Source organism: Vigna angularis, chromosome 11, assembly GCF_016808095.1.
Source record: "Vigna angularis cultivar LongXiaoDou No.4 chromosome 11, ASM1680809v1, whole genome shotgun sequence".
Classification (NCBI taxonomy): domain Eukaryota; kingdom Viridiplantae; phylum Streptophyta; class Magnoliopsida; order Fabales; family Fabaceae; genus Vigna; species Vigna angularis.
Window position 1 is genome coordinate 26,182,386 of NC_068980.1, and position 71,434 is coordinate 26,253,819.

Here is a 71,434-nt window from a genome sequence, read left to right on the forward strand (position 1 = left end):
CTTGGAGGAGGTAATCCTGGCACTTCTTTAGGAAAAACATCTAGGAACTCCGCTATAACCGAACGGTTTTCACTCTTCACCTCTTGTACCGAACGGTTTAAACTTTGCTCTCCTTCAATCATTGACAAATGAAATAATATTAGGAAACAACTGACGTCTTCCATGATATCTTCCCTTAGTTGATCGATCGTTACAGAAAACTCTTCCTCTTTATCAAGAAATACTAACTTCTTTTCTCCGCAATCAATAAGAATGTGATTGACAGCCAATCAATCCATTCCTAGAATTACCTCTAAGCCTTGTAGAGGTAAACATATAAGGTTCACCTTAAATCTACGCCCCTCAACTTCAATTGGACATCTAATACATATAGTAGATGTCCTAATCTCTCTAGCTGTTGGGGTTGACACCACCAGATCCAACTGCATCTCACTCTCAGTCAATCCCAATTTCTCAACGCATGCCTTCGAGATGAAGGAATGTGTTGCCCCCGAATCATACAACACACAATAGGAAACACCATACAGCAATCAAGTACTGATAATGAGGTTACCCGAACTTGCTGCTTCAACACCAGTTATGGCATAAACCTGACCGACCGCTTGCGCTCGGCCACCACCTCTCGATTGAATTCTTCCAGCATTTGGTGGCCTCATCACCGTCCTCCTTCCCATATTACACTCATTCTTCAAATGACCATTCCTCCTACACCGAATGCAAAATTTCCCTCCTACCAACTGAGGACATGACGACTTGTAGTGAGGCCCTCCACAATTAAAATAGGCCACTGCTCCTTGCTGTCCAGACTGACCGACAGCGCCCGAGGACTAAGAAAGAGACCCACTAGAGCTAGTGGGTAGTGCAGGCCGAGTATAAGGGGTTCTCCTCAGACCCGAATTGTTCTTGGAAGAAATCGGTCCTCTGGCAGTTTGTTGATGCTGCTTCTTCTGTTGTTCCACCTCCAAAATGTTCTTCTCCATTACCTTGGCTCTCTCCACCATGGCAGGAAAAGACTTGATACACAAACTTGAAATTAACAGTTTAAGGTCACTCCTCAATCCATTCTCAAACTTCCGACACTGTCACTCTTCACTTGTAGCCATAGTATTAAACCGAACCAAATGTTTGAACTTGTTGGTATATTCTGATACTGACATACCTCCTTGCGTCAGCTGAAGAAATTCAACCTCTTTAGCGAATCGAATGCTATCAGGGAAGTAATCCTCATAAAACTTACTTCTGAAAATTTCCCAAGAGATGGGAGTTTGACTATCTGCTAATATCATCTTCATGCTAGTCCACCAATGACTAGCCTCCCTAGACAACAGATACTCGGTAAAACCTATTGTCATCCGGACACCTCTTGGCATTGTAGATCCTTTCCATATCTTTCCACCACTGGTCGGCCTCATCAGGAAGGCACTTCCCATTAAAATTTGCAGGGTGATGTTGGAGAAAACTCTCCAAACTCCAATCATTATGATGAGTAGCTGTGGAAGTAGACGGTCTAGCTGCATTTCTAGTGGTTGATATTATCTCCATTAGTTGCCTCTGGGTTGCTTCTGAGTTTGCTCTAACAGCTTCCAAACTTTGTAACGCCGCCGTATTCTGTTGAACTAAGGCAGAGTTCTGTTGTTGTAGAGCCTCTATCACGGATTCTAACAACCTGGTGTTATCATATGGATTACGCTCGGCAAAAACAGGAGGAGGAGGTCTAGGAGCCATCTTCTCTGATAATCATAGAAAAAGAACCAACAGTTTAATTCAAAGAGTCAGAAATACTAACTAACCGAACACTGAGTACACAGCAAAAACATAGCATACTCATAACCTATAATATTCCTTAAGGAACAAAACTGCTCTGATACTATTAAATGCAACCATTTAAAACAAGAATCTTAATCAAATTATATAAGATTATCTTACCTCTAATGTAGCCGAACGCTCACAGATGCAAAATAGGGTTCACCTCTACTAAAGACCTTAGCGTTCTATAGTCACGCTTTAAGAAACTAAACCAAACAGAAGACCAGAAATACTCAGAATAAGAGGATCCACTCATGCAACCAGAAATCTGGGTTTGCATGTGAAAGGAAACGAACGTTCTAAGGAGAAAGTAACTCACCGGCTTGAAACCACAACTGGATCGGTTTAAACGAAAGCCCTTGACGCCGGGAGAGTTCAAACGGTGCCTGAGTGGTGATCGGAAGAAGAAAAGGATGAGAATCCTTAGAGAGAAGGTGGAGATGGTAGAGAGAAGGAGGAGATTCATAAGGTTGAAGATGAAGGGTGCATGCAGAAAAATGGCACGAAATTTGAAAGCTTAAGTTTGACTGCTACCGTCAAAACCGATCGTCCAATCTGCATCACACACCTGTCTTCCACTTTCTGAATTTCAAACAACCTTTCGCTTACACATGTACTCCACTAAGTTGGGGTTTTTATGGGTCTGACATTATTAAATCCTCTCAAATCCATTCAATTACTCTCTCTCAAATCCATTCGAGTGAACAAAGTCTCCATCCATTTGAATCAGAACACCAAGCTGCCCCATAGCTCCTCACGCTACCACAACTTCGTCACCAGAATCGGGGATCTAGAGGCAAAGTCGGCACTCCATCTTCGTCGCATCACGCAATTGTTGCCAATAGTGTCGTCGACGCCATCATTGCACGGGATTTTCCTTCTTCTTTCTCTCCAAATCGGGATCTTCTTTCATGCGCGAGTTCTTCTTCTTCCCTCACCACTCTGATCTTCTCTTCCTCTCTTCCTTAATTAAATTTCTCTTTATTTTATTAGTTTTTTAATAATATAGAATTACTTAATAAAACATTAAAAATTTGATAATATTTAAGAAAAATATATAATATTAACCTAGTTATTCGTCTTAATAAGTATAAAAATATATATAATATTTGTACACACCAAATGTAAGAACCTAGAAAATAGAGTATTAGAGTAGATAGGTGTATTAAAATAATGAGACGAGCAAGTTACTTTAAAATAATCTTATAATATAAATAAAACTTTCTAAAGCTCGGTTCATTATCTAAACCACTTCTATCTCTCTAGAACCTTATTCACCTAGAGTTCTCTGCCTTCTCTCTAGATTTTCTCTCATTTGGAGTGTCTGTTCGATGATCAGGAAGTGTCTAGGTGATCTTGGCGTTGAGGGCTACCAATCTGACCGATCAATTGGTTGAATCGAGTGGGTAAGTGGTAAACCCCTTTCTTTGGTGTTTAGGGTTCTTGATCCTGCGGAGGAATTCTGTTTGCATGGATCAAGAGTCTCTCTTCTTCAATCTTAACTCAATTTAGGTTCTAATATTTCTCTCCAATCATCAATCGGTGAGTTATAGGTTTTTATAGATTTTCCTTGCGGTGCAAGCATCGGTCGGGGTTCTCTAGAGCAGTGATGCGTTTCTCTAAGGTAAGGGGAGCTAGATTCTGTTCTTAAATTATTTGTATAACATGTGTATATGTTGAATTATATGTTATTCTGTTGTTTGAAGAATAATTTGGGTTTTTAGAGTGGATTGAATTGTATGTATTAAAATGTCTAACTGTGAAACTATGAATTTGTGAATTTGCCCAATTGCCCAACTCTTCAACTCAATCATCAAACCACACAATCTAATTCAAGCATAAACACGTATTGAATTCAATCAACATACAAAAAACATCAGATTATCGAACTCACACACATTAAAACAACTAATTTCCTTACTTGAAAGTCAAAAACAAATAGCTCGATGATCCTTACAACACCCTCGTATGCACAAGAAGCTTAATTTGTTTCATTGAACAACACAAACACAATGATGATACTTCATTAGGACCATTGATCAATAATGACTAGCAAAAAAACACAAATACTACATGCGAGCCAAAAAAAAGCCACATGGAGAGGAAGAAGAAACAAACCAAGGGATAAGAAACAAACTGATTGATCTTAATGAATTAATCGTAAAGAGAAATTTCATCATCTCCAATATTCAGAAAGATAAATAGATCATAAGACATCTTAAAGAAAAAAAAACTTTAAAGAAAGAATATATGTTTTTAAATAATAAAACTTATTTATAGAAAATCTATTTATATTTTAAATTTCTATTAATGAAATAATTGATGTCACTCTTTTAAATATATTATCAATTATAAAACAGGGTTACATGCTCTTACAATATATAAGAAGTTTTAACAAAGTACTTATAAAATAAAATTAATAAATCATGATCTGAAAAAATGGTTTCAAAATAAATGACAAACTTAATCAATTAAATTAATTTTAAAAATTATATTAAAAAAATATCATTAAAATATAATAAAAAAAATGACAATAAAATTTCCAATTAAAGTCGTCATTCTTTTAATGATTTTACTTTTAAAAAAAAGTTGTCACTCCTATAACGATTTTAGTAAAAAAAAAAAAGATTTTACATGAAGAAACTATAAAAAGAACGGAAGTTGTATTTCTCCATTACACTTCAAAGCTTTAATTTCGTATTGAACCCATTAGATAAATTAACTTAATTTTGTGTGTATAAAAATACCTTCGAGCATAAAGGGGGAAAAGTGGGGGCACAGCATATGAAGTTTCGGATTTTCAATACTTTCGGAGAATATAGACTAATTTGTCTCCGAATTCTGCGACCTGTAGCTTCCACCACTTTTCGTCCTTATTCTACAGGTTATAAACCCTTATGTGCTTCCCTTAAAACCTTCCTATTTCACATTCTTTTGGTCCGAAAGCTCTTTCGCTTGTACAGAATTGTTTGTTCCGATAATTTTATTTTTAATTATATTTTATAGTAGAAATTTTGTTCTGTTCCATGATTTAAAAAAAACAAAGTTTTTTGACCGAAGTTTTTATTGTTGTGGGTGATAGTATCATTGAGTAAAAACTACCATTTTTATTTTTTCGATGTAAGTTGTAATATTTAGTCACATAAGTTCTAATATCATTGTGGGGGGTAAATCATAGAGGAATTTGTGCTGATTCGAGTTGTTTTCTGCATTTTCTGAAGGGAAGAATCACTTAGAACAGCTGTGATGGTTGCAAATGACTATTTTCCTCCTTTGTTCAGGTGTGTAGCTGTGTATCTCTGTTTTCTGCATATGCCCTAGTGATATTTCATCAATCTGATTTATTGTTCGCTTGGATTTTCAGTGTGGCCCCAATGATGGACTGGACAGATCATCACTATAGGACTCTTGCACGTCTCTTGTCAAAGCACACTTGGCTCTACACGGAGATGCTTGCTGCTGAAACAATTGTTTATCAAAAGGGAAATCTGGTAAGCTTGTAAACATATTTCTTCTTGTTGAAAGAAAAGGGTCAAAATAACTTGGGAGGAATGGCTATGAATAACAATTTCATTGTTGCAATTTGTCAAGGACCGGTTCTGCTAAAACCTTAAGCTTCTAGGTAGAGTGTTATTTATTGTTAGTATGCTCACAGCTCATACTACAGTAACTAAATTGTATGGAGGGAGTGAAGAAGGTTTTACTTTTTGTGTATTCTATATACCTACTATTGTATTGATGATGTCAGTCACGAACATCAGTGATTATGCACAGTATTATGTGGATATATTCTGGTTCAGTTGTAGTTTATCTCACCTATTTATGTCATCAGAGATCTAGCACACTTTTCATGGAAGAATCCTTTTGGCTTGAAGTTTGGATTATGCATAGTCTAGTCATATCACATGCTGGAGCCTCCTAAAAGTTTAAACTTATAAGTAGAGACTATAGCTTTATATTTCTAACACAACTGCTATTGTGTTCATAGATATCTGTGGTGAAATGCTTCTCAGCTAGTCACTGCTGAGGTTTTTTTATTTTTATTTTGAAGTTTGTTAGATCTATAGGGATGTTTCCGTTAGTCTTATTGGATGTACGTGCTGTTGTTTCATATTATTTGAAAGGTTGAGAGAAACAATCTCTCTCAATAAAATTCAAAGTGCAGTTTTTGAATGAGTAACAGGTTGTTCTTCAACTTTGGGTTCATATATTTTTGTTAATTATCTCATTGCAGTAGGTATATCTGTGTGTGTGCAAAAAAGCACAAATTTGTGGGTGGGGCCATTTCTGGATAATTTTTCTCTGAAAAACTATTGATTCTTCTTGTCAATTTTGCTCAGGACAGATTCTTGGCATATTCTCCAGATCAACATCCTATTGTGCTTCAAATTGGTGGAAGTAATTTAGATAATTTGGCAAAAGCAACTGAACTGGCAAATGCGTATTGCTATGATGAGATCAACTTCAAGTTTGTTTATTTTCTTATCAGCTTAATTCATAATGTTTCATTTTTATATTACTATCTGGTAGATCTGATTTTTATTTTTGACTTATGCCAGCTGTGGATGCCCAAGTCCTAGAGTAGCTGGACGTGGATGCTTTGGTGCACGTCTTATGCTTGATCCAAAGGTTAGGACATCATCCATACTTAATGTGAAAGCATATTGAATATGTAGACTTTCTTAATATATACGCACTGATGTGGAACTCTAATGTTTACAAGGAAAGTTTGTTGCAGAGGCTATTTCATTGATTTTTGCCAATACAAATGTACCTGTTACTGTTAAATGTCGAATTGGTGTGGATGATCATGATTCCTACAATGAATTGTGTAAGGTCCTTTTTCATCAACATTCTTTGTCTATTCACAATTAAAAGATGAAAAATTCTTTAGTATTGTGTTCATACCCGTAGAGGAAGCTTGCAGGATTTAAAGATCACGGCACACCACACGCCTTGGCCATAGGGCTTGTAGTGGTATTTTCAAATGACCCACCACTACCATTAGTAATCACTGACAGGAATCCTAGTGAAATTTAGTAAAATTCTCCTTCTTCCATGATCTTGTAGTTGCCCAGCATCTTCTTTGCTTGTTTATGCATAAGTGATCTGGATTCTATTTCTCATTATACCTTAAGATGGTCTTTGATTTTCTCCTATAATTCTGCACAAGAAAGGATTTTGGTCACCCTTCTTTGGTTCTAAGAATGACATTGAGCTAGTCCTTTTCATCAATCTGCCTTCCATTGGTTGGTTAGTCTGCACAGGTAGGCTACACCCATCTCCATATAGAAATGTTTAGGAAGATGGATGGATAGCTCCTTTATGTTACCCCACCATTACTTTTCTTAGCAATACCCTCTTTTGTTTAATGCTGGAGGATTCTTATTGATTTGGTTAGTGAGCACAATCCACTCTTTTGGAGGATTCTTATTGATTCTATAGGGGTACAACTTGTCAACTTCAGTTTGGTCTGGACTACTTCCCATGGAAGAAAATATCCAAGGTACTTTGGTTCTGTGTTTGGTAAAAAAATTGTTTGGTTATCAAATTGCCTGCAGTAGTTCTTGACTACGTCTACTCATTCTTGATGTACATATCTGAGAGTTGGAATCTCCATATGCCAACCTTTTGAAATTCTGTCCAGTTCCCACCATTGGAAACAAAAATGCTTGACCATTCATTTCTATCATCGCCACCGGTAATCTTTCCCCATCAAACTTCCCCTTGAGCTCGAAATAACACTCCACATTTTGGACCCACCCCAAGTGTCCTCCAAAAATAGGGAATGTTGAGCTTTCTCCAAAAGTCTTTTCTCGCACCTATCCTTGGATCCAATTTCACACATCTCCTAATATTGTTCCTCATCCATTCCCTCCATTAAGCCCTCTTGCCACTTTGCATCTGCCAAATGTTAGTAGTTTCCTTGTCATGTTTGTTATATGCATCTATCAAGATGACAAACATGACTCCAGCTTAGGTGTTTTACTTCCAAATCTATTTATCAGAGAGAAGTAAGATTTTGTCATTGTCGAAGAATTCACGTCGATTAGAGATAAGACTAAATTATAATATATAAATAGACGCAAACCTTTCTTTACAAGTTAATCCTGTGAGGTTGAGTTAGGCTTAAATTCAATTTTCTTAAGATGGTATCAAACCTAGCAATGTGTTAGGCCTCATTTCACCTGCTATTGAGGGTTCCCTCTTAGTCTCAAGTTTGAGATGTCCTGTTCTTAGTGTGAAGGGGTGTGTTGAAGAGCCCACATCAATTAGAGATTAAGCCCAAATTATAGAATATAAGTGGGTGCAAATCTCACCTTACAAATTGGTTTTATAAGATTGAGTTGTACTTAAAATTCACTTTCTTAAGAGTCATACTACTTTATGATTTTACTATTTTTATAACAAGGAAGCCCCTATTAGAATCTCAAGGTTGAATGGTTGTTATACCTTTTTTATTGTGTTTTGAGTTTGATTGCTAGTCAGTAAGATGGTCACATTTTATGAAACAATTGTCCTCAAAGCAAATTGCTATGAATGTAATTTAGAAGCAATACTTTTATGTTAGGTCATGATATCTTTAAAATAATTGTGCAGTTGTTGTTGCGGTTACGTATTAACCTTTATACCATCACTTTTGTTGTCTTTCAGGTGATTTCATTTACAAGGTTTCTTCTCTATCACCTGCCAAGCATTTCATAATTCACTCAAGGAAGGCATTGCTTAAGGGCCTTAGCCCAGCTGAAAATCGGAGTATTCCTCCACTGAAGTATGTGCCAGAGTATTGAGAGTTGATTTTTGTAGTCATTTAATATAGGATTGGAGATGATACACACTTTTTAATGCAGATATGAATACTTTTATGGCCTCTTACGAGACTTCCCTGACTTAACATTTACAATCAATGGGGGTATTACTAGTATTGATGAGGTGAGTTTTATCTAATTGTTCATTCTATTTCAATGGGTGCTGGTATTCATTATAGAGAAATTTTCTGCGATATATTATCATTCAAAATGCATCACTGTATTTAGAGTTCACATTTTTATGATGCATGGGCACTGACATTGTGCACAAATTTCTCAAAATTAAAGGACATGGCACCTGCACACACATATTGTTGGGCATGTGTTTGATATGAAAAATCATTAATTGACTTCTAAAAGTCAAGATAAGACTCCAAGGTAGAAGACCATTCTCCCAAGTGTATCAAACTGACAACTTTCATTTATGATTCAAAAGTTATTTACAAAGAGAGGGAGTGGCTATATATAGCCACTTAAGATAAGCTTGACCGAAAATTATAAAGAGAAATGAGAGGGAGATTTCAACAATCAAGGGTCAAGATCATCTCCATGCTTGTGTCTCATTCTCCACACTTGTATCACTTTCCCTGTTTGAATCTCATTGACCTTACCATGTCTAGTCTTTGGCCAAACTTCACATGGGCCTATGATGGGCTTGAGTGGTTTCCACATGCTTGTTGCTTCCTTGCGTTCCTTTGGCTGCATCCGGTAGCTCCTTTTGAGCTTGATATGACCTAATAAAAGCTAAGTTAAAATTTCTATTTGCATCTATTTTTTGAAAGAAAAACAAAGAATAAATTGTACAATTAGAGTCTAAGAAACTCCCAAAATAAAGAAACTACAACATTATTTGTGTGAGCAATAGTGTCTTTTCTTGTCATGCTTATAATTATCCTTTTTAGAATGATGCGTTTTTGCTCTTTTTCTTTATCCCCCATTCATGCACTCATCACAATTATGTACTTAGAGTGCAATAAACTAGACTTATTATAGTGTTTTAAATTATTACCTTATTTTCCCATTGTGTTGCTTGTTTATAAAAATTGAGAAAACTCTGGATCATTTTTATATTTTATATAAATGAATCTATCACTCTACTATGATAGTACACTAGAGCAAATTAATTTATGTTGGAGATCCAATATTGACTAGAAATATAACAAAATTATAATATATAAGTGGGTGCAAACTTTACTTTGTAACTTGATTTTGTGAGGTTTAGTTAACTCTAAAAGCCTACACTTTCTAAGGTGGTATCCGTTTGTTGGGTTTATTGTATCAGTTATTAGACCATCGATGAATCTGTGTTGTAGGAGTCGACCATAGTCAATATAGAATTCCATGTACAAAAGTCAATATTATATTGATCAAGCTATCATTTGGGTTCTTATGAGTTTGGTCTGCTTTTTTTGTGCTAACATTCTTGTAACTGGAATTTATAGTTTTGATATGTATGATGTTTAAGCTACCAAATAATTCTTTTCCTCCTTCCCAGTTTTTAAGATGCGTAAGTGTAGACATGAATGTAATGAATCATTAGGCATTTTGTAGCTTTGAAATTGGTGTTCTAATTATAAGGTGCTTATTATTCTCATGCTTCTGTTTGTGAAATTCAACTCTAGGCCAATGGAGCTCTAAAGGCCGGGGCCCATGGTGTTATGGTTGGACGTGCTGCATACCATAAGTAAGTGTCAAATACAAATTATTCATGTATTGCCCCTTTTGCATCTGTGAAATCTCAAAGCGTGGTGGGCCCATAACCCACATGTCCTAGGATTGGAACCTGACTCTAATATCATGTTAAATATAGTGAAAAACTATATATGAGATTAATCTTCATTGGGTTGAATATATACATAGGGTCCTCTATTTATAATAAAAAAAATATGGGTTAAGCACAAGATACAAATAAAAAGTAATAACAAACTAACTAAAGATAAAAGATAAATATAAAATAAAGATAATATATCTAACACTTTTAAACATTGGTAGTCTTTTATTTTAGTCTGCCTAGAAGTTTTATTCCCCGACGAAGGAAGGCACCTGACTGTCTGTTTTACAAATTTGCATTGAAGTTAATGCAATTGTTATCAGTGGAGATCTAATTCTAATGAAGTATGAGGAGTGACAGGAATATCTTTTGAGGAGTTGTGCAGTTCAGTTATCATGTAAAGAACCACTTATCCTAATTTCTAGATAGGTAGACATGTAGAAATGATTATTTCCAACAATGTTTTTTTCTGTTGCTTGAACTTTCTTGAAGCGGCTTATATAAATGGATACTTTGTTACTTGAATAACCGTTGTCAATAATTTCAACAGCCCTTGGCATATTTTGGGACATGTTGATTCTGCAATTTATGGTGCACCAAGTAGTGATCTTACACGTCGTCAGGTCTAGTCACTGAAATTTTGAGTTAGAATGAATTAAGCTGATATTTTACTACGAATTGAGCATACTAATTTTTATTTTCATTGTTTTTCATATTTCATAAAGGTTCTTGAGGAATATCAAGTATATGGGGACTCAGTATTAGGACAATATGGACTCGGCCCAACTGTGCGAGATATTGTGAAGGTGGTAACAGACAAATAATCCATTAGTTGATTGCAGAATTTCTAATATTAAGGAGAGTTTCTCTATAGTATTATATAAACTTATTTAACATAGGGGCATAATAAAACCATATTCTTTTATGTATATACATGGCTTGTAACTATAGTTATACCCACATGTTTTCTTGTTTTTTGATTTCTTGTCATGGTTTATAGCTTTGACTCAGTTATGGGTTCTGTTTCAAATCGGGATTCGGGAGTTAAAAGACTAGACATGCACTGGAGGATTTTTTTTTCCCTTAACTCTTTCTTCCTCCTCCCATTCATTTGCATGAAGCAAGTTGTTATATTTTTTACCTTCACTTATAATTTGCTGTTACCGTATGAATGTCATGTTTGTTGCAGCCTTTACTTGGTTTTTTCCATTCTGAGCCTGGGAATGGGCTTTGGAAGCGCAAAGCAGATTCAGCAGTCCAAACTTGCACGGTATAATTTACTATGAAAACCCTCATATTATTTGAATGCTTAGACAATATTTTACTTTGTATTTAGATGAAGTTGTCAATGTCCAGGACAATGAAACTTCTTCAATCATCAAGCAAATCTTACATATTCTTCTTAATTTACTTTTGTTTTCCCTGCTTTCAGTTCATGGAAAGAAAAGATGCTGTTATGTGTTAATTATCTTATAATTTAGGAAGTAATTAGTTAGCTCATAGGTCATGTCTATATGCACGAGTCAACAAAACTGTTGAAGGAATAGGCAATAAATCTCTCACTCTTCTTTTCAACTTCCTTCTTATCCTTTTATATCCAAGGTGTACTTTTGTGTCATCTCACTAGTATCTTGTTGCATAGGGTTAAATCATATCTCTTCTTTGTGTACAGTAACTGACATGTTATTCTTCAGTCGTTGCATTCCTTCAAACACTAACTGATTTTTTAACCATGCAGACAATTAAATCATTTTTCGAAGAAACCCTTGTAGCAATTCCTGACTCAGTCTTGGATTCACCTATGGCGGAACCACAATATGGTCGTGGAGATCTCTTTGCTGACATACACAACTTGCTACCTCCACCATACACAACAAGACAAGAGAGTGTCATATAAATAAGTCGATCTGATATCTATTATAGGAAACTGACTCACATGTAACCCATTGGATGGAGAAACTTGTGAAAAACAGGGGACTGCAATTCTGCAATTCTTTGTGATTTGATTTGTTTACTAATGATTTTGATCAATTATGTAATGTGTTAGCGTCATCACTTTAGATGAATGTTGGGTAGTTCATATTACAGGTAAGACCAACATGGCATTGGCATTATTTGAGAAAAAAAAGGACTTGGAAATGTTTTGCAATTGTCGTTTTTATGATCCTTATTAGTAAGCATTTCATGTAGCATCCTCGACTTCTAGGCCAATAACGCTTGTCGTTGTTTTTTTGAACCTGGAACTCGTAATTGCTACATGTATTATTCTAATTTTAAGTTTAAATATTAACTTAGTCTTTATTTTCGTTAAGTTTATTTAATTTAGTCTGAATATTTTTTTTTAATTTTTGTCAATTTTATTCAATTTAGTTGGTCTTGTTAATGTCATTTAGATAATTAGCTAATATTGACAAGTGTTTTTCACGTTCAGGTTGTGAACTTTTTAGCTTTTTATTTTTTTTAGTTAAAAAAGTTTTTTTTTTATAACTAAAATAGGTTTTTTATTTTTTTAATTAAAAAAAACATGTGTCGAAGTTAATATTTTATATTCAATTTTATTTTTATATTTTATATTTTTGTTCAATTTAATTTTAATTTCTTTTAAATAAAACTTTTTTTTAAATTGAGATCAAGTTAATATTTTATGTAATTGTTATATTGATAATTATATTAAAATTCTTTTTTTATTAAATATTTTTAGTTTAAGGTTAGAATTGGTTAAAATTAGAACAAAAATTTTAAAAATTAAAAATAACATAAGAGTTAAAAAATTACTTTGATTTTTAAAATTTAAGAGGTTAAAAGGTGATTTTTAAAATTTTAAGAGATTAAAAAATGGAAAGTAATACCATTATTTTATGTGATTTTTAACTTCTTAAAATTTTAAAAAATTACTAATAATAATAATAAATATGATAATGATATAAATATATTTATATCTTAATTAAAATTAATAATATTAATAATAAAACCTAATAACAATAATAATATAAATACATTTATATGATGATAATAAAAATTAATAGTTAATAATAATATATGTTAAAAAGTAGACTTTTAAGTTTAACTCAACCCCACAAAATCGGTTTGTAAGGTGAGATTTATATCCACTTATATGTTATAAATTGGTCTTATGTGAGACTTCCAATACACTCCCTTACGTCGAGGTATAGACATAATCTCGAGCGTGAGATTATAAATTAATGGGTGGTCCGATAACGATCTGATAGCGGGTGGAACAACATGTTCAATAAACAACAAATATGATCAGGATAAGCTCTAACCATAGTTCTGATACCATGTTAAGTAGATTTAAGTCTAAGATAATTTAACGATAAGGGTCGCATTACTTCAATTTTCAAAATTAAGAACCCAACTGAAAAAAAAAATTGAGAAACAGATTTAAGACTTCCAACAAAAAACGAAAACCTCTTGAATGATTAAACCTATACTTTAAAATGATGAGAATATGACATTGATTTTTTAATATAACTCCTTTCATTTTAAATTTCTCTAAATTATATACGATCTCATGCATTGTATTTATGTTATCATGATTGAGAAAGTCATCATATTTGATATTACACTATAAATATTTTATACGAGAGAGACATGTGGAGAAACATGAATCAGAGGCAATCGATTTCAGATGTATAGGAATTGGGATAAAAAGGTAGTTATTGATTAGAAGAAAGAAGTAAAAAGAATAAAAAGATGTTCTATTTATGGCAACAACGTTGGTGTTTAATACATTTACAAAACATATCGATGGAAAACCAATCTTGCGGACAAATCACTGGTTGCTTTGGCACCTTCCCACTATTCTTAATTTCATTTCCTGAACACAAAACCAAAGCAACCATCATAACTGCCACGAACACTATTTTTACCTTCATCATCTTCAAACCCTTTCTACAAAAATCTTCTTTTTCTTTTCTAGTTCTATAGGAGATCTTGCAATACCAACCCTATTTATGTTTAAAACTGACAAACATTTAATAATTAAAGGTGACACTATTATTAAAGTCTTCAATTTATTACCACCAGTTTCAATTTTAAACTTATTAAATGTTTTGATTTTAAATTAAAGGTGACAATAAGTAATTGAAGCAGCAATAATGTAATTTAATGATAAATCTCCTACTACAAAATTATCAATAGACTTTTAATAGATAATATTTTTAGGCATTTTCTGTTGGAACGCTATAACCTTTAAATAAAAAAAATCTACCGCACTTATTTGAAAAAATATTTTCTACTAGGTCATCAGACCGTGTTTTTTTAAATAAACATAATCTATTTATTCAATTTTTTTTTAATAATTTATTTAATTTTTCAATAGACAATACTTGTTTAAAAAAACATTGTCTATTAGTTTAATTTTTTTTATGATTTATTTAGTTTTTTAATAGACCGCATTTTTTTCAAAAGAATTGGTTCTGTGTTGTAGTACGAAAGACGATATATAGTGATAGTGATTGGTGGTGGTGCATGATTTATCTGAATAAGAGTTTAAATTAACAATATATTTTGTGTTGTGAAATGGATTGATGTTACGAGCTTATACATTATTAGATAATATTATTATATTAATTATATAATTATGTGTTTTTTTTTAGTGTTGATGTTGCTGGCTCACCCTTGCATGTGTGTGGTGATGGTTTCCACCTGGGATGATCATATTTATATGGAAACAGATGATGTTACAAAAAATATTGCTAATGCTGATGCGATGTAGATGGAGAGACGAGTGAGAAATTTTTTTCAAACATTATTTTTTTTTAATAAATTATGTTGAAAATTTTCAATACGATATTTTAAGTTGTATTGAGATTGTTTATTATTTTCACAAATTTAAATTAATTTTACGATAATATAAAGAAGTTTTTAAATATTTCACTATATTATAATCATTTCATAATTGTATTTTAGTTACACATGACATTTAAATAGGAGTGTTTCTTTATTAGAATAATTTATACATATACTTTTGAATACTCTAATGCACAAACCTTATTCAATTTCTCATTAATCTATCTAATTTGATTACCAATTAAGCATATTGTACTGTAGAACCACCTAGTCAGCTAAAGGGCCGGGCAACTAACCGTCTAGCAAGAAAATGATTGACCCTGTCTGAAAATTAATCTGAGCAATCAATGGGAAATTAATGAAAATAATTGTCATTTATTGACAATTAACAAGAATAATATCATTTATTGATGATTAATGAGTCAGACCTAATGGTAAGCTCTTTATAATAATTTATAAATATTTGTCTGACAGAAAAGGTAGTTAATAAACTCAAGAGAGAGAATAGTGCAATTGAATGATGGATCGGATAACTCTGAATGTTTTCGGTTAAGGATCTCAACCCTTCCGAAACACATATGATATAGTATTTTCTTGATAAGTTTATATAAATTTTAAGTATATTATGATTCGACACTAAATAAAAATAATAATTATACAATTAAGACAAAATATCATCTACAAGATTACAAAGAATATGTGGTCTAATGAAACTTAACACTACTAAACTCTCTTGATGATCTTTATATTAATTAAACCCATGAAACTCAAGCAATGTGTTAACAAAATTGGTGGAAGTTTTATAAATTGTCCACATTTAAATGAATTATCATAAATTGATGGTTTTGTGATTGATTTCTTAGAAATGTTGGTATGAATATATTGGATACATGAAGAGAGAGAGAAGATGATATGAAAAGGATTATAAAGTTATTATTGATAGATAAAAGTTGATATTATAAGAGAAAAGTAGAAAGTTTTATCTCTCACAACAACATAGGTGGTGAATACATTTACAAGTAGCAGCAGGTAGTTGTCTAATACAGTCTAACTTATTTGCACAAGCTGCTCTAATGGAAACAAAATCCGATGGGCAAATGAATGGTCCCTTTGGCGACCTCACATCAGTTTTCAGACTTTCATTTCCTGAACACAAAACCAAAGCCATCATCATAAATCCCACCAACACTATCTTCACTTTCATCATCTTCGATTCCATTCTCCAAATATCTTCTTTTCTTTTCTTTTTCTTTTCTAATTCTCTATCACATAATGCAATACAAACAACCCTATTTATACTCTCTCCAACTCAAAACCTGTTTCAGTAGGAATGTGGAGACCAAGATACGAACCTAACAACCTTCTCTCCTCCTTCTCTGAACTGCTTTCACTATGTTGTCTTTCTCTCTTTTCCAAGTCTCTGAGTAAGGTGGGCTGGGTACCTGCAAAGGCACTCCGACGCTCAAGTCAATAGGGGTGTAGAAAGAGGTGTTGTCAGAATAACCAAATCTTTCTTAATTTTCTCTTAGGGGAAAAACGTACCTTTTTTCTCCTGTGCTTTGTATATTTAAATTAACATAATAAACCGTTTACCTGAAAATCCGGTCGGTTACGGAAACTGACTGTTTAGAAGTTGTAACCGTCATATCGTGTGCTGATATCGAGTCAACTACTTCTATGATATATGGCCGTGATTCACGGCGCTGTGTAACCAAGATGTGTAACTGCTCATCTGTAACCGTTAGATCACGATGTCGCATACTGTATGTCGATCATCATTCGTGTCGACCCGAGTGAATGACGTGTCGTTAGATCACGATGTCGCATACTGTATGTCGATCATCATTCGTGTCGACCCGAGTGGACGACGTGTCACACGTATGCTTCATGTCGGTTGTCGAGCCTCAACTGGTCGACAATGCCACATGGTCGACCACGCTATGAGAATGTCCTGCAGTGGTTTAATTGTCGTCGGGTTATTGGTCGACAGTTGGAGAATTAGGTATCCTATAGTACATGCCCCCCAAGTCCGAGTAAATGGATGATGACAAAGTTACGAAGGACTTTTGAGTATTGTTTGAAGAATCGAGGAGACGTGTACAACAGCTGTGCGTGGCGTTACGAATTTGGGTTCTCCCGCTCCTGTAGGGAAGTGAGGGGACGCGAATTAATAGCCGTTAGATGACAAAGGATCCTACGGCGCCTGACGATGAGACGGTTTGGCTTCTTCAGCACGATTTCAGAAGGGGGTTAGTCACTTTTGCAGGAGAGCAGACATTGAGAGTGTGCACTGTTAGCGAGATTGTCTCTTCTTCAGTCTCATTGCCCTCGTTGCTACGAGAATCAACCAGGTAACCCTAAAATTTCTTTCATCTTAGTGTGTTTTTTGATCATGGAAGGAAGGGGGCAGGATATCGGGGGCGATATGCCTGGGCCGTCATCTACGGCGGAATGTTCCGAAGTTACCACGATACCCTATGGGGAAATGGCATTTGTGTATGGAAATGTGTGCGGCGAGGATCCAAGGGGACGCATAGTGTCTCCGATTAGCGGAGATGAATACGCCTGGGCGGCGCGTGAGGTAAAAGAACTTAGGAGTCAATTTAGGAGTAGGGCTGTAATTACGGATTGGATTGAGAATAGTTGTGTGTTGAGGACCCTAGGGTATCACACCTGTGTGAAGCTGATAGCTTGCCGAGAGGATGAGAGGATCTGTTATGGGAGGGAGAATGCCTCTGATGAATTCTTTTACTGTTATGCTACGCTATTCTATGATCTGTATGTGAGATTGTCGTTCACCACATTCCAAATGGATGTTTTGCGCACCTTGAACGTTGCACCGAGCCAACTGCATCCCAATAGTTGGGGGTATGTACAGGCGTTCGGGGTGTTGTGTGGGGCGCTAGGAATTAGGCCTACTGTAGGTTTGTTTTTGTATTTCTTCAGATGTCGTCCGCTTGCGACGAAGGGGTGGGTATCATTGATTTCAGAACCAGGTAACGCGCTTCTAGAGCTTTACTTGCAATCGTATAGAGGGTTTAAGGAGAAGTTTTTTAAAGTGTCGATCACCGATGCTGGTCGACGGTTCTTTTTCGATGGTGAGGGGAATCCCAGATTTCCCTTATACTGGACGCAGGATCCTCTGAGATTTACCTCATGGTCGGAAGATAATATGACGATCGAAGAGTTGGAGGCTTTAAGTATGTTGACCTCGTTGCCACGCCCCTTCTCTTCTCGTCAGATTATAGATTGCCTCGAGTTCGATGACGCAGGGGCGAGGGTTTTTGGTATGTGCCTTTGCTTATCATTTTTGTAACTTGTTATGTTGTTGCTGACCATTCTGGATGGGTTTTGGTGTTTTGCAGAGATAATGGGGAGGAAAGGAAGTGGTCGTAGCTGGTTTCAGACCATCGACGACGAGAGGGATGAAGGTAATTGTCCGGGTTCTTCCGTTGGGCAACAACGCCCCCTGGCGCCACCAGCTGGTCCACCTCCCGTCGTAGTGGCGTCGGCTGAGGAGACAACATTAGTTGAGGTGCCCCTCATGCGCAAAAGGAAAGCCAAGACAATTGACACCAGCCGCGAGGCATCAAAGAAAAGTAAGGAGGTGGTTGAAGAAAATGAACGCCCCCTTCCGCTGGGCATATGGGATTGTGCCTTCATGCCGGGTCATAGGGTGGACCTCAACCTGGATGCTTCAGAGAAGAAGGTGATCGAAAACATGAGCGAGCAACAGATTGCTGACAGCTTGCTGGAGATGAACACACGGGCACAAGCGTTGTCTTGGCATCTAGCGTATGCTTCGGATAGGGGTCAGATGCGGTCTGAGTTAGAGAAGGTGCGCGCCCAGCTGAAAGAGCTCGCCGAGATCCATGCGGGCTGTGAGGTCAGGCAGAAGCGTACTGAACAACTTCTGAAGGAGGGCGAGACACTGTGGAATAAGACTCGGGAAGCTGGTGTGGCCCTCCAACAAGAACGCGATCAGATTGCCAGGGATCTGGATCAAGCGAAGAACTCAATGCTGATAGTGGCCCGAGAGAGGAACGCGCTGAAGGTAGAGGTCTTTGAAAAAAATGAGTTGATCGAGGAGCTGAAGGATGCGATCATGGACGAACATAAGAAGGGTTTCAGGAAGGCCTTGAGGCAAGTCGGGCACTTGCTTCAGGTATCAACAAAGGGAGCTGAATTTGACGTCCGGAAGGATGTGCAAGAAGGTCATCTGAAGCCCTTGAAGGAAATTCCGGATGACGCTGTCCTGGAGGGGGAAGAGGATGAAGAGGGGGTCGCCAATAATGAGCCCGAGGGAGCAACGGAAGTGGACGAGCTCGCCAAGGAGACTGCTGAAGCTGTTGAAGGCGACACATCCCAAATTGTAATAGATTAAGATGTAGTAAGGATCTGTACATACATACTTGAGTATTTGGTTGACGACTATAAATGTTAATCTTTGATTATTCACGAATACTTGACGTTGAAATTGATTGCGCTGTTCGTTTAACTTAGCTGATTCTGCTATTGATGATTTGCTGTGGTGATCACTAAGTGTGAATGTCGAGTGTATTGATAATGCTTTGTGCGACAGTGGGAGTGTATCTTGATCAGACTGGGTGTTCAAGGGTGAACATCGGCCAGTGGGAGTGTATCCCGATCAGACTGGGTGTTCAAGGGTGAACATCGGCTAGTGGGAGTGTATCCTGATCAGACTGGGTGTTCAAGGGTGAACATCGGCCAGTGGGAGTGTATCCCGATCAGACTGGGTGTTCAAGGGTGAACATCGGCCAGTGGGAGTGTATCCCGATCGGACTGGGTGTTCAAGGGTGAACATCGGCCAGTGGCGATCAGACTGGGTGTTCAAGGGTGAACATCGGCCAGTGGGAGTGTATCCCGATCGGACTGAGTGTTCAAGGGTGAACATCGGCCAGTGGCGATCAGACTGGGTGTTCAAGGGTGAACATCGGCCAGTGGGATTGCTTTCATCCTCTTCGTGTATGGAAGTGTCTGGTACGATAACCCTGGGACTTGACCTCACAGCAGTGATAAATGAATCTAAACAATAATCATGATGAAAGACAATCTTTATTTGATAATTAAACTTGATAGCGTTGTAAGAAGAATGAATAAGAAGTGGATGTTAACTAAAGTAATATTTAAGGTGAGTGGCGTTCCAAGTGTTGGGAACTGGCTGTCCGTCAAGAAGCTGGAGACGATATGCGCCGTTCGACATGTCCTCAGCAACCCGAAAGGGTCCTTCCTAGTTAGCTGCGAGTTTGCCATGGGCTCGATTCTTCCGAGCTTCTCCCCGCTTTCGCCACACCAAATCGCCGCTTTTGAAGGTTATGGGCTTGACCTTGGTATTGTACCGTCGAGATAGCATGCGCCGTTGGGCCTCTGCGCGGATGGTGGCAACCTCACGACGCTCAGGAAGGACGTCGAGATTTGTCCGTAACTGCTCTTCATTAAGGGACATATCAGTGATTTGTCGCCTCAATGAGGGCTCGCCCACCTCGACTGGGAGCATGGCATCAGTGCCGTAAGTTAAGTTGAATGGCGCGTCCCCTGTAGATCCATGGGGAGTGCATCTGTATGCCCACAGGACCTCGGGTAGCTCCTCCACCCATAAACTCTTGGCTTCACCGAGTCGCTTTTTTAACTCTGTCAAAATGGCTTTGTTAGCGGCCTCGGCTTGGCCGTTGGTTTGAGGGTGCTCGACTGATGATGTGACATGTTTAATGCCCAAACTGTTGAGGTAATCTTCTAATTTGCGTTCGATGAATTGGCGACCGTTGTCGGTGATGATCTTCTGAGGGTGACCGAACCGACAGATGAGACGCCAAATGAACTTCTGCACTCGTTGGGCGCTGATGACGGACAGTGGCTCAGCTTCTATCCATTTGGTGAAGTAGTCAACCGCCACGAGGAGGAACTTGTTTTGCGCTTTGGCGATCGGCAGCGGTCCAACAATGTCGAGACCCCACTGGGCGAACGGCCATGGAGAGACAATATTGTGTAAGTCTTCAGGAGGTGCACGGATGTCGTGACCATGTGCTTGACAGGAAATGCATTTCTTGACGAATATCTCGCAATCGCGGTCGAGAGTAGGCCAGTAATATCCAGCGCGGAGAACACGTCCTCTTAATGTCCGTTTGCCAGAGTGAAATCCACATATCCCTGTGTGCAGTTCGCGGAGCACATAGTCGCCCTCTTCTTCCGAGATGCATTTTAGCAGCGGAGTGCTATGGCCGCGACGGTATAGGTCGTCGCCTATACACACAAAACGCGCAATGTGCTTGGAATCAGCCGCTGTAATGCTAACACCTTTGTCCTGCCGCTCCATGAGGTCTTTGATTCTCTGCCGCCAGTCTGTTATAGGTGTCGACACATTAGTAACAAAAGCTTCCACCACAGGACGGTCGAGCGTCATTCTAATGATTGAAGATAATTGCGCTCGCTCCTTAGAATGAGCTAATTTGGACAAAAGGTCCGCTCTTGCGTTTTGCTCCCTGGGTACATGGAGGACATTAACCTCGACGAAATTGCGGAGTAAAGCTTGAACCTTGTGGAAGTAACGCAACAGCTGATTATCCTTGACTTGATAGATTCCATTCACATGGCTGACGACCAGCTTCGAGTCCATCCGACACTCTAAACGCTCGACCGACAACTCTCTAGCCAGGGATAAGCCAGCAATTAAGGCTTCGTACTCGGCTTGGTTGTTGCTAACTGGAAAATTGAATATGATGGCTTGCTCTAGGACCACATCATCCGGCCCCTCCAATACGACACCGGCTCCTCCCCCCCTTTTGTCGGAGGAACCATCCACGCTGAGGAGCCATTTTGTCGTGGGATTTTCTGGGGCAGGTGTTAACTCGGCTGCGAAATCTGCTAAATGTTGACCCTTGACAGATCCACGGGGCTCGTAGCGGAGGCCGAATTCTGACAGTTCCACTGACCAAGCAACCATTCGTCCTGCTAAATCTGGTTTACGGAGGATCTTGGCGATGGGTTGATCTGTGCGGACTATCACTTGATGGCTCTGGAAGTATGGTCGAAGCCGGCGGGAGGCTGTGAGTAACGCTAAGGCAAACTTCTCAACGCGGGAATATCGTTCCTCAGCCCCTTGCAAAGTGCGACTGATAAAGTAAATCAACTTAAGGGAGGGCGCCTCCTGTATCAGGGCGGCGCTAACCGCATACGGGGCGGCTGCGAGATACAGCTGTAAGTCGGATCCCTCGTCCGGTCGAGCCATAATTGGAGGACTGGTTAAGATGTGTTTGACAGTGATGAATGCAGTCTCGCAGTCATTGTCCCAGTGCTGAGTGGAGCCCTTTTTCAAATTCTTCAGGATGGGTTTGATGTGTTCAGCCAGCCTTGGAATAAATCTGGACAGGGCGGTAAGGCGACCCACCAGACGTTGTACTTCTCGTAGGGTTTTTGGTGCTGGCATGTCGAGCACGGCTTGGCACTTGTCGGGGTTGGCTTCAATACCTCGACGTGTGAGCATGAAACCTAAGAATTTTCCCGCGGGGACACCGAAGGTACACTTGGCAGGATTGAGGCGCATGTTGTACCGTCGGAGCTGGGCAAAAACTTCCTTCAAATCCTGGAGGTGTTGTTCGACAGAATTGCTGCGTATTACCATGTCATCGACATATACATCCATGCATCGTCCAATCTGGTGATGGAAGACCTTGTCCATAAGGCGTTGATAAGTAGCCCCGGCATTCTTCAATCCAAACGGCATTACTTCATAACAGTAGTTAGCGCGTTCGGTAATGAAGGCTGTTTTGCTTTGATCGGGCTCGTACATTGGAATCTGGTTATAGCCTGAGTAGGCGTCGAGGAAGCTTAGCATTACATGACCCGAAGCTCCATCTACCAGACGATCGATGCTGGGTAAGGGGTATGAGTCTTTAGGACATGCCTTATTAAGATCAGTGAAATCGACACACATTCTCCATTGGCCGTTGGACTTTTTAACCATAACTACATTTGACAGCCACGTAGTGTACGTCAACTCTTTGATGAACTGGGCATCCAGCAGTTTCCCGACCTCAGCTTGGATAGCCTGGCGTTTCTCTTCCCCGACTCGTCGCTTCTTCTGGGCAACAGGTCGTGCTTCCCGGAAGATGGATAACTTGTGGGCCATGACCCCGGGATGGATGCCTGGCATATCAGCAGCTGTCCACGCGAATAAATTTGCGTTGTTCCGTAGAATGCGTCCCAAATCGTGCTCTTCGCTGAAGGTGAGGTCTCCGCCAATGCTAGTGGTTTTGGATGTGTCTGTCGTTAAGGACAGGAGTTTGACTTCGCCTTGCGGATGCAGACGCTCGTCTACATTGGTTCGGGGGTCTAAGTCGACTGCCGTTGCCTTGGGTCCTGTCGTCCTTCTGGTTGGGATGAAGGGGGTGATTTTTAATCCGGCGACATAGCACTGTCGAGCTGTGCGCTGATCAGCCCTCACGGTACAAATGCCTCCATGGTCTGTCGGGAACTTCATGGCGAGGTGGGGAGTAGACACTATTACTCCAAACGCGTTTAGACAAGGTCGTCCTAGCAGGGCGTTATACGATGCATTTGCCTCGACCAGCAGGAATCGAACTCGAAGTTCAGGTGCCTCCCGACTTGTCCCGAGCCGAGTTCGCAGGTCAAGGTATCCCCTGGTGTCTACTCGTTCTCCTGAGAATCCGACAATCTGCTCATTAAATGGGGCGATGAGGTCCTCAGATAGGTCCATTTTCTGAAAGGTGGACCAATACAAAATGTTGACCGAGCTTCCTTGGTCGACGAGGACCTTTCCGACATCATACCGAGCTATATTAGCCGTGATTACCATAGGATCATCATGATCAGGGTCGGGAGCATGGAAGTCAGCGTTCGTGAACGTGATATCAGGGATTGACCGAGCCTGACGCTCGACCATATGGACAGACTTCAACTGTCTCAAATGTCGCTTCCTCGCCGAAGCCGACACGCCTCCCCCTGCGAAACCACCAGATATGGTGTCGATGCGGCCTCGGACTGAGCGTTCTCTCTCTATGCGCCGAGGTGGACTGCGCGACCGCCTACGGTGTCGAACATCTTTAGGGGGAGATCGCTGGGGACTTCGCCTAGGAGGATCTCTTCGACGAGGAGTTGTTGCTCTAGTGGAAACTCTCTCCTTGACGTAGTTCTGGAGATAACCTGCACGAATGAGTCGTTCTAACTCGTCTCTTACTACGTTACATTCTTCCGTGTCGTGCCCATGATTCATATGGAACCGGCAAGTTTTGCTGTTATTCGCGTTCTTTGGAGTGGCACTTCGCCGCACGGTGAGAAGTTCGGCGTGTAAGGCCTCTTCTAGCACCCTCGCCCTTGGTGCGTTGAGAGTCGTGTAGCGATCGTATTTGGACGTCCACCCCGACTCCTTCCTAGGTGGTCGATTTGGTCTGTAGTCGTTGGGGGGTCGTTTCGTTGGTTTTGTTGCCTCCTGGTTAGGGACATCCTGCTGGCGCTTCATCCTGGAGTTACGGTGATCTTCGATGCAGATGAATTTCGCCATAGTGGATTGGAGTTCCTCCAGGGATGCTGGAGGGTCAGCATATAATTGTTCCGAGACTTGTCCCGGCGTTAAGCAGGACGACAGGTTGCTGATGATAAAGGTGGGAGTAATATCTGGCACACGTCGGGCCGTCTCGATGTACCGCTGCATGAAAGCTTTCAGGGTCTCATCCTTCTCCTGCCTGGTATGGACAAGCTCAGTAGCAGTCATCGCTGGTTTTTTGTTGGCTGCGTACTGTTTTCGGAATAAAGATTCGACGGTTGCAAAGCAATCTATGGAATTTCGGGGAAGTTTATGGAACCATTCCAGAGCTTCCCCTTTAAGGGATAAGGAGAAAGCTCTGCATATCACCGGATCGCTATCGGTATAGAATGCCATTGCATCTATAAAATTACGTAGATGGTCGTCAGGATCTTCAGAACCATTGTAGCGTTCCAAGGTTGGAGGAGGCTTGTCCGGCATGTTTGCTTGCATGATGGCTTCTGTGAATGGAAGCAGGTTAGTGAGGCGCATAGGAGTAGGCCCCCTCCTTCCTCCACCATGATGGCTGGCATCGTTATCCTCCTGTCTGTTGGAGGCGGATAACTCTGGTGGTGGGATCTGTGCTCGCAGCGCCGCTATCTCCTCCGCGTGTTTACGTTGAATCTCCTGCATGGTTTGTGTCTGTGCCTCAATTTGCGCCTGCAATTGCCTGATCAAATCGTGCGTATCGGAATTTTCCATCGCTCCAGTGGTCGTTGTTGGGATAGTAATCTCGGCCCCACGGTGGGCGCCAAAATGTTTCAGTAGGAATGTGGAGACCAAGATACGAACCTAACAACCTTCTCTCCTCCTTCTCTGAACTGCTTTCACTATGTTGTCTTTCTCTCTTTTCCAAGTCTCTGAGTAAGGTGGGCTGGGTACCTGCAAAGGCACTCTGACGCTCAAGTCAATAGGGGTGTAGAAAGAGGTGTTGTCAGAATAACCAAATCTTTCTTAATTTTCTCTTAGGGGAAAAACGTACATTTTTTCTCCTGTGCTTTGTATATTTAAATTAACATAATAAACCGTTTACCTGAAAATCCGGTCGGTTACGGAAACTGACTGTTTAGAAGTTGTAACCGTCATATCGTGTGCTGATATCGAGTCAACTACTTCTATGATATATGGCCGTGATTCACGGCGCTGTGTAACCAAGATGTGTAACTGCTCATCTGTAACCGTTAGATCACGATGTCGCATACTGTATGTCGATCATCATTCGTGTCGACCCGAGTGAATGACGTGTCGTTAGATCACGATGTCGCATACTGTATGTCGATCATCATTCGTGTCGACCCGAGTGGACGACGTGTCGCACGTATGCTTCATGTCGGTTGTCGAGCCTCAACTGGTCGACAATGCCACATGGTCGACCACGCTATGAGAATGTCCTGCAGTGGTTTAATTGTCGTCGGGTTATTGATCGACAGTTGGAGAATTAGGTATCCTATAGTACACAAAACCAAAGCCATCATCATAAATCCCACCAACACTATCTTCACTTTCATCATCTTCGATTCCATTCTCCAAATATCTTCTTTTCTTTTCTTTTTCTTTTCTAATTCTCTATCACATAATGCAATACCAACAACCCTATTTATACTCTCTCCAACTCAAAACCTATTCAATGTTTAATAAAATCTTCTATTTTTTACCGATTTATACTAATATTCAAATTTATACCGTTATATGGTCAAAGTTTTCTCCAACTCATTCAAAATATTTTATTTCATCTTTTCATTATTTTCAATATTAAAACAAAATCGTTATAGATATTTTATTTAGAGTAAAATATTAATACGTTTTACCGTAACTTTATAACGAATACCATATATAAATCTTGAACGTTGTATAGAACGTGAACGTTAAGTCTTCACATTAATTATTTTCTAAGTTCAGCATATTTTGTCATTTGTATTATTATTTTACACCTAATATTTGACCAGTCTATATGTTTAATTATGATGTAGAAAGAAAAGGATAAAATAATATTTTTATAAATAACTTGTTAGAATGAAAATTAATATTGTATATTTTAGTTTAAAAAACCGATATACAATATGTAAAACTGAAAAGACAAAAGTAGAAAATTTTATATATAGTCAAAACTTGAAAAAGTATAATATTTTTTTTTCAATTTATTAAAAGGATCTTAAAACATAATTATGAAAAAATAGGAAGCATTTACTTTTATAATGTCTTTATGTTACTCTAATGCTTTGAAGCCCAATGAATGAATTAAAGAGAATTTAAAAGTAAAATTTATTAAGATATTTGAATATCAAAGTGGAGAGATTTTGAAATAAATTTATGAATAATTTGTGTTATGTGTAAAAAAAATTATTTTAATAAATTAAATTATAATAACTTTTTAATTTTACCCTTATGTTTAAATTTAATACCGTGAAAATTTTATACTCTTTTATTTGTTATATATGTGATAGATACATGATTAAGGACACATTCCAATCAATATATATATATATATATATATATATATATATATATATATATATATATATATGGAGTTTGCTAATGCACGTACGTCTAGACAAAAATATCCTTATATATATCATGGATTCTAAGTTTTAGGGTTACAGTAGGGATGACAGATAAAAGGTTCGAGTGAGAGAGATGAAAGAGGAATGAGATAGGTGAATAAGGGTTTGGGTTTTTTTAGTTTTGAAAATAAAAATTATTAAAATACCCTTAACCTTAAAACTTACAATCCATGATATATAAATGTATTTTTGTCTACTAAAATCCAGTACACATTGCTAAAATGCGTTAGCAAACCCCATATATATATATATATATATATATATATATATATATATATATATATATATATATATATATATATGTTTTGTTATATGGGTGCATAGTGTTTGTATACATATATGCTTGAGGAAATGAAGATGGATTGAGTTTAATTATGAATTTTATTATTGAGATTAATTTAAATAAAGTTGTTATATTATGAAAATTTGTTTTGAGATAATTTGTTATTGTACTTATTGCCATAATATATACATGAGTAAATTTAGATATGCAAGTTCTTGAATCACATGGAAGAGACTAAACGACTAATTTATGTTATCTTCAAATCAACATGTATATAAATATATTAGGTTATGGTTAAATTTTATTTTTAATTGAACGTTTTATACTGGCCTCTGTTTAAGAATTTATTTCGTAACTTTTAATATATTATTAACTTTAATTTAATAACATTATTACTATTTTGTTTCTTAAAACAGCATCGTAATATATTAAAAAAAATGTATATAAAATATAAATTCAATTAAAATTTAGACACGTTATAAAATCAAAATTTTCATGAATAAATTTAAGTTTCCAATTTCACTTCTTGAACTCAGAAACAAAAGTAATGCATGCATAAAATTTCCAACAATAATACATTTGCATTCATCATTTTCAAAGTCATTATGCAAATGTCTTCCTTTCTCTTCTATTTTTTCTAACTCTCAAATAGTTAATGGATTTACCTCATCCATCCTATCTCAAGACAATTTAAGGAATAAAATAGAAATAAAATAATTACTAATTAGAGAAACTGAACAACTAGTCAATGCCACTTTTAATTTAAAATCACAATCTTTCATACGGTTTTTAATTGATTAAATATATTTATAATTCCTAAACTTATTAAGAAAATAAAATTTATTATTTTTTAAAACTTTAATACATATTAGTTTTCAACCTTTAAAAATAAAAGGATATAATTATCTAAACTCAATAATGTTTATCTTTATTTGCATGTTAAATAATATTTTTAACTCATCATTTAAGTTGAAATATATCAAATAGTATAAATAATTTTATTGTTAGTCTAATATCATTTGATGTATAAAAAAACTTAATATAATTAAATTTATATATATATATATATATATTAACTTCAAAGTTTGAAGAATTGTATTTAAGTGGTAAGAAGATTTCTAATTTTATATAAAAATTTAAAAACTTAAAATATATTTAAATCGTTTTTCTAATATCATTATATAACATAAATCTATTATTTACATAATCATTAAAACACATTATTTTTTTTCAAAATTCAAGATAATATTTTTTTTTCATTTATATCATTATTTTTCACTTTATCTTGATTAGTTTACATATGTGTATATTTTAAAGAATAAAACAGAAAATCCTATAAAAGTTTTAGCATAATATAAAAAGGTTTATTGCATCTTTAAAAAAAATTAAATCATAATTGAAACTTTAAAAGGAAAACATTAACTATTATAATATTTTGTATCACTTTAATGTTATTCTTTCCTTTTTCATTCACACTTTAATGCTTGAAAAAAAGAACTATCCAATGTTAATTTTAGTTTTACGAAAAATGAGTTTATATAAAGGTATTTGGGGATTGAGTTGGGTAAAATTTAAATAAACACGTTATTCGACCCAAAAAAAATGTTGAATTAATTGTTTACATTTCCTAATGAAAACTTGTAAAGAAACTTTTTTTTTTCCAAAGAATAACCATTAGACAATGTAAGCCTAGAGAAAACAGCGTGAGAGAATGCAAATTTTCTTGTTTTTATGCAGTGCTATTTGTATAGACTTATTCGAAAAAATCTATTACTCAAAAGCTTATATTATTAATAATAAAATAAAAGTAAAAAGAAGGAAATGAGTTGTTCTATCTCTGACAACAACATTGGTGGTGAATACATTTACAAACAGCAGCAGGTTGTTGTTTAAGACAGTATGCCTCAGTTACACAAAACATTTTAATGGAAAGCCGATCCAATGGGCAAATGAGTGGTCCCTTTGGCGGCTTCGCATCATTTTTCAGAATTTCATTTCCTGAACACAAAACCAAAGCCATCATCATAAATCCCACCAACACTATCTTCACTTTCATCATCTTCGATTCCATTCTCCAAATATCTTCTTTTCTTTTCTTTTTCTTTTCTAATTCTGTATGACACAATGCAATACCAACAACCCTATTTATTTTATACTCTCTCCAACTCAAAACCTATTCAATATTTAATAAAATCTTCTATTTCTCACCACCAGTTTCAGTTTCTACTAATATTCAAATTTATAACATTATATGGTCAAAGTTTTCTCCAACTCTTTAAAAATATTTTATTTCATCTTTTCATTATTTTCAAGATTAAAACAAAATCGTTATAAATATTTTATTTAGATTAAAAAAAGTTTAATACGTTTTACCGTAACTTTATAACTAATACCATATATAAATCTTGAACGTTTTATAGAACGGAACGTTAAGTCGTCACGTAATTATAAAATCACATTATTTTCTAAGTCAGCGTATTTTTGTCATTTGTATTATTACTTTTCACCTAATATTTTGACCGGTCTACCCATATGTTGTATTATGTAGAAAGAAAAGGATAAAATAATATTTTTATAAATAACTTGTTAGAATGAAAAGTAATATTATATATTTTAGTTTAAAAAACCGATATACAATATGTAAAACTGAAAAGACAAAAGTAGAAAATTTTATATAGTCAAAATTTAAAAAAGTATAATATTTTTTTTTTCAATTTATTAAAAGGATCTTAAAACATAATTATAAAAAAATAGGAAGCATTGACTTTTATAATGTTCCATGCTACTCCAACGCTTTTCAGTATGGATTTGACTGATGCGGAATGAATTAAAGAGAATTTAAAAGTGAAATTTATATTATTTATTAAGATATTTGAGTAAATGGAGAGATTTTAAAATAAAGTTTATGAATAATTTGTGTTATGTGATAAAAAAAGATATTTTAATAAATTAAATTATAACTTTATATTTCGTTGGAATCAGATTTTAAACTTTTCTAATTAATTTTCTGAAGTCGTTAACTTTAGGTTGCTTCAAAAGTAAAACCAATAATGACTGCGGAAAGGCTGCAACTTTCGTTATATGTCTTTCAAATAAAAAATTAATAAAAATTATCTTCATTCATGGTACACTAGGTATATTTTTGTCAACATCAAAACAAATTTGAACAAAACTTACAGGTATATAAGTTTATGTCTTTCCTGCTTAGAAGATTATAAGAAAAAGAAAAACTTCCAATTTACTTGTTCTCCGATCAAAATTATAATTACATTTCCATAAGAATGCCAAACTTTACTGAAATGAATATTAAATTTTAATTGAAAAACAATATAAAGAACACAAACTGAAGGTAGCTTTATCAAATACATAAATATGAATTGGAGAAACATTACATTTTCTACCAAATTTTGGCAGGGTCAAGCACTTCCAGAGAACAAAATTTGGAGCCTAAAGGTCAGCAAATACAACCGCAACATTCCAAAACTGATTCTAACTGCCAAGAAGAAAAACTCGGCACTATGATCTTCGCTGGTTTCAGCATCACGAATCCTACTGCAGATTGAAAAGTTGAGCAGGCCAACTACGTTTCAGACCATCAGGACTAACACCAGTAGCTTCTAAGGAAATGTCAATGCTGCGATGCTCTGTAGATCGAACAATGCTGATGCGTAAATCGATATTTACAGCAGGATACACCTCAGTGCCAATTGCTTCCAGTTTACCCCTCTGTTCTTTTCCAAACCCCATTGCAATAGGTTCTCGAAAGGTTAAGATTGTTTGTGACCAATGTGTTCTTGGGGTATAAGGGGATGTGGATAACACAGCTGGTGTTTCTCGGCAGAATCTCCTTGTAAAACCAGTTTCAAACCATAGGACAGCACCATAGCACCAGCACCATGTTGCTGAAGCACTTGGTTTCAATTCCAAAGTAGTAGTCGCAGTGAAATCGACTTCATTGGGCTTCATGGTTGCCAAGTCAAAAGACTGGAGAATAAAAGGAAGAAAAACACTTTAACAGTCGGTATGCAACTATAAACTGGGTTTTGAATTTATCATGAAAAATTATCCTGGACAGTTGTCACCACCCACCCCTGGGAAAAAGATAAGAAAAGATCTTGCTTGGCATAGCCCATGTACTAGTTAAGATCAAACAAGTGGAGAACGAATAAACGGAGTACTGTATCTAGAAATGATTGATACCTTTTAATTTTCATTTGCATAAAAAATAAAACTCAGTTTAGAAGACATGGGAGGGGCCATTTCTTGTTGGTTAAAATAATTTAAACCTAAAGAATATTTAGACAAGGTTATGATACAACTACATACAGTTCACACAAGGACCACTTCAGCTACTTTAGAATTGCAAGATAACCAGTTAAAAACTATAGCCTCAGATAAGATCTGGAAATATCCTAACAGTCATTGGAAAACTATTGAAGACTGGATTACCAAAATGGATAAAAATATTCAATATTATACTAATGTCTTTCAAAACATTTACATATGCCAAAAGCACCAACCTGTAGAATCGCAGAACTGGTAACTAAATCTTGTGAGTCCAGAACATCAACTATAGGAATTTGGGCAGCATCCATGACAAGCTCCTTCCCAATGCAAGACATGTCAAAACCACACACATTGTCCCAAAATGGAAGACTTGTTGCTCCTTTCCCAAATCCTGCAACAAACTAGAAGAGAAACTACAATAGTAATTTATTCTACAGGAACTTGCATACCAACTGAGGACAGTATTTTGAATATGAAATGCTTGAGCAATGGACAAAGGAGAGACTCACAATAGTTGCTGTGTCAGGAAGAATGGCACCACCAGGCTTCAACCACCGGTCCCGTGCATAAAGCACTGAACCAAGCATGGATTCATACAGTAAGCAATATCCCATCCATTCACTTAGCAATACATCAACACTATGAGGTTGAAGTTCAACTGTTTTATCAATCTCTTCAACCATACCGTGAACCACTTCTATGACTCGCTTCGGGAGACCATCAATTCCACTTTGTGTTTTGTTCCACCAAAGACCATTATCCTTTGCAACCTAAATAAAAAAATGGAGAGAAAGAATGAATACGGAAGTAGAAATGTAAATTTAAAAAGTAATTAGAGAAGCTACCAAGTTAAAGACACACCTGAGATGCCACTGCTGCCATCTTGGCACTAGCCTCAACAGCAATAACCCTGGAAGCTCCAGCTTGTGCCGAAAATAGGCTAAAGAAAGAATAATAACAAAATAAGTCAAATTTAAAAATGAAAGGGCAATCAAATAAAATAACTTATAAGCACAGGCCAACAAAACCCAGAATATGACTGCCAAAAATGAACAAACAGAAAGAGCCAATAGGAATCTATCAATTTAAGGAGGCACGCAGAACATTATCAAGGGCTTCTATGACTAGAATACATTAAGTCAAGATGAAATCTTAAATATTCAGAAGAAAAAAAGGGAGCCATGAAGAGAACAAATATATTGCTTTAATATAATTGAGTTCAGCATTGGACTGTTACAAACTAGTTGTTTATAAGCAAGGTGCTCATTATTAGTCATATCCTATACACAAAGCCACCAGGTGTGCATCATTAATTTTCTCCATAAGAAAAAAGGGTGAATCAGAGCATGAGGCACCTACCAAGTGGGGCTCAAGGGTGAGGATAGAAGTGCACTGCCACAACCTCGCAAGTGGAGGTATTTGTAGGATTTAAACCCTTGATTTCCAACTCACAGCAGAAACTTGCCAAAATGCAAGGTTTGCCCTTTTCAATACACTCCTTTCAGGAAACTTTTGCATGGAGACAATTCTTTGCTGCTCCTTGGGGTAAAGGGTGGTGACACTCTCCCAAAAATTAGCTCACGGGAAGGGTTGCCCTAGTCTTATTCTAGCCATATTCCTAGCATAACACTCTTGGACGTAAATCCCCATAATGGGTAGCAATTTACCAAAGAACGTAGAGCCCCCTAAGGGGTAGCAAGCAGATGAAAAGTTAAACACGTATATCCAGGCTAAGCCCAAACAATGCAGAAAAAGACATACTAACATGTCAAAAGTGAAAATTTTAACAATCAAAAGGCAATGCACAAGATTGTTGAGGAGCAGAAATAACCTTGAACAATTATCAGCTTTTTTATTTATGAAGTTTAGTATCATAAATAACAAATGCGCATTGGCATAAGAATATACAAAATTAGATTCAACATAAATTTTGTAAAAGCTGCGATGACACAATTTATGGTTGGTATGACAGCTTTTTTACTTATAACCACAACTTCGGTAAAGAATTTTCTTTACCAAATATTTTTACTCTGACATCATCCTCCCACCATTAATTATAATACAATATGTCATTGTATGAATACAAAACTCCGAAAAAGATATTATTGATTGCATATTATATATGGATAAAAGTCAAGGATCTTTCTCACCTGAGGATTCCAGTTCCACAACCAACATCCATAACCACAGCCCCGTTTAGTAGGGAGGGATTCTTCAAAATTGCTTGACCATAAGCATCCATTCTCACCTATGTAAATATTGATATAATTTCAATAAAATGGTTATAGCACGGTGAAAAATCTCCAATTTGTCGACTTATTGTTGATAGTTACACAACAAATTACTTAAATTTGAAGCCAACAAATGCAAAGCACATCTTATACCTTATCACTTAACATCTCTCGATGGATACCAAATGAACTGTATGACCCAAAATAACTTTCATTGACCTTCTTAATATGTTTTGCAATGTGATTTTGAGAATTAGCAATTAAAGGTCCCTTTTTCGGATCCTTATCACTGCACAAAGCATGTCCCACTGAGTCTTTACCATTAATAAGCTCCCTTTTTGAAGAACTATCCCTATTCAAATGATCAATAGAAAAAGAAGCATCACATTTTCCATCATCAACTAGAAATTTTTCCGTAGAATCATGATCGTCAGAGATTCTCTCATCAATGTTCATCAAATCCTTTATAAGATCTTCATCAATTGGTGTAATTTGCTCATCTTCACCTTCTTCGTCACATTCCCCAAAACTGTACAGCAGAGAATCATCTTGCAGGAAAGGTATTAGATATCTATCATCATTCCATAGAGTCTTTATCTCATTAAAGTCAATCACATCATGCAAATGATTCTGCAAGTCACGCTTGCACAGGCATGTTAATCCACAACTCCAACATTTGTTCTCTGACACCTAGAAATAAAAATTCAAAGAAAACACCAGTTAGCTAGACAACTTAGACAAACATCTGAAATTTTGTAAAATGATAAAATGATCAATTAACATTGAAGGATTATTTAAAATAGAATTAACAAAACTAGAACATCTAAAGATAGCTAGTGCTGGATCCATAGACAACAGCGAAAAAGAGCTTGCTAAAATAAAAACATTCAATATGATAATATGATTCTTCGAAAAAAAATCTTAACAACATACTAAAACATTTAATCAGCATTCTTTTCAAATATAATAATACTTTTATCTGTAAAAAGGAATTGAAAAACTAAGACACTTACCTAGGCAGAGCAAAAAGACTAAAAGCGTATGTTTAAGTTATCTCTACATCTTTTCACATACGACAGTAACAGGTAAACGGAAGGAAATCTACATAAACAAACCCAAAATTGAAATCGAATAGAACAAGTAATGACCTCCAAAATCATTATAAACTGCCATTTTAAAATCTTAAAATCCAAAATTTCTCTCAATTCCATTTCCTCATTCCTAAAACTCCCAACATCAAGAAAAATAATAACAGAATTCGGATTCTCTGGTCAGCAAAGCAATGTCATGTTATGACAAAATAACGGCAAGCAGTAGTATGACTACTCGTCTTTCTCTTTAAGAGAAGACCCTAAGAAGAGTGCTAACACACTGTGGATTATAGTTTAAAATTTATTTACAACTCAATGAAGACCAAGCTAATAAAAGAAAAAAACTACAAATAGTTTATTAAATAAAACAAACTTCTCCGTACTCTAAAATTAGCTTATCCATTAAGTTTTACATAATTTAAAAATCCGACTTTGAAAAAGCTAATACCAGAAAAAATCCACAAATAATTTAACTTTAACTTCCGAAGAAGATTATTTCATGACCCCTTCTAATTCTTATTCGTTTTCTCTTAAAAGTGTTCACCAAACAGTCACAAACGAAACCACCAAATTTTATGACTCCTAACAAAGTTTAAATTAAAAGAGAGTGTTCTTAAAAATAACGTGTTCCTAGCATTTCTAAAGATCCTGATTCAATTATGAAAATGTGTTGACTGAAAAAAAGCATAAAAGAAAAGAAAACGATGAGCTCACCTGAGAGCGAACGAAGTTGATGAGCTTGAAGGAGGCATAGAAATCCAGTTTAAGACTTGCTCTAATCGCGTGGAAATCGAAATGGTGAAGGGAGGCGCAATGATCGAACAAAGAACTGCACGAACTGTACTGGGAGTCACAGAAGAGACACGCGAATTCCGATTCTCGCTCTCCTTCCCAATCGTCCCATCCTTCTTCTTCTTCGATATCCTCGTCTTCTTCTTCTTCCATTCTGTACGGTTCTTTTTCCTCTTCTCTCTTTTGCTTATCGATGGATGCCATGAGTGAAAAAACGCTTAAACCCTTTCAAAAACCCTAAAACGAAGGAACTTTGCGTATATATATTCTGCTCGCCTTCAACAAATATTTTTAAAATAAACATTTATTTAAAAAATAGATAGAATTTATTTATTAAAATAAGTTTAAAAAAACTGTTTGATTATAGAATAAGCAAAGTAGAAACAAACTCATCCAAATTTTTTCTTACACTAAAACGAACAAAAATGTGTTATAGTATTTAGTTCATGAATTCTAAAACATTAGTCTTTAAAATGACGTGAATTTCAATTAATATATATTTAATTTAAAATATTTTTAATTAATATGTACTTTAACTTACTTTTAATACTCTTTAAGATTGAAAAACAATATGATTTATTTAATTTTGTGACGAGTTTATTTGATTTTCTTCTTAAACTTACTTTATATTCCTAGTAATAAACTTATTATTTTTATTCTTCATTTTCATTTGCTATTTTTTCATTTTCATTTGCTATTTTAAAAATTATAAATTATCCTTACATTTTTATTTAAAGTTACCTTATTTTTTTTGTCTTGTTTTATGATACTTCAACAGCATTCATTCTTCTCTCATTTCTTATTCAAATTTCATTTCATTATAAATTTAAACGAACTTTAAAAGCATTTGCATTTCAGATTCTACTTTAGATTTTTAAATACAATATTCGTTGCTCAACTTTCATTTAAAAAATCATTATATTTATATACGTAGAATGAATTTTTAGTTTAAGTTCATATTTTATAGCAACGCTAGGAAAAATATATTTATTGACTGATCAAATTCATTAATAAATATATTAGTAAATCAAAATTATTTATAACATCGATGAATTAATATTATGTTAGTATAATGTTTGTTAATAAATTCTAATAACGGATATAATGTTAATCATAATTTCATATATACCATCAAATTTGAATACACAATATAATTCATAAAATAAAAAAGTTAAACAAATTAAAATTCTTTTATAAATGAAAATGATAAGTTCAGAAACACTTTCATCATCTAACTCAACAAATCTCAATCTAATTTAAGACAATTCAATAGAATGATTCTTCTTATCCTTTTGTTATATAAGTTCATACATATATACATTCATTATCTAAGTCAACAAATCTCAATCTAATTTAACACAACTCAATAGAATGATTTTTCTTATCCTTCTTCTTTATAAATTCATACATATATACACTGATAAATTTGAATACACATAAAATAAACAAATTAAATTATTATTTTTTAAATAAAAATTATAAACTTGAAAACACAGTTTGACCATCTAGCTCGACATAACTCAACCTAACTTAATACAACTCGAGCTGATGGTCGAGTTGTAATTCCAAATTTATCAAAAAAACCTATAAAAAAATATTTATATATATATATATATATATATATATATATATATATATATATATATATATATATATATATATATATATATATATATATATATATATATATATATATATATATATAGAGGAAATTTGCAACCAAAACATCACTTTCGCTCCTCCATGTAAAAGGATAAAAATAAAAAAGAGAAAGGGACTTGTTCTTGTTGCTTCTAATGAATGATGATCAAAAACTTCTAAATCATATCAAAGCTGAAGAATTCAGATTGAAGTTGTCCATTTAGTGGTTCCATGAAAGAGCTAGAATGATTGAACCAAGAACTAGAGTCATGAGAATAGGTTTCACTAGTGCCACTCCATTGTTGAATGTTTGTGCCCTTTAGCTTAACATCATCAAGAACACCATCATCATAATAATAATCAGCTTCCACAAACATTTCAGCAACATTGGAGAATTGGCCTGTGAGTTCTTGCACAAGGGCTCTGAAGTTTGAAGCACTGGTCTTCACCTTCATAGGGCTTGAAATATATGTCACTTTAACATCCTTCTTCTCACCCCTTTTGCTCTTTCCTTTTCTCTTCATCATCACACCATGGTTGTTATCAACTCCAAGCATTATCAACAAAAGGGTTAGCTAATCATCAACCAAAATCCAATTGTCTCAACTGATATCAAAAAAAGATTCAAGCTAGGGTTTGTATTTATAGTATGATAAAGGGTGATGTAAAATCAATGGTGAACTTCCAGGATAGTGAGCATATTAAGAAAATTAGGGTTCGTGGTTGAAATGGAAAGGGGCTAGAAAGTGCATGGTTGAGAAGGTTCCATTGGGGTGTTGAAGGACCTTTCAAGTTCCATGGATATGAACATGGTTATGACAGATGAATACATGTGTATCTGTCACTGTTTTGTTTTTTATTTGTGGTTTTGTGTTCCGTGAACCTTTTGGTCATGCAACTTAGGAAATTTCCAGCAAGAAGCCAAAGTCAATCTCATTCGCAATAACTTCAAATTGTAATTAAAAGTTATTCGATCAATGTTTGATATAATTAAAATAATTTATAAATATGATTTCTCGACTATCAGAATCATACACACGTATATTTAATATATTTTTTTAATTGTTACTCTTTTTATTTTAAGTATAAAAATTTATTTTTTATAATATATGTCAAACGAAGATAAATATATAAGTTATTTTATCATTAATTTTATATTATACAACCATTTTCTCCTAGGTTTCTGATGGAGGATTATTTATATCCAACCTCCAATACTGATAATTTTAATTTATTTTTCTCTTTTTATGTTTTCTTTAATACTGTTAAATGAAATTTAAATATTTTTTAAATTTGCATAAATATTAAATATTGGAGAATTTAATTATGATGTCAGTGTGTGATGTAAGATAAAAGAGGAAGAAATTTTGTTGGAGTTCGAGGCTGACAGGGATGTCATCATGTTCTCACTTTTTTGTCCATAAAGAAAAGCTCATTCTTTTAAAATATCTGAGCAAATTCGAAGAAATCTAACAAAAATTTAAACATGTGGTCGAATAAAACAGAGTTACATAAATAATTAAAATAGAAAATTGCACTCACATTTAAATAAAGAATTGAAAATTGATAAATATGTAACTTAAGTTGAATATATATTTTAATATCTATAAATTTTTATATATTTTAAAATTTTAAATTTGATTTTTGATATAATACTTTTTATTAAAATTTAATAGCATATTTATGTCAATTATTGAAAACAAAAACCTTTAATCATTTAAATCAACCAAATTATAATTTTTTTTCAAGAACTACAGATCTTTAGATATTTGTGAGATTCTAGAAATATGATAATGGTTGAATTTATTTTATTAAGGACACAATTCTTCGTGTGTACCAATTAGTCAAAAGGGTTATTTCCAGGAAAGTCACATAGTATGAAAGCAAAACATGAGGATGAATTAAATTTGATGTGACCCAAATGATAGAAGAAATGAAAATTCAAACGATATGTATAATACGTTATAATTATTTATGTCCAATATAAATTAATTTTAATTTTTAGTATTAAAAAAAATCGCCGGTCAATGTGTAAGTAAATCTGTAGAAACATATTCAGATTATAGAATAAATTTGTATACTATATTTCTAATGAAAGAACCAATACAATTACGTTTTCTTAATTATTTTATTTTGTGAAGGTATTTCTCTTCAATATTCCGTAAACAGACCAATTTGTGATCTTGACTCTTAAATAAAGTTAGATTTTTCTCATGTATAAACAATTACAATATAAAGTTTATTATAATTCATATTTTTATTTTAAAAAATTATTGTAATATAAAATGTTTGTAAAAGGTGTATTATTTTTCCTTCTTCCACACCAAAATGAAACTGCTCAAAAGGGAAAGTTGGAGGAAAGTGTTATGGTAGGGAAGACTTCCAACATTCAATGTTACCGCACAAATAGTGTATGGTACTTGTCAGCCACACAAAAAGGAAAATTGGTCAAATTCAAATTTCCCTAATCTTTTCAAATAGTGACATTTTGAAGAAAAAAAACAAAACTATTTATGACTTTTTGTATTGAACACTATTAAGAATTTGAGTTTACATACACTACTTTTTAAAGGAAATCATGTTTATATGTATTTTTACTTGTATTATAAAAAATTTATTTGTATGCACGTTTTTTTTAATTTGTTACAGGTGACGTGTTCTTAATTCTTTTTCTTAATTTTTATTAGTATTGCTTATTTTTATGAGACTAAGTTATTATTTAATCATTTTTTATTTATTTTTGGAAATAATTTTATTTTTAATGCAGAATGTGTCATTAAACTATTTTTTTTATTAATTTAATAATCTTTTAGAAAATAAAAAATTTGAGAAAAAATATTAGATATAAACTAAAATAAACACAAAATATTATATAAGTCTCCAAACTTACCTTACCTTTAAAAGTGAAACAAATTCGTAACTATGATGAAAATCAGACTAGGCTTACAGCATGGGCCGGTGGCCATGCTCATTTTCTTTTTCCTTTTTTATCTTTTGGTGTTTCTTCCTTCACCTCCATTAAATATTTGTAAACAACATGTATGTGATGGCAAAAATTAACTCACTAAACTCCTAAAACTACTATGCATTGCATGTCTACCAAACATAGTAGAATATGAAAGAAAAACTGAAAAAATGTAAACACAACATATACTAAAACTGTGTACAAATAAAATTGAGTAGAAGAGAATTTGAACTGTGAAATTTGATTACAAAAATGTATTGAATCATGAGACCGGATATAGATTTCACTTTGCAATAATGAAGAATGTTTATGATGGTTACCTCATCAACAACGATGTTTGACTCCTGACGGATGAAGCTATCATGGAGAAAGGCGTAGACCTGAGCGTTTGTGAAAAATTCATCAGCATTAAAGTTTGTGAAATGGACACTGAGGTCTCTACCGATGAGAGGAACTACCTTTTTATCATAGTCCTGGAAGCCAAAGTCCTTGAATATGTACTGGGATTTTTTTTTTTTAATTCAAACGGTTATTCTACCGTTGAACTCGAATTGTAGATGTAATTTTGTGTTAAACATTGATGACTATTTTACTCTCTTTTTCATGAAAAACCCACTATTTAACAAACGTACGATAGTTTAAATTCAACAATAGAATTTTATTGTTACACATTACTCACCTCACAAGAAATATTTTATTGTTAATATAGCCATCCACAACAGCAAAAAGTTACCAGAACAGGTGATTATACATTAAATACCGTGCAAACACCCTTCTTGGTTGCGCTAACAAATTAGTTTGGCCCTCAAAGACTTGTACCATTATTAACCAAAATAAATGTTGCTATGCTAGCTAACACTGCATATAATAATCAAATATAGTTAAACAAACAAATAAAAGGAGCAACTCCTAAACATGTTTAAGTACCAACTCATGTTTCCTTCCACAGTCATTCTTTTAAATAATTCCAATAGAAGAGTATGTACCTGCCAACTAACCCATTTTTCAATTAAAGAAGGTATTAATAAAGGCAGAGTGAGAACATATCGGTGTTCACATAGCCAAGAAGGTAAGTTGAATTCTGTCACCAGATAAAAAATTTCTATCATGGATGACATTGGTGAGACTTACACAGCAACCTTTACTTCAGAAGCAGAGGCATTTGCATACAAAGGGTGGAGAACATGGCCTTCCTTAGGCTCAACATGCACCCATTTGCGACCAGTCAGCTTGTTCCGTTCAAACTTCACCAATCCCTCTTTCAATGCAAACAGAGTATGATCTTTCCCAAGTCCGACATAGTTTCCTGGATGAAAACGAGTGCCACGTTGTCTAACAATGATATTTCCAGGTATCACCCTCTGCATAGTAAGAGAAGAGTTACATCATGAGTGAATGAAGTCAATGAACCATGTTCAGAACATCTAGATTCAGTTCTCACTTCCTCTACCTGCATGGCAATAATTAGTACTAAAAAGTGTAGAAAAATACCTCCCCACCGAATTTCTTCACTCCAAGGTTCTTGGGTTTTGAATCCCGTCCGTTCTTGGTAGAACCAGCAGTCTTTTTGGTAGCCCAGCGCCTGAACACCATACTCAAACCTTCTCCAGATACATCTACAATAGTGGGTCAAAAAATCATTAGTCTAGATTACTTTAGAAAGACATCCTACAGTAGCCAATATAGGATAATGAGGCTATACCACTGGTGCTTCTATACACAGGAATATTTGTCACAAGTTCCTTGACATTCAATCTTCTGTAAAATGACGCTGCAAAATTCATGGTGTTTTCTATGTGACAGAGACACAACCTGAGACAAATTAGAACACCGGAAATTTTCAAAAAACTGTGAAACAGATCAAGTGCGCTTGTGGTCACCAAACACCAGAACTAATCGGTTGTGGCAAGATCAGAGATAATCAGAAATAAGTTGGCCATACAATTTCACTGTCATATGATCATTATAACGTATTTATAAATTTAATAAGCTGTTAGGGATTCAGGTAAGAAATCTAACTCACTCACACTCTTACGCTCACAGAAACAAACACCACACAGTATGGGATGAATAATGGGTGTGTATTCACAAGAAAGAAACAAGAATACAGAATAGTCCAGGAGCTTAACCTCCTTCACCAGGTGCTATGACCGGTCAACAAATCAACAAATGTCTAACTGTCTGATACAACAAAGAGGTCCTTATATAGACCTCTTTCCCAAACCCACTTAACTGACTAGCGGTTAAGTCCTCTGTTTTCCCTTTTTTCTCTCATAGACCCTCCATTCTCTAACATAAGCAGACAAGTATTTATAATGAGTACAGGCCAATCTCATAAAAACAATGAAACTTATTATTTCAATAAATCAATCATCTGCAGGCACAGGAATCTCCATGCCATCCTCATCTGTGGTGATAGTTCTCTTCTTTAAGTACACTATACAGTAATAAATTGCGTAGAAATTTAGTTTCTATTCATTAGAAACTAAAATATGTCAAAATAAAGTTTCAAGTAAAATATGAACAGACGGTTGCCTTGATTAAATATAGCAAATTAAGTGAATATTAGTTACACAACTCAAGAAATCTAAATTCACAAAATAAAAATTAAAAATATTCTATATACAACTGATAAAAAATTTTAAGAAACTAATATATAGAATTGTATATGTTCTGAATATATTGCGTGTCTAATGCAGACCAAATGTATTTATAGCATAATACAAAATCAATTATAATAAATACACCTAATAATTAGAAATCAATAATCCTAATTTTCTAGATTATGTAACACTTAATCCCCTAAAAAACCGTAACAACGGATTATATTTTAACACTTTCCCTCAAGCTAGAGCATATATGTCATATGTATCAAACTTACTACAAATGTACTCAATCCGAGGGCCTCTAAGGGACTTGGTGAACATGTCAGCCAGCTGATAGCTAGTGTTAACAAGATCAATAGGGATTTCTCCATAGAGCACCTTTTCTCTAACAAAGTACAATCAATTTCAGTATGATTGGATCTTTCATGGAAAGTCGGGTTTGATGCAATGTGAAGTGCAGTTGATTGTCACAAATAAGCCTTGTTTCATGGATGTCTCCTATTTTTGGTTGTAGAAGTAGTTGCCTAAGCCACATAAGTTCACAACTGGTTGTTGCCATAGTACGATATTATGCTTCTGTCCTAGATGTAGCAACTATATTTTTCTTCTTGCTTCTCCATGAGATAAGGTTACCTTCGATAAGAACATAGTACCCAAAAGTGGATCTTTTATCTGATGGTGATCCTGCCCAATCCAAATCAGAGTAACAAGTGATCTTAGTACTACCTTTGTCTTCGTACAATAATCCTCATCCAGGAGCATTTTTTATGTATCGAAGGATACATGTCACAGCATCCCAATGGCTATCACAAAGAGCATTTAGAAATTGGCTTACCACACTAATAGCAAAAGTGATGTTCGGTTTGGTGATAGTGAGATAGTTGAGTCCGCCTACTAGGCAACTATATCTTTCCGGGTCTTTCAATGGCTCCTCCTGATCCAAAAGAAGCTTGATATTGGGATCAATAGGAGTATCACAAGGACAACAGTCAAGCATAGCAGTTTCAGTAATAATTGCTGTGAAAGGTGCTCTTTGAGTTGTCGAATCCAATCTCATCATCACCCGTGATGATAATGTCATCAACATAAGCAAGGAAAATGCACTTGCCAATAGAGGAGTGTAAAGAGAAGACAGAATGATTAGCCTCACACCTGGTCATGCCAAATTGTATCAAGACAGAACTGAAACAACCAAACCATAGAGAGACCATTGAAGCTTACAAACAAGACAAGAATCGGGAGCAAGAAAACCAGGGTGTTGATCTATCTAAACTTCCTACTAATTATGTTTACTTACTTTAGTTAGTCTGATTGTATCAGTGATAATCTTGAGTTATGAATTTACTTTGACTCTTCCTCACAGCCTAATTCTTCAAGTTTTCTTTAGTTATGATAGTTTAACCATAATCTATAATAATAAGTACACTACTTTTTGTTAACTTTAATCAAAAAGTTTGTTTTATATCAGCACCAGTGTTAAACTCGCTTTTAGTCACATCAAAGCCAACAAACTCAGTTTCCCCACTAATGTAGTAGAGGGATAACCAAGGATCAATCCAAGGACTCAACTATGATTAAGCTTCAGAGTGTAAAGTTAATTCTTGTAATTATTTACTACTTAACTATAAAAACAAGGTGGGGAAAAGAAATTAAAAAAAAAATTAAGAAAAGCGAAACTATAATCTGTTAAAAATAAAAGAAGAAAGAAAATAAAGAAATAAAACCTAAGATAAAGTAATGAAGAGATTAAACCTATTTATATCCAAAACAAAACCTATATACTAAAACTGGAACAAAATCAGAAATAAAACCAAACTGAAAAGAACTTAAAACTCAAGATTGAAAAGCATCATATCAACAAGAATGTAAAGGCTGAAACTGAAGTAAAGCAGATCATAAATTCTAAAATACTCAAAGTAAACAACTAGAACATCAAAACTCAAACTGAACTTCAACTATCACTATCAAAAGCAAAGACAGAATTGATTTCATAGGTGAATGCACATTGATATGAATAAAAGAGTGCTTAGAGTTCTCAAGAAGACATCATGATAATGTGAATCCCAATCCAGGGTATTCTAGTTCATATTTCAGAACTTTAAATTGACTCTTTCCACTCATTTTTCCAATCAAGGTTCATTAGCCTATTCATCAATCTAAAATTCACAAACAAATTCAAGAAACACAAATTTGAATCAATTTTTATGTATTGGACTCATCTCTGACATCTCGGTAAAATCACTACGGAGTCATTTGAATCAATTTTTATGTATCACTATCAAAATCACTACGGAGTCATTTGATTCCAAAAGGAATTGCAAAGATGCAGAGAATCAGAGTCCAATTCAATTTCTCAAACATAACAAGCACAGAAATCAAAAGCAGTGAAAAAAATCAAAACGCAAACAAGAAATGAGAAAGAAGCACGAAATTGCATTTTATTAACATGAAAAAGAAAATTACACACTACCGTATTCAACAATGCACTCATCGTCTCTCACTCTCGTAAGCTTATCGGCGAAATCCAGCAACCAAGAACTCTACTCCTACGAAAGCGTAAAAGCCCTAAACTAAAGACGGAATGTAAAATTGCAGAGTCTGGAAGTGTATAGTGTTCCCAGAGGTCTATTTACATGCAGAAAAACCCCTTTATATAGGATTGGAGAACGAAAAGAGAAAGGGGAAAAAGAAAATAGGAGAGGGGAACCTTGCTGTGACGCTTCGAGCTTGACCTTGATCCAACGGTCTCCAAAAGCTTTGCGCTCCAAACCCTCCGATCCACTTAAGCTTCGGTCAGCTTCTTCTCCGGCGAGGATCACGCTCCGGTCACGTCTTCAGCTCCACCGGTCAGGTTCTTCTTTGGGTAAGTGGCGAGAGCTTTTCTTCTCCCTTGCTTCTCTCGCACAAGCCCTAGCTTAAGCGTTTCTTCTCTCCAAATGCCAGCACGCGAAGACCCCCAAGGGAACTGCAGCTGCCTCCAAAACGGCGTCGTCACACTAAGACACAGGCCCAATCCAGCGCCCCAACTCTAGTGCACCAGCGTTGGACTATTTACTTCCAATCAGCAGACCAATAGGCCTAATTTCATTACCAATCCAGCATGAGTGTTTCATCCTACACCTCCAACCTCTCATGCACCTTCCAAAATTTCATTTTTAACCTTTTCACATCTACACCTTTAACTTTTCTAAAATTTTTATTTTTTAATAAATATACTTTTATTTTCTTCTCTCTTATAAAGGCACTCTAATAAATACTTTTTTATTTTTTTTCTCTTTTTTATTAAAGTCTCTCTACACCATCTTAATAATAATTTAATTTAAAATTTAAATATTATTTAATATAATTTTATATTTTAATAATTATTAAAATATGATTTATATTATATTAAATATATAAAAATAAAAAACTAAAATAAAAATAATAATGATAAAAATAAAAAATAAAATAATAATAACAATAATATAAATTTTGATTTAATGTATTCAAATATATTAAATTATATTATAATAAATTAAATAGTTATTAAATTTTAAATAAAAATAAAGTTTTAAGAACTTATTTATTGGATACCGTAAAATATGTTAATAGTTTTTTATTTAAAATTTAATAAATATTTAATTTAATTAAAAATAATAATATTATTTATCATATTTTTCTAATTTAATAATTATTAAAATATTATTTATATTTTATAATAATTTTATTAAAAAAGTAAAATAAAATAACTAAAATAAAAATAATAATAATGAAAATAAAAATAGTATTGAAAATCACATAAAAAATATTTAAATATATTATATTATATTAAAATATTAATTTAATTAAATAATTATTCAAGTTTAAATAAAAAATAAATTTAAAATTTGTTAATCGGATATTGAAATTGGATAATATATGAATCGGATATGGGTATTCCATTAAGAATTTTTTAAAATTTTGTTTTTTATTTAATTTTAATAATTATTTAATTTAATTTAATAATTTAATATAATTTAACATATTTAAATATATTAAATGTGATTTTAAATATTATTTTTATTCTTATTTATATTATTTTTAGTAATTTTAATAAAATTATTATAAAAATATATATTATATTTTAGTAATTATTAAAATATAAAAGTATAATAAATATATTATAATTTTCAATTAAATTAAATATTTATTAAATTTTAAATAAAAAACTATTAACATATTTTACGGTATCCAATAAATAAGTTTTTAAAAATTTTATTTATTTAAAATTTAATAACTATTTAATTTATTGTATCATTTAATATAATTTAATATATTTGAATATATTAAAGCAAATTTTATATTATTGTTATTATTATTTTATTTTTTATTTTTATCATTATTACTTTTATTTTAGTTATTTAATTTTTATATATTTAATATAACTATTATTATGATATATGTAACATCCCAATAAATAGTAATAACCATTAATTAGAATTAATTACAATTAACAGTAAACAGTCAACAGTCTTTACCACTAACAGATATCAAAAGCCGAACGGCTAGAATTGCAGCATTACAAAGTCGAGCCCCAAAATAGCGAACGCTAACAACGAACGGTTTTACAACATAAGTAACCGAACGTCCTAAAACAAAACTAAACCACTAACAACTACTAAAAGCGAGCGGTCTACTGCTCGGCCTTAACCTCCACTTCGACCAAGTTGGCGTCCTCCAAATTTTCTTCTTCCAGCGTAGCCTCAAGGGACGCCTCTCCATCTGCTCACATCCACAACGGATGATCATTGCATTGACAAGACGGACATACATCAACAGTAGACAACACAAGGAAAGTGCAAGGGTAAGCTTAGGTAATTTAATTCATACATATCACATGCAATTTAACACAAGCATTTAACACACAAACATGCATCAATACGTCTAAGCACAATATAAATCATCCAACTATCCTAAGACCGACCGTCCGGACTGTGTGAATCCAAGTAACCGCAGGCGTTCATGCACCCGGTTGGTGTAGTAACTGGAACCCTCATCAGCTGCCAACCGAGGTTAACCCTATCAGCCTCAAAGTACTCAATAGGGCTAGGGCCTCCTGCCATTCCCACGCATGACCTACTCTCCTCTACATGAGGAGAGCACTCACGGAATATCAGGATGATCAGCCATCAGCGATTTTACCATGGTCACACTTTACAACTCATCATAATCTTTTATGGAGACGTTCCTCCTTGGAACGCTCGTTCAAATTCCAAAATCATTATCTCATCTCATATATGGTTCGCACACTTCATAATTCATTCAACATCACACTTTCATTCTTAGTTACACTTCTTTAAAAAGACGAACATTAATTAACTGTATAAACGAACGCTATTTAATATCTGGACGAACGCTATTTAGAAATCAGGACGAACGCTATTTGGAAACCAATAATTATTCAATTAGTACGAGCGCTGGATAGAAGACCTTGCGCGATTTAGAAAACGGACGCTCGTTATAAAGCCGAGCGCTATCTCGGACGAACGCTTGGTAGAATACCGTGCGCCGTTTAAGACGAACGTTCGACATAAGGCCGAACGCTTATCAAAGACGAACGCTCGACAGAGGGTCGAACTCTATCAAAGACGAACGCTCGACAGAAGGTCGAACGCTATCAAAGACGAACGCTCGACAGAAGGTCGAACGCTATCAAAGACGAACGCTCGACAGAAGGTCGAACGCTATCAAAGACGAACGTTCGACAGAAGGTCGAACGCTACTTATCAAGGACGAACGCTCGACATAAGGACGAGCGCTACTTATCATTCATCTTTTTGAACGAGCGTTCGGTCTAAGACCGAACGCCACTTAGGACGAACACTCAATTAGCATTTCAAATGGGGACGCTCGTTCTAAAACAGAATTCTTTCCAAAAGAAAGAATTTAACTCTAATTCAAATTTAGAGAAGACGAACGGTATATGACCGTACAAGAACGAGCGAAATTGATCAATTCAGAGAACATAATATTTTTCCAGACTTTTCAGTTTACAATGACTTTACAGATTTTTATACAATTCATAACTTATGATTTCTCTCCACCATAATTCTCATACATTACAAAATTCATATTATCATTCCAAACCATACAGCATTTAATCATGTTCCAAATCATACATTTCATTCTCAGCATACAATTCAACCAATGTTCATCACATACGTCCAGTGCAACCATGCTCTTTCATGTATAACTAAATATCAAACAGTTCATGCATTTCCAAGCATCCAGTACAACAACAGAGATCGTTCACGCATGCTTAAATCATCATACATTTCATAACTTCCATTCAATTCATGCTTTCATACACACCATACCAGTATAAATTAAATTACTAAAGCTTCCCTTACCTGGTCCAGTAGTGAACTTCCAAAAGCTAGGGTTTCACTCTCGTTCTCTCACAGCTTCTACCCAACGAGTCACTCCACGATTTTCCACTTAATCTAAGATACCAAAAATCGCATACAGTTCAGACCTAACTCATGCATGCAACCAGAGTTTGGTTCGCAGAAACAGAAGAGAAGAACGTTCAGGGACGAGAACTTACCAGGCACAGAATTCTAACTTGTTTGGTTCAGATGAAAGCTTACAGCACCGAGAATGATCCTACGGTTTCTGAAATGGAAGCAAAGATGCTGGTGGTGAGTGATCTTAGAGAGAAGATGGAAAGGGTTTAGAGAGAAGTTGGAGAAAAAAACAGTCAGGGTTTAGCGAGGATGAAGATGAATGCGTGAAATGGAGTGTAGCGTAACAGAGAAATCATTTTCTCTTCCTCGTCAGCCAGCCATGCATTCACGCACTGCCACCTGGTTTTCCACTACCACTTTAGAAGCTTCTGACGTGACAGAATGGCGTCAGCGCATGCAGAGGGTAAACTTCCCTTCCCGCGCTGGACGAACGTCCATCCACTGCACGCCACTTGTTTTCCTCCAACGTTCTGGAACGCTCCCTCATTGACACATGGCCGGCGCATGCAGATTGGGTTTGACGTGTCAAAATGGGTTTAATGGTGATCAGAGAGTGGATTTAGGTGCTTAATTATTCAGGGTCTCACATTCCCCCTAACTACAAAAATTTTCGTCCTCGAAAATTCTAAAGCTTACCAGGAAACAGGTGCGGATACAATTCCTTCATAGCCTCTTCAACCTCCCATGTTGAATCACCAGTCTTGGCGTCCCACACCACTTTTACAAGACGAACGTCCTTCCCTTTGTAGAGTCTGGTGCGGCTGTCTTCAATGCAGACTGGTTGCATCTCCAGCGTTCGATCTGGGCGAAGCTGGACATCTTCCAACTCCAGTACGTGTGTTGGATCAGCTACATACTTCCGGAGTTGGGAAACGTGAAAGACTGGATGTAGGTTGGACAGTTGAGGTGGTAAGGCTAACTCATACGCCACTGATCCAATTTTCTTCAGAATTTGATAAGGTCCTACGAATTTGGGTGAAAGCTTCTTTGGACGAAGGACTCTTCCCACTCCAGTGATGGGATTCAACCTGAGAAACACGTGATCTCCAGCAGCAAACTCTAAGGGTCTTCTTCTCTTATCAGCATAGGATTTCTGCCTGCTTTGAGACGTCTTCAGTCGTTCTTGAATCAGTTTCACCTTCTCGGTTGTTTGCTGGATTAATTCTGGTCCGGTTAATACATTCTCGCCTTCTTGGAACCAACACAGTGGCGTTCGACATTTCCTTCCGTAAAGAGCTTCAAACGGTGCCATTCCTATGCTTGCTTGAAAACTGTTGTTATATGTGAATTCAACGAGCGGCAGAACTTCATCCCAAACTCCCATATGATCTAGGACGCACGTCCTCAACAAGTCCTCGAGCGTCTGGATGGTTCGCTCAGATTGGCCGTCCGTCTGAGGGTGATAAGCAGAACTCATTCGCAACTTGCTTCCCAATTCTCCTTGCAACGATTGCCAAAAACGAGACGTGAATCTCGTGTCTCGGTCTGAAATGATGCTGGACGGTACTCCATGTAGACGAACGATCTCTTTGATGTAGAGCTTGGCCAAGTTGGTCATAGACATCTTCAAGTTGACCGCTAGGAAGTGAGCACTCTTCGTTAGACGATCCACTACTACCCAAATAGAATCGTGATTCTTGACCGTGCGAGGCAAGTGAGTCACGAAGTCCATAGAAATGCTGTCCCACTTCCATTCGGGAATCTCCAAAGGTTGTAGTAAGCCGCCCGGTCTTTGATACTCCGCCTTGGCACGTTGACAGGTTAAACAAGATGCCACAAAACGTGCGACATCACTCTTCATTCCAGGCCACCAGAATGAACTCCGAAGATCTTGGTACATCTTAGTCATACCAGGATGAATGTTAAGACGACTATGATGTGCTTCCTCCAATATGATTCGCTTCAGCTCGCCATCATTAGGAATGCACGTCCTACCCAAGTAACGCAACATACCGTCCGTTCCAGCGTTGAAATGTTTGGCCTGATCCGTACCGAGCGCGCTTAAAATCTTCACTAGCTCATCATCCTCACGTTGCTTCATCCAGATTCGGTCGAACACATCACTTGTTATTCTAAAGGTGCAGCATTTGATACTGTTCGGCTCCAACTCGAACTGCAACTTTAGGTCTCTAAAGCTTTCCACTAAATTGAGTTCTTTCACCATCATAGCTGAAACATGAACCGACTTCCTGCTTAGTGCGTCCGCTACTACGTTAGCCTTTCCCGGATGGTAAAGTAACTCAAATTCATAATCTTTCAAAAATTCTAGCCACCTCCTTTGCCTCATATTCAGCTCCTTTTGATCAAAGAGATACTTAAGACTCTTGTGATCACTAAAGACCTGAAACGTTGCTCCATACAGATGATGCCTCCAGATTTTCAATGCAAACACGACTGCTGCCAGCTCTAAGTCGTGTGTGGGATAGTTCTTCTCATGGACCTTCAACTGTCTAGAAGCGTACGCCACTACCTTCCTTTCCTGCATCAGTACGCAGCCCAAACCTTGATACGACGCATCACAATACACTTCAAAAGGTTTGGCCGTGTCTGGAATGACTAACACTGGGGCGCTCGTCAATTTCTTCTTCAATTCCTGGAAGCTCTCCTCACAACGATCAGTCCATGCGAACGGCTGATCCTTCCTGGTGAGATAAGTCAGAGGGGCTACTATCTTAGAGAATCCCTCAATGAACCGCCTATAGTAGCCCGCGAGCCCCACGAAGCTTCTAACCTCTGTGACCGAACGTGGGCTCTCCCAATCCAGCACTGCTTTCACCTTGGCTGGATCCACTGCAATACCTCCTGCAGAAACGACGTGCCCCAAGAACTGGATCTCCTTCATCCAGAATTCACACTTTGAACGCTTGGCATACAATTCTTTCTCCCTCAACACGCTCAACACGATTCTCAAGTGGTCTTCATGCTCCTCAAAGCTCTTGGAATAGACAAGGATGTCATCAATAAACACCACTACGAATTTGTCCAGGTACGGTCTGAAGATCCGGTTCATATAATCCATGAAGATTGCAGGTGCGTTCGTCACTCCAAAGGGCATCACCACGTATTCATAATGACCATAACGAGACCGAAATGCTGTCTTATGAATATCTCCCTCCTTCACTCTAATTTGATGATAGCCCGAACGCAGATCAATCTTTGAAAACACGCACGCACCTTGCAACTGATCCAGTAGGTCGTCTATCCTTGGAAGTGGATACTTGTTCTTGATAGTCAGCTTATTAAGTTGCCTATAATCAATGCAGAGCCGAGAGGTGCCATCCTTCTTCTTGACTAGCAACACAGGTGCTCCCCATGGAGAAACACTCGGCCTGATGAACCTCTTATCCATCAACTCCTCAATTTGCCTCTTAAGCTCTACCAACTCGGCGGGTGCCATTCTATAAGGTTGAACCGAGATGGGTGCAGCAGTTGTCACCAGGTCGATCGTGAATTCGACCTCACGAACTGGAGGTAGACCAGGGACTTCATCCGGAAAGACGTCCGGAAAGTCATCCACTACCGTTCGTCCTCCACTGCTATCATTATTGGACGAACGCTCCACTTCATTGTCTTCATACGTCAGGATCAGAAAACAGCTCGCTCCTTCCATGATATCTTCCTTTAACTGTCCGCGATCGACAGATAACTCCTCCTCTTCCTCTCCTGGGAAGACCAACTCCTTATTTCCACAATCAATGAGGATCCGATTGGTAGCCAACCAATCCATCCCCAAAATTACTTCTAAGTCTTGAAGGGGTAAGCAAATGAGATTGACCTTATATCTACGCCCTTCAACTTCTATTGGACATCTCACACAAGCTGTAGACGTCTTAATCCCACCAGCCGCTGGGGTTGACACCACCAAGTCGAACTGTAATTCACTCTCCACTAGCCCCAGTTTCTCAACGCATGCCTTCGAGATGAAGGAATGAGTTGCCCCCGAATCATACAACACTACACACGACTTTCCAAACAAGAAGCAAGTGCTGGTGATGAGCGTACCTGAACGAGCGGCCTCAGCACCCGTAATTGCATACACTCTCCCCGTAGCTTGTGCACGTCCACCTCTGCCTTGTTGGGCTCTTCCAGCGTTCGGCGGTCTCATTGCCGCACGTCCTCCCACATAGCATTCGTTCTCCAAGTGCCCATTCCTTCTGCATTTAGTGCAGTATTTTCCCCCATTCAGTTGAGGACAAGCCCACCTTAGGTGTGGTCCTCCACACTGGAAACATGCCACACTCCTTGGCTGTCCAGACTGACCGACAGTAGCCAAAGCTTGGGATCCACTCGCGTTGACCGCTGGACGAGCGTAAGGGGATCCTCTCTGATTAACATTTCCCTTTGAGACACTCGGCCCCCTTACTGTCTGCTGTTTCTTGTGCCGTTCCGCCTCTGCCAGGTTCTTCTCCAACACCTTGGCCCTTTCCACCATAGCAGGGAACGTTCGGATACACAAACTGGAAACTACGACCTTCAAATCACTGCGTAGACCGTTCTCAAATTTTCTACACTGCCACTCCTCACTAGTGGCCATTGTGTTGAAGCGGATCAAGTGTTTGAACTTGTTCGTATATTCAGAAACTGACATTCCCCCCTGAACCAGCTGTAAAAACTCCACCTCCTTTGCAAAACGGACACTGTCAGGGAAGTACTCCTCATAGAATTTATTTCTGAACACTTCCCAAGTAATCTGCTGGTGAGCGTCCGTCAGAATGGCTCTGGCGCTCGCCCACCAGTGGCTGGCTTCTCCAGTCAGCAAGTACTCCGCATATGCCAAGCGGTTTTCATCCGGACATCTCTTGGCGTTGAAAATTCTCTCCATATCTCTCAGCCACTGGTCTGCTTCATCCGGAAGACACTTGCCACTGAACTTGGACGGATGGTGCTGGAGAAAACTCTCCAAGCTCCATTCAGCATTAGGTTGGTTAGCATGTTGAGTGGCGTTTGAAGAAGAAGCTCCAGTCGCACCTCTAGTGGCAGCCAAAATCTCCATCAGTTGCCTTTGCGTGTTCTCAGAATTAACACGCGAAGCCTCTAAACCTTGCATGGCAGCTTGGTTTTGCTGCATCAGAGTGGCGTTTTGTTCCATGAGGGTGGTATTTTGCTGTTGGAGTCTCTCAATGACGTTCTCCAACAATCTAGAGTTGTTGGAAGCATCAGGTTCACTCGGTTGAGGTGGCGGAGGAAGTCTAGGAGCCATTCGTTCTCTGGTTCATCAGAAAACGAGCGTTAGAATTGTTCAAGAGTTAAATAATTCCATAACTCATTAAACACAATACAAGCACACAACGAAAACATAGTGTACTCATAACCTACACGTCCTTTAAAGAACAAAACTGCTCTGATACCATCTGTAACGTCCCGGCAACTCACAGGGACCATCGACTGCCCCCACAGATCACCACCAGGCTTTCCAGTGTGCTTTGTCCTCACTCGCACACTTTCCGGGAAAACTTCCCAGAAGGTCACCCATCCCAGAATTGCTCCAAGCTAAGCACGCTTAACTATGGAGTTCTTATGAGTCAGGCTACCGAAAAGCAAATGCATTTTGGTGATATGAGTAGCCCAATCAATCCCTTTAAGCTATCCTTCAACCGTATAGTCCCATACCTATACAGTCTCCAGATCCCTCTCATTCCGGTGTATGCTCGATTCGTCCATGTACCCCTTCCACCCGAAGCTGCCAGGAGTCGCTCCTTGTCTGTGCCCCCTGCACCATGCTTCTTGCACCGGCGTCACTCCCCGCCCTCGTCTCCGTGCCCGGGTGTCACATGCCCACCAGCTTCCGTCTGGTTCGTCCTCGAACCACACCGTACTGGGAGAGGCTAGGCTCTGATACCAATAAATGTAACATCCCAATAAATAGTAATAACCATTAATTAGAATTAATTACAATTAACAGTAAACAGTCAACAGTCTTTACCACTAACAGATATCAAAAGCCGAACGGCTAGAATTGCAGCATTACAAAGTCGAGCCCCAAAATAGCGAACGCTAACAACGAACGGTTTTACAACATAAGTAACCGAACGTCCTAAAACAAAACTAAACCACTAACAACTACTAAAAGCGAGCGGTCTACTGCTCGGCCTTAACCTCCACTTCGACCAAGTTGGCGTCCTCCAAATTTTCTTCTTCCAGCGTAGCCTCAAGGGACGCCTCTCCATCTGCTCACATCCACAACGGATGATCATTGCATTGACAAGACGGACATACATCAACAGTAGACAACACAAGGAAAGTGCAAGGGTAAGCTTAGGTAATTTAATTCATACATATCACATGCAATTTAACACAAGCATTTAACACACAAACATGCATCAATACGTCTAAGCACAATATAAATCATCCAACTATCCTAAGACCGACCGTCCGGACTGTGTGAATCCAAGTAACCGCAGGCGTTCATGCACCCGGTTGGTGTAGTAACTGGAACCCTCATCAGCTGCCAACCGAGGTTAACCCTATCAGCCTCAAAGTACTCAATAGGGCTAGGGCCTCCTGCCATTCCCACGCATGACCTACTCTCCTCTACATGAGGAGAGCACTCACGGAATATCAGGATGATCAGCCATCAGCGATTTTACCATGGTCACACTTTACAACTCATCATAATCTTTTATGGAGACGTTCCTCCTTGGAACGCTCGTTCAAATTCCAAAATCATTATCTCATCTCATATATGGTTCGCACACTTCATAATTCATTCAACATCACACTTTCATTCTTAGTTACACTTCTTTAAAAAGACGAACGTTAATTAACTGTATAAACGAACGCTATTTAATATCTGGACGAACGCTATTTAGAAATCAGGACGAACGCTATTTGGAAACCAATAATTATTCAATTAGTACGAGCGCTGGATAGAAGACCTTGCGCGATTTAGAAAACGGACGCTCGTTATAAAGCCGAGCGCTATCTCGGACGAACGCTTGGTAGAATACCGTGCGCCGTTTAAGACGAACGTTCGACATAAGGCCGAACGCTTATCAAAGACGAACGCTCGACAGAGGGTCGAACTCTATCAAAGACGAACGCTCGACAGAAGGTCGAACGCTATCAAAGACGAACGCTCGACAGAAGGTCGAACGCTATCAAAGACGAACGCTCGACAGAAGGTCGAACGCTATCAAAGACGAACGTTCGACAGAAGGTCGAACGCTACTTATCAAGGACGAACGCTCGACATAAGGACGAGCGCTACTTATCATTCATCTTTTTGAACGAGCGTTCGGTCTAAGACCGAACGCCACTTAGGACGAACACTCAATTAGCATTTCAAATGGGGACGCTCGTTCTAAAACAGAATTCTTTCCAAAAGAAAGAATTTAACTCTAATTCAAATTTAGAGAAGACGAACGGTATATGACCGTACAAGAACGAGCGAAATTGATCAATTCAGAGAACATAATATTTTTCCAGAGTTTTCAGTTTACAATGACTTTACAGATTTTTATACAATTCATAACTTATGATTTCTCTCCACCATAATTCTCATACATTACAAAATTCATATTATCATTCCAAACCATACAGCATTTAATCATGTTCCAAATCATACATTTCATTCTCAGCATACAATTCAACCAATGTTCATCACATACGTCCAGTGCAACCATGCTCTTTCATGTATAACTAAATATCAAACAGTTCATGCATTTCCAAGCATCCAGTACAACAACAGAGATCGTTCACGCATGCTTAAATCATCATACATTTCATAACTTCCATTCAATTCATGCTTTCATACACACCATACCAGTATAAATTAAATTACTAAAGCTTCCCTTACCTGGTCCAGTAGTGAACTTCCAAAAGCTAGGGTTTCACTCTCGTTCTCTCACAGCTTCTACCCAACGAGTCACTCCACGATTTTCCACTTAATCTAAGATACCAAAAATCGCATACAGTTCAGACCTAACTCATGCATGCAACCAGAGTTTGGTTCGCAGAAACAGAAGAGAAGAACGTTCAGGGACGAGAACTTACCAGGCACAGAATTCTAACTTGTTTGGTTCAGATGAAAGCTTACAGCACCGAGAATGATCCTACGGTTTCTGAAATGGAAGCAAAGATGCTGGTGGTGAGTGATCTTAGAGAGAAGATGGAAAGGGTTTAGAGAGAAGTTGGAGAAAAAAACAGTCAGGGTTTAGCGAGGATGAAGATGAATGCGTGAAATGGAGTGTAGCGTAACAGAGAAATCATTTTCTCTTCCTCGTCAGCCAGCCATGCATTCACGCACTGCCACCTGGTTTTCCACTACCACTTTAGAAGCTTCTGACGTGACAGAATGGCGTCAGCGCATGCAGAGGGTAAACTTCCCTTCCCGCGCTGGACGAACGTCCATCCACTGCACGCCACTTGTTTTCCTCCAACGTTCTGGAACGCTCCCTCATTGACACATGGCCGGCGCATGCAGATTGGGTTTGACGTGTCAAAATGGGTTTAATGGTGATCAGAGAGTGGATTTAGGTGCTTAATTATTCAGGGTCTCACAATATAAATCATATTTTAATAATTATTAAAATATAAAATTATATTAAATAATATTTAAATTTTAAATTAAATTAAATTATTATTAAGATGGTGTAGATAGACTTTAATAAGAAAGAGAAAAAAATAAAAATGTATTTATTAAAGTGCTTTTAATAAGAGAGAAGAAAATAAAAATATATTTATTAAAAAGTAAATTTTTTAGAAAAGTTAGAGGTGTGCAGACGTCAGAAGGTTAAAAATGAAATTTTTGGAGGATAAGATATTGGAGGTATAGGATGAAACACTAATCCAGCATCTTCAGCGGCCCAATTGTTGCTCCCTGATGTCCAATAGATTCAGCCACAAAACAGCCCAAAGAGGGATCAGGGCCCAGTGTTTCTGCTGGCTGTTCAAGCTCAAACCAGATCCAATCTAAAAAAAAATGAAAAAGAGTTAGAATGCAAATAAGAAGAAATATTATGAGATTAAAAACTAATTAAAACCAACCATTTTTTTATTAAAAGAATTTCAGAAAAATACTAATTTCCTAATTATTAACAAAGATTAAAAATTACATCTAAAAACCTATTTTTAACTAAAATTTTACAATTCTAAAGAATTAAGAGAAAAACATAAAACTAGCCTAATTCTAAGAAATTAAAAACTAAAGAAATCTAAGAAATGATTTTTAACAGAGAAAAATATGTAAATCTAGAGTGTTATCAACCAGCTAATTGGCATGACACTTATTTAATATTGACAATCCAGCTTTGATGTCACGAGCACTGCTATTTGGTCCTTGATCCTTTCTACTTCCGAACAAAACTATTATTAGCTATGCAAACCATAGGAATAGGGAACGTTGTTTAAAATACCTGCATTTGTATTATTAACTAAATAAATTTGATAGTTAGTAGCATAGGATACCACAAATATGAAAAACTGATTGATTGATGAGGAACACTTTACTGTTTATACCCTATTATTTTGTTAAGTTCATTTCATTCCTCTTTTTGGAACATTCTTATGTTGTCAAAGTTTATAAACATATCTCACTTGAAAAAGGAGGGAAATTTTGTTCTGATGAGCAAAACCAGCCAACTCAAGTAAAACTCAAATCAAACTGAAAAGGCTCAAGTATGATACAAGTAACTACAAATTGAGTTCCATATATGTCTGCTGATGACAGAAAGCCCTACCATACTTCAGAGACATTTTTTCACAATTAGACGTCTTAAGGGGCCTAATGTATTGTGTTGAGGAAGAGAGAGACAAAGAAACAAAAAGGGATTGGGAATTTTGGGTTGGCAACAAAGCAGAAAGCAGGGTTGGGGCCTAATGTATTGTGTTGAGTGTTTAAGCTACACTACAGGACTTTTGAAACGATTCTTTTTCTCCCTTTACACTAATGTGGAAATTTTATTTTGAACTTTGCTGCTGCCAGAGATGGATGGACGGATGGCTGAACATCACTCTGAAATGCTATCAGAATGCCCCCTTTTCATATCTTTCTTTGCAATTGGACAAGCAACTATGTTGGAAAGGGAATGATTTACAGCTGGTTGCACCCATGTCAATAACGACTATGGGTTAAAAAAACTTCACATAATTAGAAACACCACAACACACCATTCTTGTTTCTATTATCGTTATTAAAGGAACTTTAAGCTTTTCATGTTGACAGGTACATTTTTTTTTTCATTTTCTTCTGTTTCTATATTTAAATCTTTTACTCTCTTTTTTGTTTCCACTTCTTTATTTATATTGTTACAGAATTGTGGTGGGCATGGAAGAAGTAATGTATGTTTTTTTTCTAGGACTCCAGAAACTCCTAAGACTATGAACAATCTTATTGCAGCAGCCCGGGTAAAACAGAGACAAGTAGCTCAAGCTCAATTTCAGCCTCTTTCCACTTACTATACTCAAGGGGGAACACCAAGACCCTCTACAATTCAACCATTTTTGTCTGCCTCAAGTAATATTGACCAGGCTGATTGGCAGGGAGTTCTTCAACACCAAACATTGGCTTCTCCATCAACTAATGGGTATCAATCCATTTCTCAAAATGAAATTGATGATATAGAAAAGGAAAATGATACTCGAACAACCAAATTTGACAACATTTGGACACAGCCCACGTGTCAGCGTTTGAGCGACCCACGTTTTGGTTGGAAAAAGCTGCTGCAATCTGAGAATTTCTGATGAAACCTGCTTCAACGCTGACGTGGCAAGGACGGGCACGGGCAGATTGGGGTGTGCGTTTCAAATTTGAATTTTATTTTCTCACTTCGTAGACAGAGAAGCGGCGCGAACAACCAAAACAACTTGTGTGACCTAGACAGAGAGACGAGAGAGTTGGAGAAAGGAGGGATCACGAGCGACAGAGAGAGAGACCGAGTCCGCGCCGGAGTGCCGCCGTCCACTGTTGAAGGCCGTGTCGGAGAGATCGAACGCTTCCAGCTCCGACGTGGAGCGGTCGACGCGAACACGGCAGCCTGTGTCGTCCGTTCCGGCCCTGCGACCAAGGGAGGCGTTGAAGGTATCGCTTCGTCCCATGTGGTGCCGTCCCTGTCCCGGAGTGCCGCCATAACTTTTATTTTTAGTGAAAATCCGAAAATAGCCCTTTCTATGTTCCATTGGAAACGAAGGTCCGTTCTCTTGAAAGGTCGAAGGTCACGTTTCGTGCCGCTTCACTTTGTTCTCTGTGCGTGGTGTTGTCTCCGTCCAGTTTCGTCTCCTGTTATCGTGCGGAATGGGAAGTTTCGTTGACCATTGTCCGACGACGAAGGTAAGTGGTTTTCCATTCCATGTCGTAGCTTGGTTATTCGGTTTGGGCATGTCGTAGCATGCTTATTTGGTTTGGGTTAAGGTTTGGGGTTGGTATCCTTGTGTTGTGGTTCTTGGGTTATTGGGTTTCGTTGTTTTGATGATTTTATTTTGGTTTATGCAGTTGAGTGTTCGTCACTCTTTTTCGACAAAGTATATATGTACTTTGAACGAACGCTTGACAGACGAGCATCGGTCATTGATTGCGTGCCTTAGAGGAACAAGAATTTCTAATTGAAGAACTTAAAAGGAGGGTTGGAAGTTTGGAGGCACAATTGGCTGAAGAGAAGGCAAGAAGGCAAAATAAAGATGACGTTCGACAAAGTGTGCCTCGTACAGAACCACCTGTGAACACTGGTTTTGTATCCCCTACTGACATTGACGGAAATGAACAACCTTTGAAGACGTATGTTAGGGTTCGATCACGAAGGCGTTACAAGGGAAGAGCACTTAGGACTCCATACACCGGAACCGTAGTGCTTAGAATAAAAAATGAGTGATTTATGTATTTAGTTGATGGAAAATGTTATTTGGAAAGTAATGATAATTGTAATCATTGTAAACAAATTAAGAAAACAATGTTTAATGTATCCGATTTAGTTCAATGAAATAAAATTTGAGTTTTGGTTTTGAATTGGTCTCATATTTTATTTATTCAATACCATTGTTATTATGAGTTGTGGGTTTGTGGATTTCAGAATGTGGTCATTTTTTGTGTCTCCTAAGTTGCAGGGTTGTTTGTAAGATGTTCGTGTTTGAGTGGTCTTTCTGGGTAACATGGGTGACGAATGTCAAAACCAGTTTATTTGAAGGACAATTTGAGTGGGGGTGATGTGATGTGAGGCCAAGGAGTGTGGGGTGACCCCTCATCAGTTGCAGGAGCAAGGTATGCAAGGGATGAGTGAGGGTGTTGAAAAAAGGGTCTGGTAATCGTTTACAGCATCCCTGTAAACGATTACCCGAGAGGAAATTGGATTTTGTACAGAAAGTCCAACACAGGTACTCAGTCAGGTGAACAAGGGTCACCATTAAAAAAAAAGGTGACTTTTATGCAATTCTGCACCTGTCTGAGGCTGGTCCAGGTGTTTCAGTGGTGGGAGAGGGTGGTTGGTGATGTGATGTGAGGCCAAGGAGTGTGGGGTGACCCATCATCAGTTGGAGGAGCAAGGTGTGCAAGGGATGAATGAGGGTGTTCAAAAAAGGGTCTGGTAATCGTTTACAGCATCCCTGTAAACGATTACCCGAGAGGAAATTGGATTTTGTACAGAAAGTCCAACACAGGTACTCAGTCAGGTGAACAGGGGTCACCACTGGAAAAAAGGTGACTTTTAGGCACTTCTGCACCTATCTGAGGCTGGTCCAGGTGTTTGAGTGCTGGGATAGGGTGGTTGGTGATGTGATGTGAGGCCAAGGAGTGTGGGGTGACCCCTCATCAGTTGCAGGAGCAAGGTGTGCAAGGGATGAGTGAGGGTGTTGAGAAAAGGGTCTGGTAATCGTTTACACCATCCTTGTAAACGATTACCCGAGAGGAAATTGGCTTTTGTACAGAAAGTCCAACACAGGTACTCAGTCAGGTGAACAGGGGTCACCATTAAAAAAAAAAGGTGACTTTTATGCAATTCTGCACCTGTCTGAGGCTGGTCTAGGTGTTTCAGTGCTGGGATAGGGTGGTTGGTGATGTGATGTGAGGCCAAGGAGTGTGGGGTGACCCCTCATCAGTTGGAGGAGCAAGGTGTGCAAGGGATGAGTGAGGGTGGTGAAAAAAGGGTCTGGTAATCGTTTACACCAACCCTGTAAACGATTACCCGAGAGAAAATTGGAATTGGTACAGAAAGTCCAACACAGGTACTCAGTCAGGTGAACAGGGGTCACCATTGGAAAAAGAAGTGACTTTTAGGCACTTTTGCACTTGTCTTAGGCTATTCCATGTGTTCCAGTGGTGGGAGAGGGAGGTTAGTGATGTGATTATGTCCCAATGATGGAGGAAAGTGATGTTTTGGCACCCCATGATGGAGGAAAGAAACAATGTTTATGAGATGAGCAACTTGGGTGAGATAACATGCTGTCAACTTTGACCTTTGTTGGCTATTTTACTGATAACGTTTCACACCGACCTCCAAATGATGTGATTCTTTTTTTATTAGAAACTAGACTCAAAAATCTTTCCAATGACTACTAATTTGTAATTTTTGGACATCTAAGTTGGTACAGTTTATTCTTTCAAGTTAGCGTTTCATATATTTTTGCCAACTCTGACCTTTGCTTGTTCTTTTGCTCATAACTTTCTCCACCGAACTCCAAATGAGTTGATTCTTGTTTTGTTGGAATCTATACTCAAATACCTTTCAAATTATGCCTTAGAAATCAAGTTTACACCTTCTTTGACACTGTAATCGATTACAAGGACACTGTAAACGATTACCCGAGAGAAAATAGGATTGTGTACAGAAAGTCCAACAGAGGTAGTCAGTCAGGTTAACATGGGTGACCATTGTCAAAAAAAGTGAGTTTTAAGCACTTTTGAACTTTTCTTAGGCTGGTCCTGGTGTTTCAGTGGTGGGAAGTGATGTTTTGGCACCCCATGATGGAGGGAAAAAACAATGTTTATGAGATGAGCAACTTGGGTGAGATAACATGCTGTCAACTTTGACCTTTGCTGGCTATTTTACTGATAACTTTTCCCACCGACCTCCAAATGATGTGATTCTTTTTTTATTAGAAACTAGACTCAAAACTCTTTCCAATGACTACTAATTTGTAATTTTTGGACATCTGAGTTGGTACAGTTTATTGTTTCAAGTTAGCGTTTCATATATTTTTGCCAACTCTGACCTTTGCTTGTTTTTTTGCTCATAACTTTCTCCACCGAACTCCAAATGAGTTGATTCTTTTTTTGTTGGAATCTATACTCAAAGACCTTTGAAATTATGCCTTAGAAATCAAGTTTACACCTTCTTTTACACTGTAATCGATTACAAGGACACTGTAAACGATTACCCGAGAGAAAATTGGATTTTGTACAGAAAGTCCAATAGAGGTAGTCAGTCAGGTTAACATGGGTGACCATTGTCAAAATAAGTGAGTTTTAAGCACTTTTGATCTTGTCTTAGGCTGGTCCTGGTGTTTTAGTGGTGGGAAGTGATGAATGAATATTCTTGTACCGTTCGGTCATTAACGTTCGTTTTTGTGTTTGGTTTAGTTTTCAATATCATTTTCCATTGCCTGTTATCTTCATACCGTTCGGTCACCTAATACCGTTCGTCCTGTTCATTAACTGTTTAAGCTGCTTTTACCGTTCAGCTTTATTGTGCTCATTTCTGATTTACTGCCTTAACCGATCGACCTTGTTATAAGAACCGTGCAGTTAGGACGCTCGGTATTTAGCGTTCGCTCAAATCCATTATCGGAGACCGCTCGGTCTCAATGTTATTACAGCTCGGTTTTTACTTCTGTGCAATTTATACTTCAACCTTTCGTTCTGTGCTTTGGACCGTTCGGTCTTTTGTCAATTGTTTTTAACTTTCAACTTTTAATTAATTTAATTTTCCTTGCAAAACAATCCAAAGAAAACCCCCCCTTTATTTCGTGTGTCATCTATGACTGAACCGCAATACTTCCTAGTCTATACTGCATTAATTCAAATCATCAATAACTCGTTAAATGGATTTAGAATCTTAAACAAAAGATGAACATTGGGGCACCTATTGCTGCACCAAATTCAATAAACTGGCCGTAAAAGATTATCATATGACGCTACAAAAGCGTACATTAACATAATAATTACAATTTGCTTCTTAGGAGGACCACGAAAGTCACTATTGACTCGGTGTTCAAGAATCCATATAGCAATTCCAATCACAAAAATTGAGACAGTCGTAGCACACCACATATCTGCTGTAAATGGTTGATAGGACGAGCGTCCTCTGCGCGCTGGACGAGCCTCCTCTGCGCGCTGGACGAGCGTCCCCTCTGGGCGACAAGCGTCTGGACGAGCGTCCTCTGCCAGCTGGGCGAGCGTTCTCCGCTAGCTGGGCGAGCGATCTCCGCTCTCTGGAGGAGCGTCCACTTGCTGAACGAGCGCCCTCTGTGCGCTGGACGAGCGTCCCCTCTGGGCGACAAGCGTCTGGACGAGCGTCCTCTGCCGGCTGGGCGAGCGTTCTCCGATAGCTGGGCGAGCGATCTCCACTCTCTGGACGAGCGTCCACTTGTTGAACGAGCGCCCTCTGCGCGCTGGACGAGCGTCCCCTCTGGGCCACAAGCGTCTGGACGAGCGTCCTCTGCCAGCTGGGCGAGCGTTCACCGCTAGCTGGGCGCGCGATCTCCACTCTGTGGAGGAGCGTCCACTTGTTGAACGAGCGCCCTCTGCGCGCTGGACGAGCGTCCCCTCTGGGCGAAAAGCGTCTGCACGAGCGTTCTCCGCTAGCTGGGCGAGCGATCTCCGCTCTCTGGACGAGCGTCCACTTGCTGGACGAACCTCCTCTACGCGCTGGACGAGCGTCCTCTGCGATGCACGCTGGACGAGCGTCCTCGCTTGCTGTACGATGGGCGTTCGTTATCTGGTCAACGAACGCTCAAAACCATACTGGGCCGAACGCTCAAAACCGAACGCTGAAGAGAAACATCATGGAGGCCGAGCGTTCAAATGAGAATTCACGAAGACCGAACGTTCAAATGAAGACCGAACGTTCACTAAAACTAAAACACTATGACCGAACGGTTGAAGCTGAGAATTGCTGAACGTCGTAAAGGAATGAATGGACGAACGGTCGAATAATGCAAAGGACGAACGGTGGAGGACGAACGCTCTTTTTTTTATTGTTATGTTTTAATTTTATTTTATTTTATTTTATTTTTTTATTTTACACTCATGAATAAAACAAATCTATTAGTCAATTCGGACGAAATTGGGTGTTGACAATTATCAGTTTAAATAGATTTAAAATATCCTATCTTAAATTGTTTAAAAATTGGATTTGATACAGTGCTGCTTCAACTTTCTATACCTGAAAATATAAAATTAATATTAGAGAACGTTCCAAGGTGGATGCAGTGCTGCTTCAACCTCTCATTCCAAGCTCTCCAAAGACGTTCCAAGCGAAACCATTTGCAGCTGGATGTGTACGTACGCGGTGGCTCGTGAACGTGCGCCTCCAAGTTGGCAGCTGGATGCAGTCCTCCTATCTCCAAAAGCAACGTTCCAAAGACCAAGAGCCAAAGGTGAGAGAGTCCGTCTGAGAAGTATATGGCAGCTGGATGTGTACTGAGGTGTGGGCTGGGTGCAGTTCTCCTCTCTCAAGGCAACGTTCTCCAAGAAACAAAAACAATATGAGAGAGTTCTCCCGTCCCCATCTGCATGCTGAATGTCGTCCCCCTTTCTTACAGAGCCCCTGGAAAAAAGATGAGAACCTAGAGTTGTTGTTGGAGAATCTCCCTGCTCCTGGCCGTCCACCTTCTCTTGTTCTCCACCTCTCTTACAAAAATAATTTCTCCACTCCTCTTTTCAGAGAATTCCTGAACCAAAGTGGCAGCAAGCGTGCAACTATTCTTTCTGCATTTCTGGAGGTGGCAGTTATCAGTCCCCGAGCGTGAATGAGTGCAGCCTCTTTCTTTTCTATTTTCTTCCTCCGGACCATGCTGGATGTGTTTGTTATTCTCTTGGGGCGTCAGTGTGCAGGCCATGCGTCTTCCAGTTGAACCAAAGAAAATAATATCTCCCACGCTTATTGTATGCTCTACTGCCTCCAACGTGTAGTGTGCTTCTTGTTCCAGAATGGAATGCACCGTGTCCAGCTCTACATCACGTGTACACCACTTCTTGCTTTCTTCTGTTTTCTCTTCGGCTAGAGTGCTACATTCCCTTCTTCCGTGGGCCTCATTGCCTTGGTGCGGGATGTGTGATCTTGTGTTGGACCGTGGCTTTACTAAGCTAGACAAGCATCAGCTGTTTGGACCGAGTGCACCCTCCCAGCTCAAGTGAATTAGTAGCTTCTTCCTTAAATTGCCAAAGCCCAATTGTCCAATGTCAACCGTGGCAGCTGCGTGTGTTTCTTTCCAGTCAGTCTGCTACAGTTTGAATGTAATAATGCACTTTTGTTTCTCCAACAATTGGAATAAAATGTGAATTAGTGTGCTACAGTTCTACACTTTTAATGATTCCATGTGATAACCCATGTGTCATGTCTCCATAGTATCAATCACCACACATTTAATTCATCCAATAAATACTATTAACAAACCACCTCCATCATACATAAACAACATTCCACCGTCATCGAACAAGTCATATTTTTACAGCTTACAAACAACATATCATACATAACCAAAATCATCCACAAACAACATCATGCACGTATTCAACATTCATTCCACTGAAATAAAAAAAAAAACTAACCTTGAGTGAACACGAGGTGTGGCGGTTGGAACAGAGACGATTGCCTACGGTGTGGGTGGGACTGACAACCCGGAAAACCCCTCTTTTTCGTCCACCGTACAGTCGCCACTCCGGCGGCACTCCGGCGGTGAATGCAAAGGTCCGGCACAGGGAGGGAAGCAGGTGGGACGAAGCGAGACTCAGAACGCGCACCTAGTTCGCTGGGCCGGAGGGAAGACGACGCCGTCTTCGGTTCGTTCGCCAACGTCGGAGCTGCGGCGACCGTGAATCGGAACCGGCTGGAGGAGTTGAGGACCTCCGACGGCCTTCAACGTTGTCCGGCGGCACTCCGGCAAGCAATCCGTCGGACCTCTCTCTCTCGAACTCCCTTTCTCCAACTCTCTCGGGCTCTCTCTAGGTTAGACTCTCTCTCTCAACCTTCACTTCTCTCTAAAATTGTTCAAAAATGAAATTCAAATTTCAAACGCCAAACAAAAACCCCTGACCGCTCCCTTTCCAAGTGATATTTCATTTTCATTTTAATTTTTGAAACGCACACCCCAAACTGCCCGTGCCCGTCCTCGCCACGTCAGCGTTGAAGCAGGTTTCATCAGAAATTCTCAGACTGCAGCAGCTTTTTCCAACCAAAACGTGGGCCGCTCAAACGCTGACACGTGTGCTGTGTCCAAATGTTGTCAAATTTGGTTGTTCGAGTATCATTTTCATCAGAAAAAGAATATGTCTCCGCATCGATGCTTGCAGGGGAAAATGATACTCGAACAACCAAATTTGACAACATTTCGACACAACACACGTGTCAGCGTTTGAGAGGGTCACGTTTTAAATGAAAAAAGCTGCTGCAATCTGAGGAAATCTGATCAAACCTGTTTCAAATGTGACGTGGCGAGGACGGGCACGGGTAGTTTAAAACCCTTTTGAAGAAAAACCAACTCCTCACTGCTTTCTAGGAGTTCCCGACACTGAAACACATTCCCTGATCTGTTTTGTCTTCTCTTCTTTTCCTTTTTTTTTTTTGGTTTAATCATTCACTAAGTCCCTATTTTCGCATGGAATCTCAATTTCGTCCCTTTCTTTCTGAAAATCTCAATTGGGTCCCAATTTTATGAAAATTGCAACAAATCGATCCTTTCCGTTAATTTGGCTGGACGGCGTTAAAAAAATTGATGAGTGAATTCTGAGATGACGAACGAGCGCTCGTCCAGCAGCGAACGAGCGCTCGTCCAGCAGCGAACGAACGCTCGTCCAGTAGCGAACGAGCGCTCGTCCAGCAGCGAACGAGCGCTCGACCACCGAACGAACGGTCGTCCAGTGTGGAACAAACGGTTGTCCAGCAGTAAGAGGTCGACGAGCGTCCGTTCTCTGGTTCACCCTTCTCGAACTCGCATTTTGACCATTCTATGTTTGTTGCATCATTAACATGTTATCATAATAAAATAAGCACACTCTTCCAATTTAAAACGCGTAAGGTTCACCCTTCTCGAACTCACATTTTGACCATTCTATGTTTGTTGCATCATTAACATCATTATCATAATAAAATAAGCACCAGAATGGTTTACAGTGCACCGTTGTAAAGCAACGGAAGGTCGCCAACAATGAAATTGCACTAGTTCAGAAACACTGCCACCCTTTTTCACCCTTCAAGTCACCTGTTCCATAACTTATCGGCGATCCTACCTTAAACCAAAATGTAATACCAATTTAATCATCTCATTAATTATCCTGTGCATTCATCTTTCAAAGCTATGAATGCGGCTAAACACTTCTATATAAGCACAGGGGAATAGCAGAATAATAAACAGAACTTAGAAGCATAGCCTTTAAGATATCAAATAGAAACCTAATAGTTAACCACTAACGCTCGCTGAAGAGACTACACAAATCAAAACGAACTCTTCAACAATGCTGGTTCTGCATTTCAAGAGCAAAAAAAAACTACTTTGTCGCAGGACAAAATACACCCAAATATATCTGTTGAATACACCAACGGTCGACCTTCATACAAAAACTTAAACTTCAGTTTTAAGGAAGTGAGGGCTAATCAAGCGAGCAACCTCTAGCATACCAACTCGATCTCTCTCTTCAAATATCTTCTTCAGCTTCTCATCACAAATTATAGTCCTCTTGTCTTCAGGGTCCTATCAGAATGACACGAACGGTTCAGTTACAACTATGTGTTGCTTAATGTATTTTTGGAATGCAACATAGAAACAGAATAACATAATATATCAAAATACCGCATCACCAAACCAAAGAACACGAGGTAAAACTTGGAAATACATGCATGAGAAAAAAGTATGAAGAAATTGACAAGGCGCATGTAGAATAAATATATTAAAGGTAAAACATAATGAGTAGAGAGATTGGTATGGAAATGAAAAGTTAAAATACCCATTTAAAAAAGAATGAAGCAAACCCTAAAAGAAGAGAAAAAAACTGAAGGTAAAGAATAGAAGAGAATAGATTAGGTATTTGGAAAAGGAGGGAAGTTGGGGACCTGAAGATTGTTGGCCTTGATATAGGCCCAAATGACTTTGAGGGCTTGGGTTCTGGAAATCTGTTGAGCGCCGACGAGGGCTGCCATTTCAGGGGTGAAATCGCGGGGTTTCATGATGCCACGGATTTTGCGGGAGATAACGGTTCGCACCATGCGCAGTGGAGAAGCAGAAGCAGAACGCGAAGGCCTCGTGAAGCTCAGAGCGTAGGCCTCTGGAAGGAGAACGGAGGAAGACAAGAGCCCGAAAGACAGAGAGCCACAGCCATAGCCACACTATCTACCCACACACAAACACAGAAACCAACAAGATAATACACTCACACTTTCTATACTTCTTCTCCCTCGCCAATATCTCCTTCAATTTATCAAAATACCCTCTCCTTTCAAATTTCTACAAACAATTTATATATTTATTATATTTATATATTAATACATACAGAATTCAACAGTAAACCGTTCCAATATTTTAAAAAGTAATGAAAAAAATATATTTAGAAAAAATCGACAATTTTGTACTTCAAATTAGAAAAAGAAGATAGAAAACAGTTGCGTTGTGAATGCCCAAACCCTAAACTTTGTTAAGAAAAATACCTTTCTTCTGTTTCCTCACAGGCCCGGCCCAAGAGAAATGGCCTCAACCCAGACGAAATCCAACTTAGTAGATAATTTACTTACCACACCTTCGAAATTTCTCATGCACTGCCTCCTTATACTGGAATTAGGAAATAAATCTTTTAAAATCATTTTGAATGAAATGCAGGAAGTAATTATAGGTGCACAACATAATTCCCAACTGGGCATTGGTTGGGTAGTGATAAGAAGCCCAACAGGTTTTCGAGGGTTTCGGTATCCAGGCAGTTTCTTTCTGCCCTTCTTATGTTTCTTCTTCCACGTTCATATAATAAATTTCCCATTTTATTTTTTTAATTGTATAATCTAAAAGACAAAAATTACATTCAGATTATCTGGAAGCTTTTCGAATTTTATAATTCAAAAACTAAACACGAGTTTGACTTCTACAACTTAAAATTAAAAATATATAGATTATATCAAAAGTTATTTTTAACTTTTAAATTATATAAATCGAAATTTTTTTATATGAAATGCTGAAAACAAATATGGAGGTGCAGGATGTCAAAACCAGTAAAATCAAAAGTTAGAAACCAGTAAAATCCATGCATGTATTGTTTAGTGGAATTCACGTGTCAAGAGGGGAGCTTGACACTCAGATGACGAGTGCCAGGTGTCAAGCGAAGAGGATCCGAAAACCAGTTAGTGAAAAACAGGTGTCGGCTGAAGAGGGGACGTTCGTTTTTGCGTTCTAAGCAATCTGTCCAGAAATCATACCTTAGACCTTTATTTATATGGGCTTTTACCTTTTGGGGGCCTGGAAACGGTCCAATAATACCTTAATCATTCCTGAGTCCAATTTTGGCCGAATGGTGGAGGTCGACTACGTACCTTGGAGGCCAAATGGTCGGACGCTTTACGTTGGACGACCGAATAACTTGGGACGAACGACAAGGAGTTCGAGGCCGGACGC

At 37.5% G+C, this 71,434-nt stretch overlaps 6 protein-coding genes and 1 long non-coding RNA gene across 11 annotated transcripts; 1 reads left to right on the plus strand and 6 right to left on the minus strand.

Annotated features, from left to right (window-relative positions):
- Positions 1-4,524: 4,524 nt before the first annotated feature.
- Positions 4,525-12,535, plus strand: LOC108332342 (uncharacterized). Of its 3 annotated transcripts, none has more exons than XM_017567558.2 (13): positions 4,525-4,690; positions 5,033-5,087; positions 5,171-5,297; positions 6,147-6,274; positions 6,366-6,435; positions 6,535-6,637; positions 8,461-8,578; positions 8,658-8,739; positions 10,238-10,299; positions 10,937-11,009; positions 11,112-11,192; positions 11,576-11,656; positions 12,125-12,535. In XM_017567558.2, the coding sequence occupies exons 1-13, from the start codon at positions 4,591-4,593 to the stop codon at positions 12,281-12,283; spliced, it is 1,239 nt and encodes a 412-aa protein (XP_017423047.1). In that variant the 5' UTR covers positions 4,525-4,590; the 3' UTR covers positions 12,284-12,535. The 3 variants fall into 3 exon arrangements, with proteins under 3 accessions (XP_017423047.1, XP_017423048.1, XP_017423050.1); XM_017567559.2 differs by having other exon boundaries at positions 4,557-4,690; positions 5,028-5,087; XM_017567561.2 differs by lacking the exon at positions 5,033-5,087 and having other exon boundaries at positions 4,570-4,690.
- A 7,914-nt stretch (positions 12,536-20,449) lies between these two features.
- On the minus strand, positions 20,450-25,459 carry LOC108323671 (uncharacterized). Its single transcript, XM_017556163.2, has one exon. The coding sequence runs from the start codon at positions 25,457-25,459 to the stop codon at positions 20,450-20,452; it is 5,010 nt and encodes a 1,669-aa protein (XP_017411652.2).
- Positions 25,460-30,931: 5,472 nt separating this feature from the next.
- LOC108334441 (probable protein arginine N-methyltransferase 3) lies at positions 30,932-36,253 on the minus strand. Its single transcript, XM_017570289.2, has 7 exons — positions 35,925-36,253; positions 34,273-34,809; positions 34,039-34,136; positions 32,750-32,828; positions 32,398-32,658; positions 32,122-32,289; positions 30,932-31,585 (listed from the first exon to the last, which is right to left on the minus strand). Exons 1-7 carry the CDS (start codon positions 36,204-36,206, stop codon positions 31,151-31,153), a joined length of 1,860 nt encoding a protein of 619 aa, XP_017425778.1. The 5' UTR covers positions 36,207-36,253; the 3' UTR covers positions 30,932-31,150.
- Positions 36,254-37,762: 1,509 nt separating this feature from the next.
- On the minus strand, positions 37,763-38,700 carry LOC108333701 (uncharacterized). The gene has a single exon (XM_017569179.2). It carries the CDS (start codon positions 38,198-38,200, stop codon positions 37,820-37,822), a length of 381 nt encoding a protein of 126 aa, XP_017424668.1. The 5' UTR covers positions 38,201-38,700; the 3' UTR covers positions 37,763-37,819.
- Positions 38,701-41,405: 2,705 nt separating this feature from the next.
- On the minus strand, positions 41,406-45,980 carry LOC108334384 (uncharacterized). The gene is made up of 4 exons (XM_017570201.2): positions 45,922-45,980; positions 42,311-42,420; positions 42,100-42,224; positions 41,406-41,969 (listed from the first exon to the last, which is right to left on the minus strand). The coding sequence occupies exons 2-4, from the start codon at positions 42,390-42,392 to the stop codon at positions 41,736-41,738; spliced, it is 441 nt and encodes a 146-aa protein (XP_017425690.1). The 5' UTR covers positions 42,393-42,420; positions 45,922-45,980; the 3' UTR covers positions 41,406-41,735.
- Positions 45,981-65,873: 19,893 nt separating this feature from the next.
- LOC128194750 (uncharacterized) lies at positions 65,874-68,089 on the minus strand. 3 transcript variants are annotated; one of them, XR_008246082.1, is made up of 2 exons: positions 67,395-68,089; positions 65,874-67,038 (listed from the first exon to the last, which is right to left on the minus strand). It is a non-coding gene; the product is annotated as an uncharacterized LOC128194750 (long non-coding RNA). The 3 variants fall into 3 exon arrangements; XR_008246083.1 differs by having other exon boundaries at positions 65,874-67,063; XR_008246084.1 differs by having other exon boundaries at positions 65,874-67,066.
- Positions 68,090-69,199: 1,110 nt separating this feature from the next.
- LOC108333445 (upstream activation factor subunit spp27) lies at positions 69,200-70,263 on the minus strand. The gene is made up of 2 exons (XM_017568886.2): positions 69,892-70,263; positions 69,200-69,532 (listed from the first exon to the last, which is right to left on the minus strand). The coding sequence occupies exons 1-2, from the start codon at positions 70,042-70,044 to the stop codon at positions 69,404-69,406; spliced, it is 282 nt and encodes a 93-aa protein (XP_017424375.1). The 5' UTR covers positions 70,045-70,263; the 3' UTR covers positions 69,200-69,403.
- Positions 70,264-71,434: the final 1,171 nt, after the last annotated feature.

Bases quoted from the DNA above. Each gene is read 5' to 3' on its own strand.
- LOC108332342 (XM_017567558.2), top strand. From the start codon at position 4,591: ATGAAGTTTCGGATTTTCAATACTTTCGGAGAATATAGACTAATTTGT. The intron at 10,300-10,936 runs GTAAGTGTCAAA...TAATTTCAACAG, and splicing joins GGACGTGCTGCATACCATAA to CCCTTGGCATATTTTGGGAC. The intron at 11,193-11,575 runs GTGGTAACAGAC...TGTTTGTTGCAG, and splicing joins CTGTGCGAGATATTGTGAAG to CCTTTACTTGGTTTTTTCCA.
- LOC108323671 (XM_017556163.2), bottom strand. From the start codon at position 25,459: ATGGAAAATTCCGATACGCACGATTTGATCAGGCAATTGCAGGCGCAA.
- LOC108334441 (XM_017570289.2), bottom strand. From the start codon at position 36,206: ATGGCATCCATCGATAAGCAAAAGAGAGAAGAGGAAAAAGAACCGTAC. The intron at 32,659-32,749 runs GTGTGTCTTTAA...TTTTTTATTTAG, and splicing joins TGGCAGCAGTGGCATCTCAG to GTTGCAAAGGATAATGGTCT. The intron at 31,586-32,121 runs GTTGGTGCTTTT...TTTATTCTCCAG, and splicing joins CCAGTTCTGCGATTCTACAG to TCTTTTGACTTGGCAACCAT.
- LOC108333701 (XM_017569179.2), bottom strand. From the start codon at position 38,200: ATGCTTGGAGTTGATAACAACCATGGTGTGATGATGAAGAGAAAAGGA.
- LOC108334384 (XM_017570201.2), bottom strand. From the start codon at position 42,392: ATGAATTTTGCAGCGTCATTTTACAGAAGATTGAATGTCAAGGAACTT. The intron at 42,225-42,310 runs GTATAGCCTCAT...CCACTATTGTAG, and splicing joins TGTGTATAGAAGCACCAGTG to ATGTATCTGGAGAAGGTTTG. The intron at 41,970-42,099 runs GTATTTTTCTAC...CTTACTATGCAG, and splicing joins TGAAGAAATTCGGTGGGGAG to AGGGTGATACCTGGAAATAT.
- LOC108333445 (XM_017568886.2), bottom strand. From the start codon at position 70,044: ATGGTGCGAACCGTTATCTCCCGCAAAATCCGTGGCATCATGAAACCC. The intron at 69,533-69,891 runs GTCCCCAACTTC...TCATTCTGATAG, and splicing joins TCAAGGCCAACAATCTTCAG to GACCCTGAAGACAAGAGGAC.